The 72,089-nt window shown below is 37.2% G+C and overlaps 5 protein-coding genes across 6 annotated transcripts; 3 read left to right on the plus strand and 2 right to left on the minus strand.

Annotated features, from left to right (window-relative positions):
- The first annotated feature begins 7,622 nt into the window (after positions 1-7,622).
- Positions 7,623-11,896, plus strand: rdh12l (retinol dehydrogenase 12, like). The gene is made up of 7 exons (XM_067434484.1): positions 7,623-7,755; positions 8,033-8,145; positions 8,221-8,376; positions 8,450-8,554; positions 8,644-8,853; positions 9,328-9,520; positions 11,626-11,896. The coding sequence occupies exons 2-7, from the start codon at positions 8,037-8,039 to the stop codon at positions 11,726-11,728; spliced, it is 876 nt and encodes a 291-aa protein (XP_067290585.1). The 5' UTR covers positions 7,623-7,755; positions 8,033-8,036; the 3' UTR covers positions 11,729-11,896.
- Positions 11,897-17,334: 5,438 nt separating this feature from the next.
- On the plus strand, positions 17,335-23,900 carry ptchd3a (patched domain containing 3a). Its single transcript, XM_067435435.1, has 4 exons — positions 17,335-18,066; positions 18,763-18,884; positions 20,947-21,092; positions 21,931-23,900. The coding sequence occupies exons 1-4, from the start codon at positions 17,335-17,337 to the stop codon at positions 23,868-23,870; spliced, it is 2,940 nt and encodes a 979-aa protein (XP_067291536.1). The 3' UTR covers positions 23,871-23,900.
- A 1,083-nt stretch (positions 23,901-24,983) lies between these two features.
- Positions 24,984-32,849, minus strand: pks1 (polyketide synthase 1). Its single transcript, XM_067434406.1, has 6 exons — positions 31,854-32,849; positions 31,598-31,751; positions 31,344-31,504; positions 31,056-31,259; positions 30,719-30,900; positions 24,984-30,593 (listed from the first exon to the last, which is right to left on the minus strand). Exons 1-6 carry the CDS (start codon positions 31,900-31,902, stop codon positions 25,056-25,058), a joined length of 6,288 nt encoding a protein of 2,095 aa, XP_067290507.1. The 5' UTR covers positions 31,903-32,849; the 3' UTR covers positions 24,984-25,055.
- A 28-nt stretch (positions 32,850-32,877) lies between these two features.
- On the minus strand, positions 32,878-43,900 carry yme1l1a (YME1-like 1a). 2 transcript variants are annotated; one of them, XM_067434408.1, is made up of 18 exons: positions 43,651-43,900; positions 42,877-43,008; positions 42,328-42,511; positions 40,645-40,746; positions 40,189-40,298; positions 39,936-40,083; positions 39,744-39,851; positions 39,398-39,571; positions 39,165-39,317; positions 36,823-36,955; positions 36,674-36,736; positions 36,254-36,366; positions 36,008-36,163; positions 35,751-35,902; positions 34,688-34,814; positions 34,531-34,604; positions 33,601-33,687; positions 32,878-33,517 (listed from the first exon to the last, which is right to left on the minus strand). In XM_067434408.1, exons 1-18 carry the CDS (start codon positions 43,654-43,656, stop codon positions 33,374-33,376), a joined length of 2,166 nt encoding a protein of 721 aa, XP_067290509.1. In that variant the 5' UTR covers positions 43,657-43,900; the 3' UTR covers positions 32,878-33,373. The 2 variants fall into 2 exon arrangements, with proteins under 2 accessions (XP_067290509.1, XP_067290508.1); XM_067434407.1 differs by having other exon boundaries at positions 43,659-43,899.
- A 1,892-nt stretch (positions 43,901-45,792) lies between these two features.
- On the plus strand, positions 45,793-48,125 carry eif1b (eukaryotic translation initiation factor 1B). Its single transcript, XM_067434811.1, has 4 exons — positions 45,793-46,010; positions 47,328-47,491; positions 47,571-47,672; positions 47,786-48,125. Exons 1-4 carry the CDS (start codon positions 45,980-45,982, stop codon positions 47,828-47,830), a joined length of 342 nt encoding a protein of 113 aa, XP_067290912.1. The 5' UTR covers positions 45,793-45,979; the 3' UTR covers positions 47,831-48,125.
- Positions 48,126-72,089: the final 23,964 nt, after the last annotated feature.

A 72,089-nucleotide genomic window follows, 5' to 3' on the forward strand; every position in this document is an offset into this window, starting at 1 on the left:
TAATTGAATTACAACCTCACTGAAACCTATGCAAAGATTAAAATAAAATAAGTTCAAATAAAAATGACATCTACCGAAACTAAAGTGAAAGTGACAAGTACTGTAACCAATACTTGGAATTTGTCCTGCATTTGACCCATCCATGTTAGTGCACACACATTAGGAGCAGTGAGTAGTGAACACACACACACACACACACACACACACACACACACACACACACACACACACACACACGCGGAGCAGTGGGCAGCCATTTTGCTGTGGCAACTGGTGGTGATTGAGGGTTAGGTGCCTTGCAATGAGAGCGGTATAGTCCTTGACCAAGATGTTAACCCATTTAAGCGGCAACATGAACAAGCTTGTTAAATGGGTTAACACCTTGAGACGTTCATGAGAAAAAACGAACCAGATATCCAGCTTGACTTATGAAGTTGCTGACTAACGGTTTGAACTGTGTGATGAGATCCAGAAAGACAGATCTTACTCACCATCACACTGAACACCTGATCTGTCCGAGCACGCCGGTTGCTGTGATATCCACATATTATTTAAGGGTGCAAGGCATGCTATAGACCATCAAAGGGGTTTAAAAGATCATAGATGTTTGACCAATCATTTAAGTTTATTATATGTAATACCCACCCAAACATCTCAGTTACATCTTAATTCATTTCAGTGCCAAAAATACCCATGGCTGTGGGTGTGACCCAGCTGAGATGAGTTATACTGTAGCTCAGAACTGCTGACCTATGAAATCACTGTCCAAGACAGTATAACATAACCCACATTTATATCATTCACACGGAGAGACCGAAAACTCTCCCATAGATGTAGAACAGAACACAGGTCCTTATAGCACAAACACAGTCATTAGGTTATGGAGGTGACCTGTTCTACATAAACAGGTGAGATCAATGGGGAATTAGTGTTGGTAATTTAATCTCAGGAGAACAGGGATAGGGTTGGGAGTTACATCTGGGACATTTCTATGACACTAAAAACACAGAAACTTGTTTGAAGTGACTAAAGCTAAAACTTAATTGTATTGCTAAAACTTCTGTGTGATTAGCTTAGCTTAGATTACTTAGATAGAAAATAATAATTTTATTATCTCAAGTGTTTCTCCGAGATATCAATGAAATTGTGAGATTGAGTGGAGGTTTTATAGTTTCAATATCCTGGATTAAATGCTGAGAAATAAGAGCCCAGTGTAACTGTACTCAGATTTTCTGCAACACTGAAATATATATATATATATATATATATATATATATATATATATATATATATATATATATATATATATATATATATATATATATATATAAACATTCAAAAGTTTGGGGTCAGTTAGATTTTTTGAAAGAAATTAATATATTTATTCAGCCAAGATGCATTAAATTGATACAAACGTATCAAGGTGTCTACAGAAATGAGCATATTAATGATTTCTGAAGGATCCTGTGAAACTAAAGACTGGAATAATGATGCTGAAAATTCAGCTTTTCATCACAGGAATTACATTTTAAAATATATATTGAAATAGAAACCAGTTTCTATTAAACTGTGATAATATTTCACAATATTATTGTTTTTAATGTATTTTTTATCAAATAAATGCAGCCTTGAGACTTTCAAAAACATTTAAAACTCTTACAGACCTGCAACTTTTAAATAGCAATCTCAAGCACTTCACATCAAATGGGCATGTTCAAAAAAGGTATGCTCTTACGATACGTCAACAATTTTGTAATTTCTGTCTTTCTCTTTTTTTCAAAAGGAAGTTGATACTTAAATGAAACATAATTCAGTGTTTAATTACAGAACTATCATATTCCTAAATCAGTGAAGAATATCTGATTATGTAATTCAGACCCTTTTAACTTAATTTGAAAATGATAATACCCATACCCACAGAATATGGGGGGGGGGGGGTTAATTTCCCTCAAATTCTCTGGAGATCAAAACATTAAAGATTCAAAATACCATTATAATAACAGTGATCAACCACCAATTTTTGTTACACACACACACACACAAAACTAATCAAGAAGATGGCAACACAATTACTCTACCTTGACTCAAAGAAGGTGATTAATGAATCACTATAATTAAGGCATTCAAGCGAAGTGACGAACGTACATCAAGAGAAGTGACATCAAGCAGAAACACACTAAAGTCTGAGACAGGTTCTTCAAGCTTTTGTTCACACTAATTAGTTGTGAAAGAACCTGAGAAGATAAAGACAAAAGGAGAAACTCTAAGGCAAACTTGCATCCTTAACAGGGAAAGCTATCCCACAATGCATGTGGCAGATGAGAGAGAATAATCTTGATTTTAAAGTATACTTGTATTTCAATCAATACTATATGAGTATCAATAACAAATGATTTAACTAATTGTGCTGTCCTTTCTGTAATGGGGTATTGTGTCATCAATTTATACGTGTAGTGTTGCTACCTATGTATAGTGTCCCAAATCAGTCACTCATGAGGTTATTTAGGCAGCTGCATATATATATATATATATATATATATATATATATATATATATATATATATACACACACACACACACACACACACACACACAACCATCCATTATATGAATGACCCATATTTGCCAAAACTGTGCAGCCATACAAATAAACTCAACCATTCATTCCCAGTGCAACAAATAAACCAGATCATTATAACTGTCAATAATATTACCAACGACATCTAAAGTCAGAAATATACTGTAGCCTACAGAATTATCATCATTGCATATAATGCATTGTTTTAAATAATGATTTGAAAAGGAAACATTATGTATTCATATACTGTGCAGTACACCATAAATAACAAGCCTCCAAAGATAGTCTATTAAACTTGGATTTCTTTGAAAATAATGTTTTCCTGTAATTCTACAGCAGCCACATTTTCTCTTATTATTAACTAACACAGATATTGTTGACAGACCAAGCAAAAGAAAGAAGAGCCCATATTTAGTGGTAGTGCACAGAGGTTATTTATAGAACCATGTTAATTAGCTAGTCCAGAGTGTATTGGTCAAAACAGCATAACACTGTTTCTCTCTGTCTTTCTCTAGGGGAAAGTGGGGTAAGATGAGCCATTTTTTTACTTATATGGTCCTCAAGATAAGATAAAATAAGGCAGAAGTATATCTAAAGTAATTTCAGGATGTTTGCTATCATTTTAAATGATCAGAATACATACATGACAAAGGGTTCTAAAAATATGGCTTCTTATATAAAAAAGTGTTCCTGTGGCTCAATTTACCCCAGGTTAGGGGTAAGTTGATCCAAGTCAGCGGATAAATTGCCCCATCTGGGTTTAAACTGACAATCTAAATTAATCTGAATCAAAATGTGAAATTGTAAGATAATTGACCTCTTTTAAAATAAATAATCCAATTGTCCTATTTTAGTGTTATTTATTTTCTTAAAACTAACTTAAACAACATAAAACCAATCAAATGAAGTTGACATTTCAATATCTTTAGTTGTTTGCATTTCTTAAACAATAAGTAGAACACCAAAGTTGTAATCTTCCCAAAAACAGCCTAAACAGAGTTTGTTAAGTAAATAAAAATAAAATAAATAAAATAAAAACTGAATTATAACAAATTAATGCAACTGAAACTAATAAACATTTTAGTCAAAATGTTACTGGCATGGTAGTTTTTCTCTGGGATGTCGAACATGTTAGGGCATCAGGGTCTACAGGTGTAAAGATAGGCCTTCATTAAGCATCTTATGGGTCTGATCAGACAAGGATTTGTTTTAATATTTGTTCCTACAAAATATACTCAAGCTAAAAACTTTTTTTTTTTTAGAAAATTATAAACTAAACCAGTTGTGTAACATTACATTGAAATTATACCAGTTTATACTTCAGAAATTTAACTTAAAGGGTTACTTCAGCGATTAGCATTAAGCTTTGTATCAGTAGAAACCCAGTAGTATATTCAAATTATGGTACAGTGCCATGATAGGGTAAGTTTTTGCCCCATTGCTGCCATTTTGGATAAAACTTGCTAGCTTACCAATTCAGGCTAATGTTTAGCTAAAGGATTCTCATGGTTTTAAACATTGCTAAATCAGCTATATGGATCATAAATATTTAAGAACTGGACAGATTTGCTTGCAACCGACATTAAATCTGTTATGCTAAATTTTAAAATGTAAAATTATTTTTTACAGTAAATGGGGCCCTTCCACTCCTCCCATGTGCTGTTCACAGTCTGGTAGAAATTATGGGTGGCTCTAAAATATAGTCACATAAAAGTGTACACTTGCCAAGATAAAGGGGGTGGGTCAACTTACCCCACTCTCCCCTACTTACATTTTTCCCACCAACTTGGTTAATAAGGTAGGCCTAGTCATTTTCCAGTGAAACTGTGGGACAGGAGGTGATAGACAGGGCGTTGTTATTGTTTGAGGCACATAGATTTGTAGCCTACTGCATTCTTACCTTTCTATGAATCCCTGAAGGCATCAGCCGTTTCTCATTTCGTAGAATAAGGAAGAAAATATTTTAGATAATTATTTTAGAGGTATGTCTAAGCTTCTGTATGCTGAGTGAGACTCGTTAGATCAGCTACACTCAATTAAACGTGTTAGGCAAGTCACATAGCATCACCAGTGATGAAGGTGTGTGTGAAAGGCTTCTTGACAATAGGCCTAATATTTTTTGTTTGTTTGTTTTGGCTGTTTTCTGGTATCTAGCTTGTATGTCACCTGTAAAAAAAAAACGAGAAGTGCCGCTCTTGGTTTGTTTATTTGTTGGCCTAACCCTTAAAAAAATGTGGCCTTTAATGTGTCATCCCTGAGGTGACTGTTAATCAGAGATGATTTAACTATAGCGCTATATTTCAAACGGGGGAAGGAAATGTTTACTTACTATCATCTGATGGCTGACAACGCACTTCCTTTTTCAGATGCCTGTATGCTGAACGGTGTTGAGGACGGAGTGTTTCAATTTAAAGTGTCATAAACATAAGGCACATGCACACATTTGTGTGTGTGCGTAACTACTGAACAGTAATTAACTAATAAATCTCGCCATGAATAAAATAAGTAGGCCTTTGTAAACCGACATTTTAAACAGTAACACTGCCCCCTAGTGCATTATGTCAAAGCCTTTTAATTGTCATGCTACACATAATGCATTCATACAGTGAAATATATTTTTCCACTAGACTAGGTGTGCGTGTGCGTGTTTATACCTGTTTATATAACATTGTGGGCACAAAATGTGCCCACATAATGTGCCCACAAAGATGGCATATTCGAAATCCTTGTCCTTGTGGGGACATTTTTGGTCCCCATGCGGAAAACATCTTATAAATCATACAGAAGGAGATATTTTGAAAATGTAAAAATGCAGAATGTTTCCAGTGATGGGTAGGTTTAGGGGCAGGGGCAGTGTAGGGGCATTTCGCTAGACGTGATGGTGTTTTCATCCAATGTATCTTAAGCAGCACACTTTAACATTAACCATTAACAGCTAAAATCTTATCATCACAGTGACAGGACAGTGTTGGTGTTGCAGGTTGTTAACTGTTGCTTTCAACTGCAGGTGTTACACTGTTGAAAGCTAAAAATATATGACACCTGAGGATGGAAACCTTCAGACAGTTTCTGCGAGTAATTACTGAAATAAATAATTATTTTTTAACTAAATAATAGTTTTTTAATCTTACCAGAAGCAAACTGAACTGGTTTGAGATTTTTGATGGTGCCTTTGTCACAGCATATGGCCATTTAGGTGATCTACACAGGCTAAAAGGTTATTAAAAATGGTGAACATGGAATGAAGTTAAAGTTAGATTACAAGATGTAATAATATAATTTTTTTAAATCAAATTAAAAGCATGAAAAGCTTCATGTTTTCCCTGTGTCAGAGTGGGTGTGAATGTGAATGTGTCCCAACACTCAGTGCTGTGGGTTGTGTCAGGAAGGGCATCTGGCGTAAAACCTGTGCCAAATCGTGTGTGTGTGTGTGTGTGTGTGTGTGTGTGTGTGTGTGTGTGTGTGTGTGTGTGTGTGTGTGTGTGTGTGTGTGTGTGTGTGTGTGTGTGTGTGTGTGTGTGTGTGTGTGTGTGTGTGTGTGTGTGTGTGTGTGTGTTTGTGTACATGTTTTTCTAGCCTGGTGAGGACTTCAACCTGAATGCACACAGACTCATGGGGACTCGTGTCACCGTGGGGACCTAAATTGAGGTCCCCATGGGTACAAAAGCTTATAAATCATACATAATGAGTTCTATTGAAAATGTAAAAATGTAGAAAGTTTCCTGTGATGGTTAGGTTTAGGGGCAGGGGCAGTGTAGGGGGATAGAATATATGGTTTATATGGTATAAAAACCATTACGTCTATGGCAAGTCCCCACAAAGATAGCGCACCAGACGTGTGTGTGTGTGTGTGTGTGTGTGTGTGTGTGTGTGTGTGTGTGTGTGTGTGTGTGTGTGTGTGTGTGTGTGTGTGTGTGTGTGTGTGTGTGTGTGTGTGTGTGTGTGTGTGTGTGTGTGTGTGAGAAGCAGACCCTGCAAATGAGAGGGAATAATGCTATAAAGATGACGAAAAACATGAAAAGTATTACTATTTTAGCCAGTTGTATAAAAGTGTGTGTTTAATGCATATGGCATTTCACCACATACATGCAGATGCTATAGTACAAGTCATCGGTTTTCAAACATTATGATGATGATGACCCCCAAATATGATGAACCTTTTATGAGAACCCCCTTCCTAAAAATACATCTAGATATGTTTATGCATCAAAAAACATTAGATAAATAGTAAGTGTCACATTATAAAAACAACATTTTGTTTCCAAACTTAAATTGGGTTTACTTAATGTTGGATGCATATGAAGAAAAACATTTTCAGTTACAAATTATTTGTATAAGCAACTTTCACAATAAATTTATGCAAGTAGCTTACAAACTGTGTCAAGAAAACTGCCAGTGAGCAAGACAGAGGGGACATAAATATTATAGTAAAATGAATTTTAAAAAAAGCATTTAGAAATGAAACTTTGTGCTTTGTCTTTTTATCGTCTGAAATTTTCTGGGGACCCCTTAGAACCTTATGGAGGACATCTGGGGGTCCCCTGACCCGTAAAAATAAATAAATAAATAAATAAAACTGGTAAAGGTGATCTGCAAAGGCTAAAAGGTTATTATAAATGGTGAACATGGAATGGAGATCGAGATAGCATGTATAGTAGCCTATTATATATAAAAAGAAATTAAAAAGTAAATGAAAAACATCACTATTTTAGTCAATCGTATAAAAATGTTAACCTCAAGCAAATATTTAATTTATTTAACATACATGTACTGACATCTCCTGGTTTAACTAAGAATCACGTCATCTAGTCATTTTAATGTAAAACCCATGTATTTTACCAATGTATACCCGTTTATAAAAATATACTCCGTTTTCCAGATATGATATTTATGTTGATATGCAATACACAAATCTAGAATATGTTTGGCTTAAAAAATATAAATAGAATAAAGAAAAAGACAATATCTAATAAAGGGCGGAGTTTACTGTCTGACCAATCCCAAACTACAACTTCACGAGTCTTCTTTGTACGTCACCTGACTCCTCAATTCTATAGTGCGAGCGTTGATCTGAGATACTCTTGTTTTGTTTTTTTTCTTGCACAAACTTGTTTTATAACGTTTCTCCTTTTTTGTTTGTTTCTGGATACAGATAATCTTAAAACGCAAGCAATAAGGTAAGAACAGACTGGTATAGATTTCATTGCTGTTAGTAACGTAAGATGTTTGCAATGAAATGTTGCAATAGTTGTGTCGAATAAGTAGATTTTCATATGAATATATTTTATAATTTTTGAATTCACGACAGAATCAGACCAGGCATGACTGAACAAAAACAAAGGATTATGATGTTTATTTATTTATTATGATTTTTTTTGCCTTGACCGCGTGACAAAAGTTGTATCAGACCAACGCCCAAGTTGAGTAATATATGACCTTTCCTTTTCCTTTTAGAAATATGTTTCGTTCGTGGACATCTAATGCCAAACTTGTCGGCAAAACTGTTATAATTACTGGAGCTAATACTGGAATTGGCAAAGAGACAGCCATTGACCTGGCAAAGAGAGGTAGGGTATGCAACATTGTTTCTATAACGTTTTGTTGTCATATGGAAAAATGTTATCTTTCTGTCTTGTCTTTAGGAGCACGGATCATTATGGCATGCCGAGATCTGGAGAAAGCAGAAGCAGCCCTGAAGGAAGTTAAGGATTCTTCAGGAAACCAGGATGTTGTTATCAGCAGACTTGACCTGGCAGATTCCAAATCAATCAGAGAATTTGCAGAGACCGTCAATAAAGGTGAGCTATTAAATTCCTTTATGCATGTCTTCCTCATATAACACTGTATTGATGAATCTGGGTTGTCTTTCAGAGGAGAAACAAGTCAACATCTTAATCAATAATGCTGGTGTGATGGTTTGTCCTTACGGAAAGACAGCAGATGGTTTGGAAATGCAAATAGGGGTGAACCACATGGGTAAGCGTATATAATTTGTCCAAATCGGTCATCATTTTTAACTCTGAAAGGAATTAAGGGAGACTTCAGAGCTGTCCTTCTTCCCGTAGGTCACTTCCTGTTGACACACCTGTTATTGGATTTAATTAAAAGATCAACACCAGCAAGGATCATTAATGTCTCATCCATGGCACACAAATGGGGGACCATCAACTTAGAGGACATCAACAGTGAGAAGAGCTACGATAAACAGAAAGCCTACAGCCAGAGCAAACTGGCAAACATTCTGTTTACTCGCTCGTTGGCAAAAAAACTAGAAGGTCTGTCTCATAATTTTTTTTTAAAAATATGGACATTTACATTGCTTTTTTGTTTTGTTTGTTTTTTAATAGAAATATGTTTAAGCATAATGTTTTTAATATTTGTATTATTTTATTATTCCAATTAGAATTAATATTTTCATTTATTAAATTATTTAAATATCACTAGAATATCTAAAATATAATTTAAAATAATATAATATATTTAAAAAAAGTAATATAATATACAATAAAAATATATTATTCAATATTATAGATTACCAAATATGACAATAACATAATATAATATAAAATTAAAACATATTGTGTAACGTTATATAACATATTAAAACATATTTTAAATGAATTTCTGTCCCATTTTTGCCCCTGCCCTTGGATCATTTCTGACTCTGTCCTGGGTTGTGCATTTGTACTTTATGTTAATTGTTAATCTAGTCCAATGACTTAATGATTGATGTTTTCTTGTGGCGTCAGGTACTGGAGTAACAGCGTATGCTCTCCATCCTGGTGTGGTTCAGACTGAACTGTGGAGGCACTTGAATAAATTTCAGCAAGCCGCCATGTGGTTGGCAAAGCCTTTCACCAAAACAACTGTGCAGGGAGCTCAGACCACCATCTACTGTGCCGTGGCCCCTGAATTGGAGACAGAGAGTGGCAAATATTACAGGTCAGTGTTTTTTTTTTAAATCTCAATCTCAACATTCTGCCTTAGAAAAGAGTAAATTATACCAAATTACAGTAGAGTTTACCATGTAACACCTGCCCACCCTACTTTCTATCCAAAGTACAGTGTGAATAGGCCAATAGGTCATATTCTGTTATCTTTCAGTTGAATAACACTATGATACAGCATTCAGATACTGCTGATAAACTTTTAACTATAGTGTTCATAAACGCTACAGTTCAGCCATGTTTTAAATAACCTGTTAGACAGTGCTTAATTTGATCTGGATCCTGTTCTGGAAAATGTCCGATTTTGGATTTTTGCGCTCCGGCATTAGGGTTTAAACATCAATGGGACAATTTAATTGTCTTTAATTCGGCACATGTCTGTTAACCTACCCCTAACCGATAAACACTTATTATTAAAAACATGTTAGATGCTTTATTTTTAATTTTTATTGAAAATAAATGCCTTTCCGATCTGACATGTGATAGGGAAAAGGGAATAGAGTGAGTTAGGCAAAAGGCAGATTCGAACCTCGAGTCAAATTGCGTCAACTTTCAGCCATGTGTCTTACCTCTACACTATTGCCGCTGTAAATGAATCAGTGTTTTCCGTAATTTTGTCTATCCCAACCAGACGTTAAATAAACAAGGCGCTACATGTGTACTTAATGTAAATGGCATCTACTCCAGTAAAAAAAAAATTGCGTCCGACAGCCATGGTTTTAAACGATCCGGCTTTAACAAATGAATTACATAGTGACAGTGTGTGCATGTGAGAGAGACAGAAGGTGTGTTCGACATCGGCTGCGGCTGGATGCATGCGATCGGCGAGAGTAGCCGCGTGCAGGCGAGGAGGAGCTGCAAACGGAGACGTGAAGTCGGACACTTTCTACCTCCTGCAGTGACGCGCTTGAGCTGTGTTTTATCACAGCTGAAGTTAAATAAATGCAATATTTCTCAAATACACAGATGTTTCAAATGATATTTTCATCTAATACTTTATGTACTGTTTAATAAAGCGTCTATTTGGACAAGATTAAAGTTCAACATATAAACATACACTATCTATGAAGTGTTGTCAACGGTTTTTATCAGTTTTAGTTTGATTAACATGACAATATATCATCGCGACTACATGAACAGAGGCTTTATTGTTATAAATTAATGATTTTTGAGCATTAGCGTAACATAAAGTTTTAGAATAAACAGGAAACACACGTGATCGCTATCATGCGGTGAGTCCGGCCAATCGTGGATCAGCTGTGTCGTCATGAGAGCTCGAGCAGCCTCCTGCAGTCCCCCTTGAGAATCTCTCGAGTCGCTCTCGCGGTACTTTGTTGACATACGTCACAGTCACGTGCCGTCGGCGCTGTCTCAAGTCGGACAAAATTTCTAACCAGCATGCAGTGCTTCAAATCAGCCGCCGATCGGTCTGCGCATCGCTGGGTGAAGTCGAACAAGCCTAGAGTGAGCGCCAGTTTATGTTTCGCTATTGGCCCTCAACATATTTTTGACCAATCAGCTTTCTTAAGTTCAAAACCACCCCCATTGGCTGGTTCTTACTGCTTATTGTTTTTGAATGGAAAGGAGCAGAACGTTTGGATGAAGTGCATAGCTGACAAATTATTCTAAAAAAAACAAGTTATCACCAAAATATCAAAAAAGACAATCAACCAACTTTTTTTTTCCACATCGGTGAGTAAAGCTGATGGTGTTTCTGATTAAAAGAGATAGAGAGATCCCCTGAATAGCAGGAGACAAGCAACAGGAGCTCAAGAACAAGAACAAGAGGCGACAGTAATGTCAGTGAGAGAAAATATCACTGAACTCAATGATGTTTGGTCTCAACATAGCAATATACATAACATGATACACCAGGCTGTAGTTAGGGCCATGCAGAAAACTTGTCAATTATGCTTTATGTTGTTGCCATAATCGTTTAGTGAAGTTATTGTATTTTCCAGGAAAACTGAAGTTGTATGGTTGGTCAGTGTTGATCACAGCATATTTGATCATTTCTTTTATCCTGCTATTATTTACAAAGTAAGCTCTACTGTTAGACAATCGTAGCACATACTGACCTGTCTTCTGGTCTCCACGCAGTGACTGTGCACCATCTAAATGCTCTAATGCTGCCATGGATGATGAGATGGCCCAGCGCCTCTGGGAACTCAGCTGTAAGATTCTCAGCATCACATGGGAATGAACTCAACTCTTTTCCTGATGACTTTATTGCAGTCTGCTTGAGAGTGGCGAATCTGTCAAAATCAGAAATACTAATAGTTAATATCAAAAAGAGAACTAGCTTGAAAGACATTCAAATATAATGATTCACATTATGTGAAATTTAAAACTTATATTTTGTAGTTTTTGGTCTCAGGTTGCTTATTATAATAATAATAATAATAATAATAATAATAAAGGTACATATTTATGCACTAAATTATACAGAATATTATGTGAAATGCCAGATTCAGGTGATTAAAAATGTTAATATTTATGTGAATATTTTTAATACATATTCATTTTTGTATCTTGGTATTTGCAATAAAAAGTTATGCATGCATATATACTATATTGTACATATTTGTATGTTATATTCAATATTGTTGTTCGACGAGAAGGTTTTGTTCAGACTTCGGTCTAATTCATCCCAAAGGTGTTCTATCAGGTTGAGGTCAGGACTCGGCGCTGGCCAGTCAAGTTCCTCCACACCAAACTGGCTCATCTTTGTCTTAATGGACCTTGCTTGAAGGGGCCAAACTCTTCCCACAAAGTCAGGAGCCTTTAATTGTCCAAAATGTTTTGGTAAGCTGAAGCATTAAGATTTCCTTTCACTGGAACTAAGGGGCCAAACCCAAGCCCTGAAGAAAAACCCCACACCTGGCCCCCTCCACCAAACCCCAATACTTTTGGCAACATAGTGTATGTACACTGATCAGGCATAACATTATTCCTAATATTGTGTTGGTCCCCTTTTTGCTGCTAAAACAGACCGGATCTGTCGAGACTCTAGCAGCAGCTCCTTTTAAGTCCTGTAAGTTGCAAGCTGGGATCTCCATGGATCAGACTTGTTTGTTCAGCACATCCCACAGATGCTCGACTGGATTGAGAGATCTGGGGAATTTAGAGGCCAAGTCAACACCTCACACTCGTTATGTTCCTCAAACTATGGTTCATTCCTAACCCATTTTTGATTGGTGAAAGAGCACATTATCCTGCTGAAAGAGCCCACAATCACCAGAGGAATACCAGTCCATTAAATGGGCATACATGGTCTGCAACAATACTTAGGTAGGTGGTGTGTGTCAAAGTAACATCCACATTGATAGCAGGACTTAATATTTCACAAGCATCACACTGCCTTCGCCAGCTTGCCTTTTTCCCCATAGTGCATCCCGGTGCATGTGTAACCGAGGTGAAAAACACGCACTCTTAAATGTATTACAATAAATTATAGTATATTTGCATTGTACTAACATACTCAAGTACATTTTTAATGCATTTAGTAGTACATCTTTTTAACCTGGAAAGCGACGCACCCGGCCATCCACGTGATGTAAAGGAAAACATGATTCATCAGACCAGGCCACCTTCTTCCATTCCTCTGTGGTCCAGTTCTGATGCTCACCAAACTGATGTTGGTGCTTTCTGTGGTGGACAGGGGTCAGCATGGGCACCCTGACTGGTCTGTGGCTATGAGCACCATACACAACAAACTGATGCGCTGTGTATTCTGACACCTTTCTACCAGAACCAGCATTAACTTGAGCATTTTGAGCTACAGTAGCTCATCTGTTTGATCGGACCACACAGGCCAGCCTTCACTCCAAAAACCATACCATAACGTGCATCAATGAGCCTTGGCCACCCATGACCCTGTCACCGGTTCACCACTGTTCCTTCCTTGGACCACTTTTGATAGATATACCCCACAAGAGCTGCAGTTTTGGAGATCTAGCAATCAATTTGTCTCGTCAAATTCGCTCAAATCTTTACACTTGCCCATTTTTCCTGCTTCTAACACCTCAACTTTGAGGACAAAATGTTCACTTGTTGCCTAATATATCCCACCCACTAACAGGTGCCGTAATGAAGAGATAATCAGTGTTATTCACTTTTCCTGTCAGTCATAATGTTATGCCTAAAGATGCTAGTGCAGCAACTCTTGCTGACTTGGTCACAATGACCAGTTCTCATCTCTTCTTTCACTCTGACCCAGTCACCATGACGACCTCTAATCAGCTCTGCCTTCCCTCGACCCCATCACCATGAACAACCGCTAACGGCAGCTCTGGTTCCCCTGACCCAGTCTCCATGACAACCTACAACTGCAGCTTTTCTCTCCTTTTGACCCGTCACCATGACAACAACTCACTGCCCAATAGTGATGCAGGAGAATATGAAACTAGCACCACCTAGTGGGCAACCAAAGTTCCATTGCCTGTCATCTAATTTCTCAGGAGTAATAAAGCTGCAACATTATATATATTTTTTAAATGAAGAAATTATTTCAAACCAAACAGATGTTTGAACATGTTCCATATGTAAGCTACTCTTTGATACAGTAAATTAAAAGAGCTGTACAAATAAAAGAGTGGTAATAATCTGAGGCCACTACTGGCAAATCACGAGCGCTATGAGAATCAAGCCACTTTTGTTGGGGCAATTAACCACTGAGGTAATTGAAAGGCATGAATGGAGCTCTGTGTTCAGTAATGAACTTGCATGTCATTCTCTCCTCACATCACTCTGTCCTGATGGAGCAAAAGAAGCAGAAACCGCAACGTAAGTCCTGTTTCCAACTTAAATGAATTGGTCTATATTTCTAACTTGAGTTGTAGTTTATATCCAGGGATGTTAGGCTATTATTCACTTAGAAAAAATGGTTTTACAGTCTGGTGGCCACATAAGAACCATTTCCACAAACTTTTTATTCTCTGGTTGTTTAAAAAACCCTCTTGCTTTAAAGACCCCATAAATATATTGACCTGAAGAACTAATAATGTGAAGCAAATTTTTAAAGGTGCGTTCATGCCATGTCGTAATTAAATAACGATCCTGAACTGTAAAAAGCTTTTACACATGTGTATAACTTATTACAACATGCACTCTAAAAAAATGTTGGCTTAAAAACAACCCAAGTTGGGTTGAAATTGGACAATCCTAGCAATTGCGTTGTTTTAACACAGTGGTTGTTAAATGTTTGCCCAACATGCTGGGCAGTTTTATTTAACACAACTATTGTTTAAAAATGGCTTTAAATATCCCAAAATAGGCTGGAAATTAAAAAACAGAGGCAACAATAATAATCAAAAGGTGAACATTTATTAATAAGCAATTTAATAAATGTTTATTGTTTAATTATTATTCATTAAAATTATTCATTTATTAATGTTAATTTCAAACATATTTTGGGTTTATTTTAAGCAACCAGTATAGTAATTTCTAAACAATAGTTGAGTTAAATAAAACTGCCCAGCAGGTTGGGCAAAACTGATTTAAAAATTTAACCCAACCGCTGGGTGTGTTTTTAACCCAGCATTTTTTTGAGAGTAAACCAGGGTTCCTCAGACTCGGTCTTGGAGGGCCACTGTCCTGCAGAGTTTAGCTCCAACTCTAATTAAACACGGCTTCCTGTAATTTTCTAGTGATCCTGATTTAGGGTGTGTTCGACCTGAAGTGGCGCTGCACAGAACACAGAGCGATTAGAATGCATACTGGACTTAATTTACGGTAATTACTCATGGTGTGAATCCATTATAATCAGAACCATAATGCCAACTCAGCCTGTATACAACTTCACATTTTTCCTAATGGAAATTTAATTCATGATTTCACAAATTCATATCATGGGAATTAATATAAGGTCAAAATGGCTTGCCATAACACGTGAGCTGTTCATGTTCTCGGATTCGGACTTAAATGTTTCTCTTGCTCAAAATAAATCTGCAGTGGTCTCATGGTGCAGTGGTCACATGGTACAAGTAACGGCTCTCTGAAAATTAGGAGTCCTAAGTCATAATTATGAGTTCTGCGATCATGTGAATGCTTTTTTAGGTATTACGACATGGTGTCAAAGCAGCAATACATCCCACATTATTAATAGGCCTATATATACTTTGAAGTATTCTTAAGATTCAGCAATGAATCCTCTTCTTATCAAAAATATGATTTCTTGATAACAATGATATCGTCACATACATATGAATTATTGATATCAGAAATTAATTTCAACTAGTTATTTTTACTAGTGAAATGTCAGCATAGGCTGCCCTTCAAAATCAATTGTTAATATGAATAATTAATTTCTTACTAGTTAAAATTCTTATTATTTATAATACTCATTATTAAAAACCTTTATTTTTATACACTGTAGTAAATTATTTTTAAAAAATAAGTTACCTGGTTGCCTTAATTTTGACTTCATTGAAATAAAAATTTTTAGTTAATACAATGAACATTTTTGAGAATCGACAACCTTTATTCAAATATTTTTTGAAAGATTTTGTAAGCATATTTGGTAATTGTTATTTGTGAAGATGCAGTGAAACATGCCAAATTGTGCTATTTTCATTATTTATCTGTGAATTGAATTCTTAATATTAGGAATTTATATTTTTACTAGTAGTAGGCCTTAAGTAATTGTTGATATATATATATATATATATATATATATATATATATATATATATATATATATATATATATATATATATAAATTATAATGAAATAAATAAAATTTAATTCAATAGTATATATATATATATATATATATATATATATATATATATATATATATATATATATATATATATATATATATATATATATATACTATTGAATTAAATTTTATTGGATTGAATTTCTGATATTTGAAATTGGAATTTTTGCTAGTAATATATCAATTCTTCATATAAACAATTGAATTTGAATGGCAGCCTAAGGTGACATACATTTCACTAGTGAAAATACAATTACAGATATCAAGAATTATAGTTTTTACAAGTGAAAATTTTATTTTTGACATCAAAAATTTGAGTGATGACATCATGGTTGATATTAAGAATAACATTTTTAGTAGAATTCTAATTCATGATTTTAAAAAATTAGCATTTTAACTAGTGAATATTTAATTGTTGAAATCAAGAATGAATATCCTTTAAAATGATTAAAAGCCAAACGGCTTGCCATACACTTGCCATTTCTTATTTACGGTAGTTGGCGTGAACCCAGCATATCTTAACCTTAATTTAGCTATTCAGCATGAAATTAGCTTTTTATAAAGATCAGATCATTAGGCTACTTAATGTTCTGGAGCACTGTAACAATAACATCAACGAATATTGCTTAATTTAATTATTAATTATAATTTAAGATCACTCCCCTTTTTAGGCAATAGTTAATGCAATAATGTTGCAACATTCAAAAATGTGATATAATAAAATAACTTATTTTTAATGCCCAATTTAATAACGTACGCATCAAGTTTAATTAAAGCATACTCAGATAAATACATTTACTGCGTTATTTGCATGTGTGGTAATTTTGTCAGTCAAAATATAATTTTCTGCATGCGCCCGTCAGTGGTCGCTCTCGGTTTACTCCCTGGAGATTTTCACGCAAAATGCGTCAGGATAATCAAAAACCCCGCATGCATCCTGCTCTATCTAAACCTTATTTGAACTAGTTTATAGCTATAGCTAGTTATAACTTTAATGCCTCAACCACAGTTATGATATAGAGAAACTGAGCTTTAATTCATTTGGCAGAGCTTTCCCCCTCTTAACTTTTTTCTTTTAATCTGTCAAAATGCCGGTGAACATGGCTGGATGCACCACAGACTGCGTGGAGAAGCCGATCTCCATCTGCTTCCAGAAGTTCGGCCGCTTTGTGGGAACTTACCCGTGGTGGTTCTTCATCTCTCCTCTGTTGATCTCCGCGGTGCTGGGGAGTGGGTTTTATTTCTTAGAAGAAAGTGAGGCCAATGACATTGAGGATCAGTTCACACCTGTGAACGGTCCTGCCAAGCTGGAGAGGCAGTTTGTTCAGGAAAACTTTCCGCAGAACGACTCGGTGTTCTCCAACCAAAGACTCTACACGGACGGAGTTTACGCGTCCTTCATAGCGGTATCAAGATCCTCCAACATCCTCACAGATGCTGCCTTTCGGGAGATAGTCACTTTAGACAGGAAGGTCAAGGAGCTGAACGTGTCTACGGGTCACGAAGTGCTCACTTTTGAGGGACTTTGCGCAAGACGATACAATAAATGCATACCCAACAAGATACTGGATATTTACAAATATTATGGAACCAATTTAGAAAAGACCGAGTTCACCTTCCCGTTCTTTCGTTTCGGATTCTCGTTCATTTTCCTGGGCTACTCGGTCGGTGGAGTGAATATAAACTCTTCTGTTATTAAAAGTGCAACAGCAGTGCGCCTGTTTTATTTCCTGAAGGAGGATAATCGTACTAGAACAGACGTATGGCTCAACGAATTTCTAAAGGCTTTTCCAACTAATTTATCACTAAAATTCATTAAGGTAGGTCATATTTTATTTATGTACGGTTCAAGGAAGTTGTTGGTAATCGGGGCTAGTTGTCACAGGGACTATAGGCCTATATATATTTTTTCTAACACCTTTAAACTAAAATCATATAATATATTTTAGCTCTTGGTTTTACAAGTGAACTATTGATATGTGTTCTCAATTTTTTTATTCATTCATGTTTTTAACATTTTAAATGTCGTTATTTGATCAATTCTGTTGGTTGAAACATTTTAAATTTAGCTTTAAAAAAATAAATTGGCCTGTAATAGGTATTACTGGCCGATTTCCACTGTGAAAACTTACCCCTCCCTTATGCTGTCTTTGATAACATGCACAATGAGTAGTGCTGGCTGCAGAGCACCTGGACCTCAAGGGCGGAGCTTAATCTGTTTAATGGGTGGAGAGATATGGTTAGGGTGTGGTTAGGGGATGCAGCTCCACCCTTCATGCTCACAGAAGGTCAAGAGAGGGGTAGCTGGAGCTCCAGAGTGGGTGGGGTGCTGGAGGTAATGGCTCTCCCCATTGGACAACATTTGCTAAATTAACTTCATATATATTTTTCCTAGGCAATATGTGTGGAAATGTATGTTTAATTTATGTGTCCTTTTCTTATTGCAGCTGACAGCTGTTTTTAAAAGGATTGTGACAACTAGCTAAATCTGAAATGATGATCATTTGCCTCCTCAGGTGACCCATTCCACCTCTCTGTCAAGGCAGGTGGAATTTGAGGCAAACACAAAGGATGTAATTCCCCTCTTCTCTATCACATACGTCATTGCCATTGCATTCTCAATTCTTTCTTGTTTGAGGTATGTTAACCTGAATAGTTAGGCTAATTTTTAATGCACACCTGATTTTGGCAGGGCTTCTGTGCAGACGCTTTACATGTAGACATTTACATTGTGGTATGACTTGAGTTAAAAAAAAAAAATCTGAATTGTAGTTCAATATTCATTAATTCATTCGTTCATTCATTTAGCCTGGGAAAACCAAGACAACTTCCAGCAAATTTAGATTTGCTCTGAAAGTAGTCTGGCAACAAGCCCATTTCTAATCCGTCGAAATCACGGCACCCAACAGCGACAGTGAAGCAGATTTAGTACAATACAAAGATGGATGCCGCCGTGGAACATCTCTCGTTCGAATCAGCTATCACTTCTGTTTTAAGCTATTTAAACGTTTCCTTTTCGTTAAAACCCGAGCAAAGAACAACCCTCAGCTACCAGATGTGGATTACACCGGGTACTTTAAAGGTGAACTATGTAGTATTTTTGCAGTAAAATATCCAAAAAGCACTAGGCCAGTGTTATATATTTTGTTCAGTTGAGTACCTACAATATCCCAGATGTTTCCAACTATTTGTAAATTGTGAGAAAATTGCTATTTTAACTTAGGACAGGGACGTTGCAGCATTGCATTTGAGAGAGTCGCCTGTCAATTGCGTCATATCTGCGTTACCCTCGGTTTCGGCTTTTATTTGGCAGGTGCGCTTTATTCTTAGCAGTGTGAACAACTGAACGCACGGAGTAACGTCATAACATCGTTTTAAACACACTTAAATGTATCTAATATGATAAACAGAGCTCCATTACCTCAAAATCATAACCGGAAGAGCGGATCTGTGCAGGCGCCCGGCAAATGAGTCCCGTCCCGTCATAATAAAAGTCCCGGTATTCGCAAGGCGGGTATTTGTTTAACAATCGCTCCAGCAGCTGTGCTCAGGTCCATAACACTCGGTCCTGCTCTGCTTTAGACTACAGTAACGTTAATAACCGCATGCATGAACGTGATGTCTGCCCGAGTTCTATTTTTCACCGGCTGTGATGAGAAGACCACATCTCCCAAGATGCTGCGCTCACACTTTGCATCATCAAACTACGCATTTGTTTTGCATAGGCGCCCTCCAGTGGACAAAAGCTCCATAGTGCACCTTTAATGAGGAGGATGAGGAGTGTGATCATGTGCTAACACACACAGCAGCTCTGGATCTGGCCTTTCTGGGCTTATTTCCTCACATTAGATCTGATAGTCAAGTAAAAATTGTAGATAAATAACTAGCGTAACTATGCTCAAGTCTGAAAATGTTCTAACACATCTGAAATTACTGAATTTGAATATAGTTTGTGAGACAATTTTCCAAAGACTCTTTTATTATTTATTATCAATATTATTTTATTTTCAAAATATTTCAAACGCTTTCCAATTACAATACAAATGCCTTACAACAGGGGCAAATGCGATCAGAGCTTGATGTTTTCTGTTCGACCGTCAATCCGAGATGTTTCAGTCGGTCTGAGATGCTATTAGGTTTTACAAATTTTGTAAAAATGTAGTGGCGGTGGACACCAGCTATTATCATATTTCTTTTACGACAACGGCAAAAGTCATCAGTAGCCATTACAACATCTTCCTCAAAATCACAAACAGAGAATTGCTGTCTCAGATGTTTCTCCGTCGCTCTGCTACGTCATCGTCCGTTGGTGACGCTCCTTTGGAAATGATTTGTCTATGAAGCTTTGCCAGACCATAACTCAGTTACTACTGAGAATGGTCTGGTTTTAACCAAGCTATCATTCATTCATTATTTCGCTCAATTGAGCGGAGTTAAATTAAAATGTTATATTTTAAATTTTGCTCATATTTCAAATTTGGAAATCATTATAATGCAAGATATATTATGCTGCATCTTCTGGACCGAGTCTTTCTTCATTCATTTGTCAAGTAAAAGGCAGTTTATAGGGAACGGAAATTATTTGTTTAACCCAGAATGAATGAACGAATATTGTTTGAAAATGATTCTAAATAAGATTTAAACATTGTATTTAACCACGATAAATTATTTAAAAAATATATTTTGTCTGTTTTTTCCAGGTTTGACTGTGTCAGAAATAAAGTATGGGTTGCCACATTTGGGGTGTTCTCTGCTGGGCTGGCTGTTCTGTCAGCTTTTGGGATGATGTTACACATTGGTGTCCCATTTGTCATGACAGTTGCTAATTCTCCATTTCTGATATTAGGTAATACATTCATTTTAAAAACCAGTGCTGTACAATGCTGAAGGGTTAGTTCACCCAAAAATGAAAATATTGTCATCATTTACTCACCCTCATGTCATTCCAAACCCATAAGACTTTTGTTCATCTTCAGGAACACAAATCAAGATCTTTTTGATGAAATGTGAGTGCAACTACCACTTTAATGCATTTAAAAGTTCATAAAGAGATTGTAAAACTAATCCATTTGAATTGAGCAGTTTAATAAAACATTTCTGAAGAGACTCGATCGCTCTATATGATGAACAGATTGAAGTTTAAGGCTTTTATTCACATTCAAACATTGATCAGCGAACATGAACCTCATTGGTTCTTGCTGAAGCTCAAACGTGATGCGTAACACAAGAATGAACCTCATTGGTTCTTGCTGAAGCTCATACGTGATGCGTAACACGAGAATGAACCTCATTGGTTCTTGCTGAAGCTCAAACGTGCTGCGTAACACGAGAATGAACCTCATTGGTTCTTGCTGAAGCTCATACGTGATGCGTAACACGAGAATGAACCTCATTGGTTCTTGCAGAAGCTCAAACGTGCTGCGTAACACGAGTATGAACCTCATTGGCTCTTGCTGAAGCTCAAACGTGCTGCGTAACACGAGAATGAACCTCATTGGCTCTTGCTGAAGCTCAAACGTGCTGCGTAACACGAGAAAGAACCTCATTGGTTCTTGTGGAATCTTACGGCTTTGGAACTACATGAGGTTCAGTAATTAATGACAGAATAACATTTTTTGGGGTGAACTATCCCGTTAATGTTTACTATCAGATTAAACAGGGATTTTCTGATGTGTTTTAAATAGGGATCGGAGTGGACGACATGTTCATCCTCATTTCCTGCTGGCAACAGACGAATGTTCACGATCGGGTAGAGACTCGACTGTCTAATACATACAAAGAGGCGGCCATTTCAATCACCATCACCACGCTCACGGACGTACTCGCTTTCTACATCGGGCTCATGACGCCCTTCCGCTCCGTCCGCTCCTTCTGCTTGTACACCAGCACCTCCATCCTCTTCTGCTACATCTACAGCATCACATTTTTCGGAGCGTTTCTCGTTCTTAACGGACGGCGAGAGAACAGCAACAAGCACTGGCTGACCTGCAAGGAAGTACCAGAGGAGTGCCCTATGGGTCAGTCGAAGTGGTATGAATTATGTTGCGTGGGAGGCGCTTACGACCCTCATTCTGGCACGGAGCAGGTACAGCCCATGAATCACTTCTTTAAAAAATACTATGGGCCTTTTCTGACAAAATCGTGGACGAAGGTCTTTGTGATTGTGATTTATTGCATCTATTTGATTATCAGCATTTACGGCTGCTTTCAAATTCAAGAAGGAATCGATCTTCGTAATTTGGCAGCTGATGATTCTTACGTGGTAAAATACTATGACAACGAGAAGGCATATTTCTCTGAATATGGCCCGAACATCATGGTTGTCATCCGACGGGAATTTCCATATTGGGATGAAAAGTACATGTCAGATCTTGAAATTTGCATTGAAGATTTCAAAAATTTATCTTTCATCGAAAAGGATATATTCACCTCTTGGATCAAATCATACAAGTACTACGGATATCACACGAAACTCAATCTCAGTACCGAAGATGTCTTCAAAGACAATTTGGGAACATTTCTGCGATTTTATTCCGATTTCAAACAGGACGTCAATTTCACCAACAACTCCATCCATGCGTCTCGCTTCTTCATCCAGACCGTTAATATCTCTACCGCACTAGATGAGATGAATATGTTGAATAAATTAAGAGACACAGCTCAAAAGTGCCCTGTTCCTTTACTAGTTTACCACCCTGCCTTCATCTACCATGACCAGTATGCAGTGATAGTCACCAACACTATCCAGAATATTGGGGTTACAACGGCTGTAATGCTGCTCATCTCCCTTCTACTCATCCCAAACCCTCTGTGCTCTCTCTGGGTGACCTTTTCTATCGCATCTGTCATTGTGGGGGTCACTGGGTTCATGGCATTATGGGATGTTAATTTAGACACCATCTCCATGATCATTCTTGTCGTCTGCATTGGTTTTTCTGTAGACTTCTCAGCTCATATATCGTATGCCTTTGTCTCCAGTAAGAAGCCCAGTGCGAATGAAAAGGCAGTGGAGGCTTTGTTTAATTTAGGTTACCCTATTTTGCAGGGGGCTGTGTCTACTATTCTTGGGGTGGTAGTGTTGTCTGCTTCGAAGAACTACATCTTTAGAACTTTCTTTAAAATTATGTTCTTGGTAATCTTATTTGGTCTCTTCCATGGGTTAACTTTTATCCCAGTCTTTCTGACCTTTTTTGACATGTGTAGTGGCACACCAGCTAAGAAGAAACCAGGCCATGAAGAGCAGGCCATGAAGAACAGCCACACCAATAATGTTCAAGCATCGGCAAAGGATGCTGAGGTGAAAGAGCGGAAAATTTACGATAATCACAATTTTCTACCCGACAACCACCGAACATGTCGGTCTCAGCCATGCTCTGACATATGGATGATAACCGGCAATAATCATAATGTCCAAGAAAATCACATGTGTGTGGCAAGCACTGTCCCAATGTTCAGAGTGGACCATCAGACCTATGAGGTTCACATGTATACACCCTCTGATGATGCCATGTTAAGAGTCAACTGTCAATCAAAACAGGGTCAAAATTGTATTTTAGGAAACAGCAACCACATTCAAGATTCAATTATGCCCACTCTTAACTGTTCTGATCTGTCCATTTTGTAAAATCTTAATGCTTCATTTTCTTCCAAATATGTCCTGTTTGTATGTGTACCACTTTTTATATGTTTAAATTAGAATTACTAATGTAATTTTACTACTGTACAATGTAATATAAATCAACAAGACAAAAACATGGCACTTTTTTTCTACAAATATCAATGGGCCACTGGTTTTAGGACTTTTAATAAATCTTTTAAGAAATATGTTTACAAAATGCACCACAGATGTAAGCAATGTACACTTAAATCAAACAACAACTAGACTATTGTATAACTAAACTGTAAATCATTCATAAAAATGTAATACGGTACATTTACGTAAAATTGGTTTTATGAATGATTTACACGGAAATGTATTGTTTCATGAATGAGTCCCAATCTCTCTGAAAATATTGAAATATCTAGTTTTGCTGGATATGCGGATATTTATATTTGGTTATATATAACATTTACAGTGATGTAGTTTTAACTTTAGTGAAATTAACTGAATGCACATGTATCCATACTTTGCTCTGTATTCATGAGGTTTACAATGTTTTCTTAAGAATTGTTCCATGTGTAAAAGCTCATTAAAGACATAACTAAATACACATATTTTAACTATTTTTAGAGGCTTGTTTAAACAGCCACAAAATGATTCTTGACTTTTATATTTTCATAGCTTTACTTCAGTAGTGAAAATGCTGTTGTGCTTTCTTTGAGAAAAGAGGATTGCCTGATTAAGGATTATAAGAACTGTGAACATTTTCTTCTTTTACACCAGTTTTGTTTAGTATTTTTCCTATTATGAATGATAGAGTATTATCATTTAAGGGGAATATACATTTCTATTAAAAACTATTGTTTAGTTCACTCAGTTTTTACAGTATTTCATGAGCCTATTTCTGCATTTCTTTATGATTGCAAAAAAACCTCAGTGGATTATGCATTTGGCAGTAAAATGGTGGACATGCCTGAACTTTGATCTCTGATTCCTTGGTAATGATAGGTCTAGGAAGGTATAAAATAACTAAAATTGATGTTTGAAATCAATATTTTATTGTTTGCCATCCAATATTTGAAATGTATACAATACAACAATATATTTTGTAATATATAACAAGCAAAACAAGTATGCTAAAAAAGGGTAAATTTAATTAATATGCATTCCAATATCCAATGTACAAGATGTTAGAAAGATAACTTTGCATTACAGGTGTACAGAAATCTCTTCATCTGTGCTCTGTTTTATCAATTCAGCCAATGAGGACAGTGTACTGTTTGGATCAAGCAAAGCAACAAGAGGAATAGTCACACCTATCTCTTGAAACAAACGATTCTGCAATGTCATGGCCAGCATTGAGTCGATTCCTAATGCAGTGAGCGCAGTTTCATCACTAAAATCATCAGTATCAATGCTGCAAATTTCAGTCAGAATCCCTTTAACATGGTCATCCACTGATAACTGAACATTTATCCTGGAGTTTTCAAGAACTGTGGTGTTTTTCAGTTCTTCTTCCACTAAAGCAGACAGGCGAAACTTTAGAGACACATTCTGAGAGAGAACATGGTTCTTCAGGTTACTGAAATTGAATTTGCAGACCACCTGCTGGGGATTGTTAGTTATCAGGCAGTGCTCTAGTGCTTCATGGATCTCTCTCACATCCATGATCATTAGTCCTTTTGTTTCCAGGAATTTTTGAAAATGATCTTTATTCATTAGCAGGCCCAGTTTAAGGGGTCCCCAATTGATTGACTGGCCTGCAAGTCCAATATTGTGTCGGTAGTGACAAAACATGTCCAGAAAAGAATTAGCTGCTGCGTAGTTAGCTTGTGCTGCATTTCCAATGAATGAGGAGATCGAGGAATAGCACACAAAGTAATCAAGTGTCTGACTGTGCAGAGTGGCAAGGTGAAGATTAAGAGCACCACAGACTTTAGGTTGTAGGACTTTTTGAAAAAGAGATCTATCAAGGGTTTCCAGTAATCCATCGTGCAGCACAGCAGCACTGTGGAACACCCCTCTGATTGGACATGAGAAAAAATGTTTTCCAATCACAGTAATGGCTTCCATCACCTCGTCTGACACAGAGACATCACACTGAAGAGTGATAATTCTTACCCCGTATCTCTTCTGGAGACTGTTCAATTCCTCTTGTACCTTCTCAGATGGTGTACTCCTTGAGAGAGTGGCAATGAATCCTCCACCCCTGTGGGCAATAAACTTAACAGTTTCAAATCCCAAACCAGAGAGACCACCTGTAACTATGTACACACCTTTCTTTAAGAACAGCTGATTTGTTCTTGGAAGCAAAGGGATGGTAGACATCTTGCTCCTAGTGTCATCACAGTTCAGAGCTATCACATCCAGAGTGCTTGCACTGAAATAAGATCCAGACTGCTCAAAAGACTGAGGAGACATACCTTCAGGGGGTACCATCTGAAAAGAACAGCTTTGTATTGATGGCCATGCTTTGTGTAATTGCATTCCCTTTAGCCACTTCTGTAGAACAGCTCCATGTGCCTTAAGACCTGACTTCTGGAAGATTTTGGACATCTCAAGAGTCTGGAAGCAAGTTCTCTCACTATTCCTTTGAATTCCATTTATTGTAGAGTAGCATGGCTCACGGACACCACGTACTGCAATGATGTGATCTGCATTGACAACACTTACAATGTCTGTCAGAAGCAAGGAATCATATGGAGGAAGAATCACAAAAAGAAGACACTGCTTTGTGTTTTGGACTAATCGACTTATTTCAGTCTCTGTAAAAACTCTCCAGCCTGATTTACTTGCTATCAGTGTCAGTAACTTGACCAGGGCTGAGTCACGATCAGTAGAGAAGATGCCCAAATTTTGCTGTTGTTTGGATTTGGGTAACACACACCGCAATATCTCCCAGATTAGGACAAAGTATGAAACACATGGTGCATCCTTTAGAAATGGAAGCCTTTTCATTTTGAAACACACATCTTCTGGGATGATGACTTTGGAAGTTGCTTTTACAGGGTAACAACAGACAACATGGTCTCCCACTTTAATTTTGCTGACATCATTTCCCACTGCTGTAATGGTCCCGCAGAAATCAAGTGCCAGAAGACTGTGGTTTTGTGTTGTGTGCTTGCTCCAATACATCGTCTGACCAAAGTTTAAGTCTGAAGTACTAACTGGGAAATAATCTGAAGAGTGCACACATACCTTACTCAGCTGAACCTCAACATTTTTCCTCTGAATAGTGTGGACTGAAGTCGCTGAAGGCAAAGCTGACAAGCTGGTCATCCTGTAGGGACTGTTTGTCTGCAAAGTGATGTCCTGGGACTGTAGGGTTTTTGACTCAGTCTTCACCTCCCTAATTGTAGTGACAGGAGTACGACTTATCACAGCAGAGTAAACTTTCCCTTTGCTGATGAAGACTTCTGGACACTCTTGGGCTTTGTACGAGTTAAGCACATAAGCCAGTGCTTCTATATCCTCTCTTGACACTGTTGAAAGGTCAATGAGCTGGAAAGAGATGCCTGACAACTCTGCAGCACATGCCCTTGTCATTCCAGATAACACAAATCCAGAACTTATACTTTCAACTGTTCCTTCTGCTGACTTGTATGTAATGACACGGACGGAACACATCTTACTGCAGCTTCTTAGAGACAAAACAACCTGACGGTAAAGTTCACAGCTGTCTAGCAAGGACTCTAGAATGACTTCAGATTTCAGGTGACTAATATTCTGAACACCCCAGATAAACAGGATCTCATCCAGTTCCATGACTGCAGCACTGCATGGGGACCTTAATAGTAATTCTTGGACCTGCAAGGCTAAGTTTTTTGTTAAATCGGGTTGAGGAAGAAAAACTGATTTTGGATGCAAATATGGCTTCAAACCTTTAGCGATACCCAAGGTGTCCTCAAAGACCAATGCCTTGATTCTTCTAGGGAAACTGCTCTCAGCATGAATGCCATCCTTCTGGTTATAAAAGAAACATGATTCCCTGATCGGTGATTGTCTTCCCAGAAAATTAATTCTGACATTTCTTAGCTCAATCAGCACATGTCCATCTTTGTCAGTGAAACAACCACAAACCTCAAAGTAGTCTGGCATTTCTTTAGACAGTCTCATATACATGAACATCTTTTCACGGGGAGGTGCAGATATAACCATACTACCAATAGCAGAGGGAAATCCAGGACGGATGGTGCTAGAGACTAATGCTAAAACTGAGGACATTTGCAAGAAGTAATCTAGGACCACTGGGTGCAAACAATACTCATACAGATGATTGAGTACTCCCGCTGGAATCCTGACACTAGTCACTGCTTCCTTGAATTCTTGTCCATAATGAATGTCACCAAGTTGTTTGAAATTGGGCCCGTACTCAAATCCTACATCATTAAGAGTGCTATACACATCCTTTGCTTCAATGACTGATGGACATCTCTCCAAAACAGCACTGAGGTTAATTGTTTGCTGTTCTATCATAGCTGGACCCCTTTCATGGCTAATGGTGCCTGAGGCATGCACAGTACTAGAGGACTGAACTTGAAATGTGGTTGTGTCCTTGGATGTATCAACTGTTATTTTCAGAGGAGGGCAATTTTTTGTTAGAACAAACAAACTTTGAAAGTTGATTGTGAGCTGAAATGAATTAAGAGGCCTCTTTGGAATAGCAGTTTCCATTACAGATGCGAAGGCTAATTCAACATATAATGCCCCTGGGGCAATGGAGATGCCATTGTTCTTGTGTTCCCAAATGTAGGAGGTAGTACCTGCTGACAGGTTGCACTTGATCACTTTGCCATCACGTTTACTTGGACTTATCAGTGGATGTGGACTGCGAGAGATAGTGTCATTTCCACGTCTTACATCCTCAAAGTATACCTCATTTGTTTGACATTCAAACTGATACTTTGGGAAAGGTATAAGCTTTGTTTCAAACCCTTTGTAGAACTCGTCCCACTTCACATTGACCCCCAACTCAAACAGTTTTGATACTGTGGTGAACATGGTCTCGTGGTCTTTATCTGGATGGACTGAAGTGAGCACTGTAGTGTCATTTCCCAGGATCTCCATGATGTTCCTTTTCAGAGCCCGCCTTGGACCGATTTCCACAAAGACTGTGTTCCTTGTGTTGTTGGAAACTGATTTAATTGCTTGTTCAAATGCAACAGGCTTTCGGATGTTTCTTGCCCAGTATTCACCTGTTACAAAGTCTCCTTGATTACACATCTCTCCTGTTACAGTGGAAAACAGTTCACACTCCATTTCATTCAAAGTTAAATGGCCGATGCTGTCTTTGATTTGGCCTAGTATAGGCTCCATCATATGACTATGGTAGGCAGCAGGAACATCCAGGACATGAAGGAACAGGTTCTTGCTCTTAAACGACTGAAGCTTTTGGTGAACATTATCAATAGCTTCTTTATCACCTGACAGCACACATGACATAGGACTGTTCACAGCAGCTAGACAAATCTTTCCTGAGTATGTAGGGAGGATTTCCAGAATATTTGGGACAGCAATGTTACCAATGACCAGCATCCTCCCACCCGTCACTTTTGTCTGCAGATTACTGCGATGGTAGACGACCTTTACTGCATCCTCAAGAGACAGCAGACCAGAGCAATGAGCTGCAGCAACCTCTCCCACCGAGTGTCCAAGAACAATATCCGGCCTGATGCCCCAGTGCTTCAGAAGGTGAACAACTGCAACCTGGATTGCAAAGAGAAGTGGCTGGACAACATTTGGTTTAGAGAAATCTTCATTGTCATAGCTGCTTGCGATCTTTTGCAAAATACTGGTGCATCTGAATTTCTGGAAATAGTTTTCCACCTCTTTGACTTTGTCCCTAAAAACAGGTTCTTCTTTCAGTAGCTGCTTACACATTCCCCTATAAGTAACGCCATTTCCACAAAATACAAAAACTAACTTTAGGTCCTGCTTTATTGGGGCTAATTTCTTGTTCATGCTAGCTTCGAGTAGTGCTTTTAACTCTGACACAGATGATGCAGTGAAGACTTTCCTAAATTTGTGTCTCCTGTGGCTTCTTCTGCAGGCAGCTGTATAAGCAAGAGCTTGAAGATCAATGGTCTCATCTACTGAAATCCTCTGATACATGTCCGCAATGCACAACTGAAGAGACTGATCCGTGGCTGCAGACATTGGAAGCAGTTTTAGGGGTTCAAGATTGTGGCTCTCGGAGGCTGTAGCATAAACATACTCGCTGATTAAGGCATGGGCATTGGTGCCACCAAACCCAAAGCTGTTTAATCCAGCCATCCTTTTCCTTGATCCAGAGTATAGCCATTTCTCAGCTCTAGTGGGGATTTTAAGATTGAGAGCTTTAGCATCTATGCTGGAATTTTGTGCTGAGTAGAACACAGAGGGGACAATGATTTCGTGCTTCATCATTAACAGAATCTTTATGAGTCCTGCAACACCTGCTGCAGATTCTGCATGTCCAATGTTACTCTTAACAGAGCCAATAAACAGAGGCCCGGAGTTTGAAGGTCTTGCTTTGGCGATGACTTTTGATATACTTCCAGCCTCAACTGGATCTCCTGCGGGTGTTCCAGTCCCATGAGCTTCTACATACTGGACATTTACTACATAATTATCTGAGGAGTAGATCATGTGAAGTAGAGCCTCCTGTTGGGACATGGAGGGTTTGGTGATCGGTGTGACCGTGTGGCCATCTTGGTTTACGGCAGTCTTATTCACAATGCCCCAAATATGATCAAAGTCCTCAAGAGCCTAAAAAAGAGAATTACCAGATTTACTTCCACAAACAATTAATTGAATTTATTAAAAAAATTATAAACCATAACTGAATGCAATATCAATATTATAAACAAGATTAAAAAAACTAAAATAGCTACCTTTTTCAAAGGCTTCAGTAGGACTATACCACATCCCTCCCCTCTGCCATACCCGTCTGCAGTACGGCAGAATGGTTTGCTTGTGCCTTCAGGTGAGATCATCTTTGCCTTGCTGAGGGCTACAAAGACTCGAGGCTCCAGGATGCAGCTGACCCCTCCACACAGAGCCATTTCACAGTCCCCTAGAGATTAAGTAAAACAAGGATGATTAATAATATGAATGTCAAGCAATGAACCCCTCCACACAGAGCCAGTTCACAGTCCCCAAGAGATTTGGTAAAACAAGGATGATGTAAATGTCAAGCAATGAACTTTAAAATTAAAATAGTATAATTACCTTGTTTGATTGCCTGACAAGCAGAGTGAAGGGCTACTAGGGATGAAGAACATGCACTATCGATGGCAAAAGAAGGTCCAGTCAGATTAAAGACATAGGAAATTCTGTTGGCAGCTATGCTCATAGCTGTTCCTGTGCCGTTATAGTGAGTTATTGTGCTGGGACAGTTGTTCAAAAGTGTTTCATAGTCCCTGTTCATAAGACCTGAAATCAAACACAATATATGGTTTCAGTATCTTAAAAACAGCCAAAAGTTAAAATGTGATTTACGTGTACTAGATGTATTACCTATGTAAACTCCTGTTTGGGTTCCGCTCACTTTTTCCAAGGGTATCCCAGCATCCTCTAGAGCTCGGTATGCACACTGCAGCAACAGTTTCTGCTGAGGGTCCATGTAATCAGCTTCAGCCTCACTGATGCCAAAGAACTTGTGATCAAACTCATTGAATCTGAAATAAGACACACATTTTATTACTTTACCATTTCCCTTTTTTAATTAACCATAAACCTCAAATGTATCATCATGAACTGATTATTCCCACCCTTCAATGAGAGCAGCTTTGGTCGTCTGTGTTTTTCCTGGTTTACTCTCATCAGGATGAAACCACTCTGATGTATCAAATCTTTCATCTTGAATCTCTACCACACAGTTCCTGCCCTCCACAAGAACTTTCCAGAAATTATCAACTCCCTCACCTGTGAAGGTATTTGAGAAGTCATGCAAATGCAAAAAAACATGTCACAAAGTGTAGATGTCACAAAGTGTAGATCAAGATAATAATTAAACAACATATCTACCTCCTGGGAAGTTGCATCCAATTCCAATGATCGCAATATCCTCATCCATTTTGGCATTGTTGTTTTTTTTTCCTTCAAATTATCATTTTATTTTGCAGTCTCTTCAGAAAAAATAATTATCTGAGCTCAGCTGGTCTCCTCATGGTTGTGACCAGTATTTGTCAGTTCCCTACAAAGTCTAGGCAGTTTTATAAAGCCTTTCACAGCTGAAAACCAATGGGAAAACACATTTCTTTCAACAAAGGGTCTTTAAATGTCCAATACTTCCTCTTGTAACAAAACTCTATAATTACAGACTTGGATAGAGATGTAAAACACTGATTGCAGTTTCCCTCACTCAAAACAACAAAGCTATTGTCTCAAAGCTATTGGGGTGAAACTCTAATTCATGATTGACTTTAATTGACTTCAATAAAGGAACATATAGCGAATGATGAGAAGGCAAAACCTAAATGTGTGTAGACCACTAATTTTAAATAATAAGATTTTTATTTTACACACCTAACCTGATACCAGTGATTATCAGACTGAATGGTTTACTGCCACTCTTTTATTTTATAAGACATTAAACGTAATTTATTAACCTAAATCCCAGCTTTATATTCTTACTTTCAGGAAATGACAAGGGAATAGCCTTTATTTGTGTATTGTATTTAGTCACATCCATGTTCATTTCTGGTTGAGAGAAATGGAAATAAAGATGGTATTAATTTCAAAAGCAAGCACACTAATAATTTTTCAAACACACATATATACAGGGCTGTCACCTGAGCCGTTTAAACACACATGCAGGCAACCCAAATGTGAAAGATGATAGCAACAGGAGGCTTTTAGCTACCCCTGGAGTACTCAAATAAATAACTTAAAGAACAAGATCAGTATGTATAAAAGGTCCAGCGGAAACATTCTACAGTACTCCAAGTTAATTGTTTAGATTTGCATTTACAGATATAATTATTCTATAGCTGTGGATGCACAAATAAAATGGACATTCTGAAGTCAAGGATTCATTCTGAAGTTCATAATTGAACAATCTGTACTATTGTGATTACAGAAAATGAGACATCCTGATTTAGACAGAAGCCCACTGGCATTTGATTTCAAGGAAAATGCCCCATTTATGAGTTAAAAGTTGCTTTGCTTTCTGCTTTTCTCCATTTCTTAAAATAACAAATGCTTCAATTTGATGACTGGGTAACAAAGAATAGGATGAATAAAGCAAGTTTAACATAATTTTCCTGTTATATACTTTGCTTCCAAGCAAAATATTTACGGTTTAACTGATTAGTAGCAATTTACATTGGTTCACAGCTTATGCATATGTACTTTTGGCATCAATTTACCGTCTCAAATTAATAGGACATATCTGAATTACAGTTAACTTCTGTGTCTGTTTGAAAGCCAATGTGCTGCCTGAAAATGAGAGAAGGCTGGAAAGTCTTGCTTATTACAGATGCTTATATTTACAGGTAAGGTTGTAAGATTGTAGCTTAAAATGTCTCTGTTAATCCAGGACTTAATCATCTGGGTTCCAGCGACTTTCCCTCCAGGATCATCTGAATTTCCTTTGCATCCAGAGTCTCATAAGTCAGCAGGGCATCTGCCAGCAGCTTGTGTTCTTTGCTGTACATCTTAAGTAGCTTCTTTGTCCTTTCATATGAGCTCTGAGAGAAAGAGAAAATGAGGAGGCTGAATTTCCACAATCATCATATCAAATATCACTGACAAACAAACACTAAAGACCTACCTGCAACAGGACCCTGACTTCCTGTTCTACAGCAGCCCGGGTCTCTGGGCTATGGTTTGCCAGGTCATTATAGGTCATGACCCCCAGCTGGTCAAAGCAAAGAGAGTTGAGTGAACTGCAGTTACAGGCACAACAGTAATTCAACAAAGGCTTCACACAAGTTTCTGATTACGACAGGATCCTGACGTTAAGGATGGGTGAATGTGTGTGTAGTTTAGACCCTGCATGTGCGCTGCTCATTTTTGGAAATTGAGTATGAACTGAGTGCTGGAGAAGGGATTAGGATGAAACAAAGATTTAAGTCTGGAATGTGAGCGCTCACACCACTCTAATGGCTTTTAAACACGTGGAACGACTCAATGGCTTCACCAAATCACTATTTGCTTCTTTTTGAATACATTAAATAATTATTTTCACTTGAAATGTGATCTGATGGAGATGGGGAGTTTTATTTTTCCTCTAAAATGGAAACTAATCCTGGAAACAGTTGAAATCATTTTGGAAAATTCTGACATAAGATTAGAACTACATGTTGTTTAGGTAGCCAGTTTGAAACAATGTCTATGGTAACATCCTAAACTGTAAAATGACCATAAATAACTACGCAGATTTGACAAAATCTAAAATATTTAGAAAATGATAAACCTCATATGTCAGCCTAATAAATTGTATTTTAGTTAAATAAATAAAACTCCTCGGATATGTCCAAAAGTACATTAGTAGCTAAAATATTTAATATTTGTAGTGTTTCATTTGATTTTGATTTTGGAATACATGAACTTTATTTAAAAATATATTTTTAAATGTATTAGTTTTTAATCAATTCACAAACCCCAGTTTGGGAAACTCTTGCCTAAATTATGAAATCTTTTCTAACTACATACTGTAAGAAAGAAAAAAGAAAAAAAAAGAAGTAACATTAGTTTTCACCTTGTCACTCATTCCAAACCGTGTCACCATCATCTGTGCTATTTTAGTGGCTCCATCAAAATCACTGGATGCTCCTATAAAATAAACAAATAAACTGTGATGTTGATATTTCCAAGAATACAACCGATAGCAAGGATTAGTTAGGATTACTTCTCACCGGTGGTGATGTGATCATTTCCAAACACCAGTTCCTCAGCGACTCTGCCGCCCATACTGATGTCCATCTGAGCCAGCAGCTGGGCCCGTGTCTCACTCCAGCGATCGTTCTCTGGCAGCAAGGATACCTGAGAGTGACCAGAGAAACAATAAAAGCATCACAACAGGTTTATCAAAATCTAGCGAAAGACAAAACGATTTGATTTTTTGACAAAATGATTTTTTCTGAATCTTCAGTTTAAAACACTGGAAAAAGTAGCAGAAACACCCAATAACGGCATTGGTTATGCACGTTGTAGTCTTTGAGAAAAACAAGAAAAATCGTGTGATTTATTTTTGTTCAATTTACCCTTTTTTATGACACTTGCCCACATTCAAGTGTTGATAAAAAAAAGAATGTATGAAGCTAGAATAAAAAACAAAATTCCCTTCAAAAGAAAGGACTTTTTTTTGATATATTGTTGTTGTTGTTGTTGTTTTTTTAAACACTGGCGGGGAAATAGTTAATATTCCGCCCTATATTGATAATTATATTATTGATGATAACTAAAAAAAAATTTGATATTAAAATTATATACAATTTTGTTTAAATATATTACAAATTAAACACAAAAAAACAAAACCTACAATCTGTAATTTTACATTCTTATAATTTTCAATAATTTATTTCAAGAATATAACTTTTTTTATTATAAACATTTAATATAACAACATTATAAATGTATAGTACTAGAATAACATAATGTACAGTTAACATGAATATTCATTTAGAGATTTGATAAAGATTAAAAACTTATTTATAAATTATTATTAAGTGAATGTTAGATGATAGCAACCTAAAACTAAATTCAAAAATATATGAAATGAGCATGCACAATTAAATATTCAATATCGACTGATACTGATAAATTAAAAACATTTATAACATCGGCTAATAAACTTGTCTTCTTTGTTAGATAATCTGGGTAATGTTGGGGGGTATTTAGAAAATGAAAATGAAAAATGCTATAAAAAAGTGGGATACTTAACGTTATAATAGAACAGTGAGACCAATTATTACTCACATGTCCCAGCGAAGGGCCACGTGGCATGATGGTAGCTTTGTTGATGGGCATGGCGTCTTTGGTGTAATAAGCAACTATAGCGTGTCCTGACTCATGATAGGCTGTGATCATCTTATTTCTCTTGTCTATCTCCACACTCCTGCGCTCTGGGCCTAGACAGTAAGAGAAGAGGATTTTAGGAAAGAATCTCTTTGCACAAAGCACTAATCCCCATCACATGCTGCAGAGACTAAGCTGTCCAGCGCTACTGTCCTCACCCATCAGGATCTTATCCTTCGCAAACTCCAGCTCCTTCATGGTCACCAGGTCCTTCCCATCGGCTGCTGCTTTCAGTGCCGCCTGGTTCACCAGGTTCTCCAGTTCAGCTCCAGAGAAACCCACTGTTCCCCTGGCAATGATCTCTGCATCAACAGCTACAAAACGCAAGAAAAACGATTCTTTTATTGGATTGTCCTATTTGAGAATCTTTGGGAACATATTTGGTTTCTCTTAATAATTCTTACCAGAATCCACTTTAATTTTTTTCAAATACCACTGCAGGATTTCAGTGCGTCCCTTCACATCTGGTCTTGGGACAGTGACCTGCATGTCAAACCGGCCTGGCCTCACCAGAGCACTGAAACACACATCACCAAGAAGATGATTATATTAAAGGCAGATTATATTAGTAACAGTAAACTGTTAACTAGAGTTACTGAAATCATAATAGTGCCCATCAGAGAAATATATGTCAAGTGATTCAAATCAAAACTACCTGCTACATGTTTCATGTGAAATCCAGAGTCATATATTCTTGGATGAAGATGAATGATGATAGGATTTGTGGTTGTTGCATTGATGTTGACAGTTTTTTTTTTTTTACAACCCTAAAGTTTTTTGAGATGAATGCCTACACGTTAAAAAATGTGGCTGAAGAAACCTACTTGTCCAAAGCTTCAGCAAAGTTTGTAGCTCCAATCACAATGACCCCTTCGTTGGGTTTAAATCTGAAATCATCAAAATACTAAAATAAGACCCCAAATTCTTTCAAAAAGAAGAAATGTAAAAAAAAAAAAAAAAGCCATGGACTCACCCATCCATCTCAGCGAGCAGTTGGTTGATGGTCTGTCGTGAGTACGGGTGCATGGGAGACTCGATTCTCTTGCCTCCTACACTGTCAAGCTCGTCAATAAATATTACACATGGTGCACTAGCTTTGGCCTCCTCTGTGAGAAAAAAAACAGCAAAAACATTTGTTAAAGCGGTCATGAATTGAGAAATCAAATTGATGGATCTTTTGACATAAAAGTCAAATATCCAGTTAGTTTCAGATAAAATATAAAACAGCTTTTATTGAAACCAAGCTCAGAAAACGACTTGTTTCGGATTTTGTCACATTGTTACGCATAGTGCAACAAGACAAAAGACAGACTACAAAAGAAGATCAAACACAGGATCACTCCAGCAACAAAACGATAGGCTTACAAGACATTTTGTGTAAAAAAATAGTCTTTGCATTGCCATCCTTGTGATCCTAACATTAAGAAAGTGTGGATTGTTTTTAATAAAGTAAAACACTGTTTGTTTCTTTGCTTTATTTTACTGCAAATTCGATTTTGAAACAGACAGTTTGAAGCAGGCTGAAAATAAAAAGATGATGCAGTGCCAAATACACTGGATCCGTCAGTGATATTGCAACACACAGGCGTGTGTAACAGTGTTGTTACCATGTGTTACTATTGCTTTGTCTTTTACAGATCGTTGGATATATATGGAAGAAAGCACACAGAGAATATTGTTTTGATCCAAACCATTCCCTGTAATCCTGAACAAAAGCTTCAGTGAGTGACATCTGTAGTAAATTAAAACACGACACACGAATAGGATGAACTATGAATAGCCTATAAGAATGACAGTGTGACAAAAAATGGTACATTCATGCATAATTCTGTTTTTACACAAAACCAGTGGCGGAACTAGACTTTTATGGCCGCGGAGGTGACCAAGGCTACATAGAGCTGGAAAGAATGAGTTTAATACTTATTTGTTTTCATTGTTTGTTTTGACCCATGTAACATTGTATTTAAAAAAAAGCTACCAAAACTGTAGATACCAGTAAAATTTTACAATTCTTGATTACAACTGAGAATCCACAGAAAAAATTAAAAGCCTAATAACAATTTTAAAACATTATTTAATACAAGTGAAGAATCACCAATACAATAAGAACAGTGCTAAGAATTAAGTGTTTTCTCAAATTTCAGGTCTAACAAATAATTCAGGTACAGAAATTGAATAATTAAACATAAAATAACATTGCATAATCTTCACTGTATCAATTAAATATAGATGAATGCATATTAAAGCCTGCTATAAAAGTTATTCAGTCAAGATCAGTGGGTTCTTTGATTAACTTTAATGACAGGTGGCAGGAGGTAGACTATAGGCTGCAGTCACTTTAAGACCAAATGCACAATATTTAATCCAATTTTGACACGCATACGATTTCTTTGCACTGCAACTCTGCAATTGTGCACGACCCCCTTTATTCGTCTGTTTGGAAACTAATTCTCTTAATCAACATGAAAAGATGAACAATGTGCCACACTGCTGCTCAAAATAAATGCTTCTTTCAACAGGAGGTGAATTTGAAGTAGCGTCCTAAATTTTGGCTTCGACCCTGCACAAAACACCCCAAGTCATCCTTTGTCAATTATAACTGTAAGTACTTAAATTTTATTTTAACCAAGACTTGTAAAGCAAATGTAATACGCATGTAAACATATGTTTCACATGGTTGGCAAATGTTTTGACTATGTAACGAGATCGGAAGTTTTCAAAGCAATTCTACGCGTGTAATGGCGGGGATGTTGAAGATTATTAGTTATACTTTATTTCACCGTGTCATTGTTACAGTGTAATTATATATTGAATAATGTAAATTAACTTCATGTGCTTACTATTATGTTACGGTAGGATTAGAGTTTGGTTGAGGGTTAGTTTCATGTAATTATGCATAATTTACTGTTATTACTATGTAAGTACATGTAACATATGTAACAAGGACACTGTAAAAAAAAAACGTTACCAATTATTTTAATATGCAAAAGTGTTACCCAATCATATCAGTGGGTGTTAACTTACAAGTCTTGAATGCAGTGTGTTTGTTGTGATGAAAACATTCAAAAGAGAGGGTCAAAAACATGATAGACAATAGCTTATTACTTCTAAATAAGGATGAATTTTGACGTTAAAAAAAAAAAATCTTGATAAGATTACAAGCGGACCACAGAGAGCATAATTGTTTTTAAATGCAGTTCATGATCCTTTTAAAGTAGGTAAGGAAGTAGCTAAAGTAGTGGTTTTTTACAGCATGAGCATTATGACTATATCGAGGGATATTGAGGGAGACTATGTTTCCCTCAAAAGACTCACTGAAAAGGTTCCTGATGCGACTCGCTCCAACTCCCACAAACATTTCGTCAAACTCTGACCCGGAGGCGTAGTAAAAGGGCACGTCTGCTTCACCTGCCACAGCTCTGGCCAACAGGGTTTTTCCTGTTCCTGGAGGTCCCACAAGCAGGATACCTGAAATGCACATCCAGATTAGACCTTTCTACAAAATTAAAAACAAAAGAATGACCATAGGCAAAAGTGTTGAATTTCACCTTTGGGAAGTTTACCGCCAAGCACAGTGAATTTCTGAGGGTTTCGCAAAAACTCGACAACATCCTGAAGTTCGTTCTTGGCCTCCTCTACACCTTTCACATGTTCAAAGGTAACATTTTTCATTTGAACAGGGTCCACGGCTGAATCCAGACCAGAGGTGGTGCGAAAACGAACTAAAGTACACAGATGAAACGAACATACTGCATTCGAATGATCTCATCAGAACGCAAAAATACAATTGATCCTTTATTATAAAAACTGCAGAAGAAATTCAGCTGCAGTCAATGATCGGTCAATATATTTCAGGCAAACAAATATAAGGAATTTATAAAATGGGAAACAAACCAGTGTCGGAAAACGATCCTTTACCCGAGAAGAAAGGGCTTCTGGACACACCATACAAGCCAACAAGAAGTAGGGCAAAAATAATCAGACGTGTCCTCTTCGCAGAGTCTGTTAGAAACGCAAAAAGTAAGAATGAAGTTCCTGCCGCAGGCACATTTTTACTATTAAACATATATACATTTAATATATCACCTTGATTCCTCCGTGTCAATGCCTGAGCCTTCATGAAGCCCTCAGTGAAGCCAGTCTTAAAAGCATCCTGGTGAGATTCTGACAAGTTATTCTGTTTCAATAACTGTTCAAAACTCCCCGTGTCTTGCTTTTCCTTCATTAGGAGGCCCTGAATAGGACAGGAATAGGTTAATCTCTCAGATATAACCTGTTGTATATCTGAGAGCATACCTGCATGAATTAATATTTCATCAGTGTCATGCAGCTCACTCACTTTCATAAAGACTGGCGTATAATTCTCTGCTTCTCCTGGAGCTTCAGAACCAGACAGCAGACGTCTGGCCTTGGACCTCATCGTCTTGAAACCTCTGTTTTGGACCCATACTAAGCATGAAAACAAACAAACCCAGAACTCAATCCATACAGTGGCTAACAGCATGTAACTGTGTAAAGGCCCTGTTCACACTAAGAACAATAAATATAACTATATTAGCATCCGCATCAATAGATGATGAAGTTTATTATAAGCAGCATGCACAGTTATATTACCTGCCACTTTAAATGCTCAAGCTCTATAAGATAGAGTGGATTCTTATTGGTTGTAATCATTTTTATTGTTTATCAGGTGATAAAAATTGTTCTGAAAGTGATTCCAGTGATATTGTTACAGCTGTGGTGTGGACTGGGCCTCTAATTCTTTATATTTTGGTAATTTGTATATAAAGATTACATTGCAGATGGTGCAGATCTACGCAGGCTGTCTGGAGGGGGCTGGAGTTTTGCCTGTGAAACACCGGAGAGCCATAGAGTCCAGTGTGTTTGTGAGAAAACCCTGTGGTAAGATATACAATTTACATTACACAACAAAGTCAAGAATAAATCACTTAACTGACAACAAAATGGGCCTTTAGTTTCCAAAGTACAAGACTTTTCTCACAGTGTCTGAAATGGTTAAAGGGTCAGTTCACCCAAAAATAAAAATTCTGTCATTCATTACTTACCCTAATGTTGTTCGACACCCCATCTTCAGAACACAAATTAAGATATTTTTGTTGAAATCCAAAGTTTTGAAGTTACAAAGTTTCGAACGTTTATGAATCAGCGGATTGATTCATGATTCGGATCACGTGTCAAACTGCCAAACTGCTGAAATCACGTAACATTTGCGATCTGAATCATGAATCGATACACTGATTCATAACATTCAAAACTTTGTTTTGAAATCGGACCATCACTATATAAGTCGTTATTTAGGGGGTTTTTGTGCACAAAAACTATTCTCGTTGCTTCATAAAATGATTGTAGAGCCACTGTAGTGAGATGGAGTTTTTAACAACGTCTTTAGTGCCTTTATGGGTCTTGAGAGACAAAATGACATTGGTGTCATGAAGGCCTGAGCCATTGGATTTCAACACAAATATCTTCATATGTTTTTTCTGAAGATGAACAGAGGTCTTACGGGTGTCGAACGACATTAGGGTAAGTAATTATTGACAGAATTTTCATTTTTGGGTGAACTAACCCTTTAATTAAAAGATTCAGTATATCTAAACTCCTTCTTTCTGAGAGCCTCTCAGCTCTGATTGGTCAGACGGCCCAGTGTGTTGTGATTGGTTGACCGCTTACAGTGCATGTTGGAAACTAAAGGCTCTATGATCATATCTGAATTTCAGCTCCGGGTCTTCCTCAGCACTTGTAACGATGGCATCAGTTATAATGTATCAATTTGAGCCAGAGTCCTCATCCTTTGGAAATGCACGCAAAGTGGATTTGCTTTCGCAGAGCTGAAAATAGTGTCTTCTAGCAATGTCGACAACGCAAAACAAACTCTCCCAGGCCTCAGCTAAAACTACAGTGTTTGAGCGTCAAAGTAGACATTGTTCACATTCAGTCAATGAAGATCATATGCTGCCTGGCATTAAGCAAATTTATTACAAACCTATGTAGCTTCATACAGGAAGTAAGACTGAAATTACTGACCACTCGTTTTGGGCAGTTCAGAATCAGCTCTTTCTTTTGGGAGATGGCAAGTCAATTTACCCTTGATCTTTGAAATTTTGCAGACCCTAGCAGCGATATTACACTGTACATTTAAGGTGATATCCAAAAAAGTAGGTACTTTAAGACTGGAAAGTTGTTGGAAATCAGAACACTTGTTGGTGTACAAAATTTCACGGGTAATATAGTTATCTACTTAGTATTCAGGTACAGTAGGTTAGAAATAATGGGAAAAAAATTGCTGTGAAGCTGGAACAACTTATTTTGTAATTCATCAACAGCACAATGTTGACAAAGATGTGGTCGCATAAACATATTCTGTAAGGGAATAAAGCGAATGATTGCGCTACCAACAATTCCGAGACACAAAAATACTTTAAAATATGATAACACTATATGTTGTGGCTAACCTTACCATATTTGTTTTGGAAGAAGGAGGGGGCAGAAATGTGAGATGTTCTCCATGCTGTTGAGTTTTGAGCAGCGCTGGAGATGGATTTCTCTTCTGGATCTTTAGAAGGCAGCAGGTGTTCCAGAACATCACTTACATGACTGAACCTCAGCTCTGACAGACCCAGGTCCTTCAAGCTTAATTTGGGCTGTAAAACAAGCAAGTTAGACCCATGAAGCCCAGTGGAAACCATTGTTATTGGTGGTCTTTTTTATTTTATCGTTTTAATAATTTTGTTGCTTTTTGTTAATTTTTCTAAATTTTCTATTATTTTTTGTAATGTCTGTATAGTTTTTTAGTAATTTTTTATTTATTTTATTTTTGGTTGAGAAATGAGAAAAAGAGAAATTTTGCCTTGGTAATTAGCTGAAATTAAATAAGTTGACGGTTTTTTAAAAATATTTTATTTCAGTAAATGCTTACTTTATTTCAAGCTATAATAACCTTGGCGTAAACATGAACTCTAACATGCACGTGCTATAAACGTGTGTGCGGTTTCTGTGGCTGTCATACCTCACTGAGAAGAGGGTCGTGTTCAGGTGAAAGGTCTCTTTGTAGACTCTGCACCGATGCAGTTACGGTCGAGTTGGCTGAACTCTTCAAGTACTGGACCACATTGATTAGATGGGTCAAAGGCACTGTTCCCTAAAAAAAGTACATTTTGGTCATGTTGCATAAATTGGTGTGGAGAATACTGGTTAGCAAATGAAAGAATAAAACTGTTCCAGTCATAGCAATAAATATAATAGTCACAGACACTGATAAGCTCTCTATGTATGAATGATGTTGATCTGTAGGTCAGTTATGTCACTACTGACATTCTATTATAGACTACACATCCTTCATTTTTCCCCTTTAGACACAACACACTCGGTGACCTTATTTTACACACTGTTGTTGTATAACCAGAATAAAGGTAATATTACATAATAATGTCGTCAGAAAATGAAAATGTATGAAATATAATACATAGAGAATATATAATTGTATGTTCTCAATCAACAGTGAAGAAAAACAAAAGAAAACAGTAACAGATGGCTTGATGTAAATAAGATGATGTAATCTGTTTGAGGGTCAGAATGTGTCAGAAATAGGCTGTTATTAAAATACATTTTCAATCGCATACAATAATATTGGTTTAATCAGAAATACTTGGTTTACAAGATCGAATGTTGTGGAAAGCCCCATACACACTGTTTTCTCTTTCTCGTTCATTTTAACTCTCTACAGTCACACATTTATTCACAAAAAGGCATTTGACGACTACTATTTAAAACAATGAAATACCTTCATACCTGCGACTGAAAGGTTGTAGGCAGAGAAAACATATTTTGCTTAGATTTCGTTGAGGGGTTTTCTTTTGCTCCTGTCAAATCCGCTGCTGTTCTTTTAGGCTAAGACAGCCGGTGTTGTTAATCTCACCGATGACTCTATTCTTCCCTTTCTAAACGAAAACACAGCGTTGTTAAAGTCAGCGAAATAATCGCCGTTACGTGAGCTTCACTTCTTCTGTGGTTATCTAAACCAGAAATCGTTCTTTAGTGCCGCCTGCTGGACCTGACTGTCTTCTTCTTCTTTCAGCTGTTTCCTTCAGGGGTCGCCACAGCGAATAATCTTCCTCCATCTAGTCCTATCCTATGTATCCTCTTCTCTCGAACTGACTACCTTCATGTCCTCCTTCACTACATCCATAAACCTCCTCTTTGGTCTTCCTCTCGACCTCCTGCCTGGCAGCTCAACCTCAGCATCATTTTAACAATATATTCACTCTCCCTCCTCTGAACATGTCCAAACCATCTCAACCTGGCCTCTCTAAACTTTGTCTCCAAAACATCTCACATGTGCTGTCCCTCTGATGTACTCATTCCTGATCCTATCTATCCTCGTCACTCCCAAAGAGAACCTCAACATCTTCAGCTCTGCTACCTCTTCCTCCTGTCTTTTCCTCAGAGCAACTGTCTCCAAACCATACAACATCGCTGGTCTCCACTACTGTCCTGTACATCTTTCCTTTCATTCTTGCTGGTACTCTTTTATCACACAACAGACCTGACATTTTTCTCCACCCATTCCAACCTGCCTGCACAAGCTTCTTCACCTCTTTTCCACACTCCCCATTGCTCTGGACTGTTGACCCTAATCCTGCACCTTCTTTGCCTCTTCTCCCTGTAACCTCACTGTTCCACTTGTTTCTCTCTCATTCACACACATGTATTTTGTCTTGCTGCTGCTAACCTTCATTCCTCTTCTCTCCAGAGCAAACCTCCACCTCTCTAGACTTTCCTCCACCTGGTCCCTGCTCTGGCTACTGCTGGACTTAACGGTTAGGCGGAAAATTGTATTTCACAAAATGTTTAATTACCCTACTTTTTTATTTTATTTTTTATTATTAACAATTGCGCAATGGCATTACATAATAATGCACATAACATGAAATTCCAAACGTCAGATCTATCTATCTATCTATCTATCTATCTATCTATCTATCTATCTATCTATCTATCTATCTATCTATCTATCTATCTATCTATCTATCTGTCCGTCCGTCCGTCCGTCCGTCCGTCCGTCCGTCCGTCCGTCCATCATCTATCTATCTATCTATCTATCTATCTATCTATCTATCTATCTATCTATCTATCTATCTATCTATCTATCTATCTATCTATCTATCTATCTATCTATCTATCTATCTATCTATCTATCTATCTATCACAGTAAAGCAAGTCAAATAATCTCTCTTTAGCACCATCTAGTGGCCTTGCAGCGCAAATCCCCGGATGTACAGGCTCGGTCTTTGCGGTCTTTGCCTGTATAAAAGCATAGTATTATGGTATTTCTTATTTATATAATAACGCACCACTATGGAAAAAATGCATATTTTTTAATGATAATATACAATTACAATATAACTAAACGGGTCTTTTGGAAAGCTGTGAAAACGTAATTTTTACGCGATTGTTTAGTTTTACTTCCGGGTTGTTTAAAGACCCTACAATGATGAGTGGATGGGCTAGAAAAAAAAACTTTATTATTCAATCTCAAATTAAACCCATCTTGACAAATATCATTATGCTGTAAGAGGCCTGTTTTTCAAACTGTATCCGTCAGTAAAGCAGTCAAAATAATTATGATATAATTAAAAACACTACAGTATTAATACGCAAATTCTACTGTCTTTCTTACTTAGTATATATTACTTATATAATCTAGTAACCTAATGTGAATTTATAAACTCTTAAAATCCCCATTAATTAAATACACACAGGACGTGCAAAATAGTCACCCATTTTGATTTTAAATCACTTCAGTTTGTGATTATATATATATATATATATATATATATATATATATATATATATATATATATATATATATATAAAATCGTAAGTTAAATACAGCTGGCAATGTACTTAAAGCCTTTTGTCATCGCGCATTAAAGCACTTCCGCTGTGTACCACGCGATTGACTCACTGGTAGTTGCATCAGGCAGATTACAAGCAGCCGCTCGTTTTTTTCGACGACGATTTATAAAATAACAACAAATCTGAGCAAGTATCTCCAAACGGCATTTATCGCCGGCATCTTTCATCTGTTAAAGTAATCGCAGTAATATCGCATGTCCAATATACAGAACCTCCAGTCCTTCGGTAAGTTGCACGAGTTTACAAACGGACATCTTGAGCATTGTGTTGTTTGGTGTCTGCACAAATGTATCGATACGATATCGTTATTTAAATGCTTGCTGCAAAAAACAGCAACAAACAAACCTTCAAAAAACAAACAAACAAAACATTCGCATGCCTGGGAAAGCTCATTGGGGAAATATTGGTGTCTTTAATTATTTTATTTTTTTACTTCGGTAAAACTCATGTTAGCACAATCCGTATACAGTACAAAAATACATATTTCCGTTGTTCAAAGAGGTTCTTTATGGTAGAAGGTTCTTTGGATTCTTAATATGCTTAACAATAATAATAATAAATATTTTTTTTAAAAACGATTCTTTTAGATGTTTCCTAAAGTTCTTTGTGGAAAATAAAATGGTGGTTCTTCTATGACATCACCGTGAAAACCCCCTTTTGCAACCTTTAATTATTCTTTGGTAATTCACGGTTTCAATCGTGTGGCAAAGGGATAGTTGACCTAAAAAAAAAACTATTTACACTCAAGTTGTTCTAAACCTTTGAGTTTCTATGTTAAACTAAATGTTTTTAGGAATCGTTGGTAACCAAACTTTTGCATGCCCATCGACTTCTCTTATTGACTTTTCTCGATGTTCTCATGCTATGGATGTCAATAAAGACCAACAACCATCGGTTAAAAATATTCTTGAAAAATCATCTCGTGTTCAGCAGGACAAAGAAACTCATACAGGTTTGGAACAACTTGAGGGTGAGTAAATGGATGACAATTTTTTTTGGGTGAACTATCCTTTTAAAAACCTGACTGTTCAGCCTTTGCTTAAAGGGATAGTTTAACCAAAAATACATTTGTCATCCATTTACTCACCATCAAGTTGTTCCAAACCTGTATGAATTTCTTCTGCTGAACACAAAGGATATTGTGAAGAATGTTGGCAACTAACAGTTAATGGACCATCCATAGACTTGCATAGTTTATTTTCTTACTATAGAAGTGAATGGGGTCCACCAACTGCTTAGTTCCTCATACTTCAAAATATCAGCTTGTGTTCAACAGAAGAAATAAACTCAGTTTGGCGCTGTTTTGGGTTAACTTTTTGGCAGTAAAATGTATAGGTATGCATTTATAGGCTTAAAAAAATAGTGTGTATGTATACACGCACACAATCACTCCCTTTCAGATTTAGCTCTTTATGATCTGACTTGATAAATTCCCATTGTGCAAATTGAGCTCAGGCTTGCTCATTGTGGTAGTACATAACCTGAGGCTGCGAGATTTGTTTCTTGTAACAAAGACTGAAGTGTTTCATTGTTTCTCCATAGATCCCTTTGCTGATGCAACTAAGGGTGACGACTTGCTCCCGGCTGGGACGGAGGATAAAATCCACATAAGGATTCAACAAAGGAACGGCCGCAAAACGCTGACCACAGTTCAGGGCATCGCAGATGATTATGATAAAAAGAAGCTTGTAAAAGCCTTTAAGAAGGTACGTTCTAACTCCTAGTTATTTCTAAGCATTTCGCCCAAAGTGTTCGGCATTAATGTTGTGCTGTTTTATTTAACAGAAATTTGCCTGCAATGGTACGGTGATCGAGCACCCAGAGTATGGGGAGGTGATTCAGTTACAGGGTGACCAAAGGAAGAATATCTGTCAATTTCTTCTGGAGGTGAAGTATACATATTCATGGAATAACATGTTACTGCTTGCAAGCTGTTTGTCGGTTAGCTTTCCCTTGTGGGTTTGCAAGCAATTACTCATTTCCGTCTTGCTATTTTACAGATCAACATCGTAAAAGAGGAGCAGTTGAAGGTTCACGGGTTCTAAAACGATGGCTCCTCCAGGGCTTTCTAAAGGACTGCACCAGCATGTAGCAATCCTAGTTTATTCATGGCAGGGTTTTAGTGAACACATGCAAACAACACTGACAGCAGGGTGAAACTGTTTTTGCAGTCATTTCAAGCTCGACTCTTCATAATGACCTCAACCGGACCACTAATTCCAGGCTGGTCCGACTTAGATACTGAATCTTTTTTGCTGATGCTTGTGACCGTTTTATGATTGATACACTCCATTGCACGATATCTTTTTATCAAGGACAATAAAGTTATGTGACTTTGCACATTTGTGGCTATATGTCTTCTTACCTCATAACACTTATTTGAATGCTACAGATTAAACATTTTATACCAAAGTATTAACTCTCAGAGCTATCCGACTACATATTGCGAGTTTAAATTTAGATGGCACAAAGCTCAATAACTGCGTTCATTCCACATAGCTTGCATGAAGTCAAAACCATTTAATTAGAAATGGTATCCAAGTTTTACAATTGTTTCTGTATTGCAATGTAATTGAGCAATCGATTTTATAGGCAGTTTACTTTTAGCATGATTTTTAATATGAACATGTTGGAAATTCTCTTGTATGGAATAAGCGGACTTGACTTTATTCTGAGTAGTTCAACTGGTTTTAGTTGGTAAACCATTTTTGTTCACTCTTGTGGTTTGGCACATTGTCAGGGCTGGAAATCCTTTCAGCTGTGGCCTAAGTCTGCAGTGTCCTGGCTGTCCCGTCAGGCTCAAACATAAGCGTAATCCTCTTTAAAGGGCATGGAGTGGAGTTTGTGATGAAAGGATGCCAATCTCACTGCTTACTGCATGGGCATTTAGACACTTTACCATAACAAAGACAGTTTGAAAAGTCATTACTTGAGACTTTATTTGCAATAATTATGCATTTGTTTGTATTCTGGGAAATCACAAGGCTCTTTTATTAACCGAAACTCAAACAAAATACACTGTCAGATTGATAATCCATAATCCAACCAATTCAAATGACTTGAATGCATTCACCAAAAAAGATTAAGTCACTGACCAGTAGTTTTGAAGCAAGTCATTGAATCATTAACAATAGCATTTTGCATCTTGTGTTTGTGTTTTGGCCTGAAGCTCCGTCCTCCACCTATCGACCAATCATGAAGTCAGTAGTGTTTCTGCATCCGGGTTGCCAGATCTGCTCTAGTTACCACAGCTGGAGCTACAAACGTTCCTGCAGGATCCTGCAGCCAATCTGGCAAATTCGAGTCAGGGTGGAGGGGGATACACTGCTCTACAGTCATTTGAAAGTCATTGCAGGACCAGTTTTGGCCACAATCTTACATACACTTAATTTAAGAATACATTCATGAAGAGCTACACACAAAATATGAACAAATAAAATGTAGTAATATATAAAATACCCAGAACAGACAAAAATACATCACAAAACACTAAAATCACATCTATAAGAACACGTTTTTAAACATGGCATCATGCCATCAAATGTTTTGTTTTCGTCTGTCGATACGGAATCTATAACTTTTTGTTAGCGAAGATCCAATTTGATTTGGGTGAAAATTGGACAAATGGTTGAGGAGGAGTTTGAAAAAGTTGGTTTTGAAAGAAAATCAAAATGGCGGACAGGAAGTTCATCCGACTATTGCAAAATTGGTATCTATGTTCTTGGCCTGACCCAATGAATTAAGACCAGTTCTTCTCTACATTAGGCTAATTAAATCAAACATAGTTAGCATTTTTGTAAATTTCATTACAACTTTTGACCATTAGCGCTGCCCCATAACATCTTGGGTAGCCTACCTTCAGGAAATGGTGCTCAAGACATACCGAGTTTCATAATGATACGCCAATGCGTTCATAACTAGCATTTTATGACAAAATTAAAAATGGCTGGTATGAGAAAATTGGGTTTTGTTTGACTCGGCATGCTGCACCAAAAATCTAAAGAGACCAGTTTTTGGGCCAGACCATGCAGAAGTTATATGCAAAAAGAGCATTTTTTCATTTATCCTGAACACTAGGTGGCACTGTGGCGAAACTGTGCAGGAAACATTGTCATTTGTCATAAAACAATGGCTGCATCCGAAACCTGGAAAATGCTGCCATCGGAGGACACATTTCAAGCCAGAAAGGCATCGAGCCACGTCCAAATCTAATGTTTGCTCTACTTCCTGTCTCCTGAGATACCTTCATTTGAGCAATTTTTCAAGGCATCATTCATGTATCCTTCGCCGCCTTTGATATCTCACAATCCTGTGCTTTCCATTCAGTGACAGTTGAGCTGGGGGGGAAATATGGCGTCCAAAAGTTTTGTTTGCGGGTCAGTTTGTGTGTAAATGTACGTTTTTTACCAACATATCACATTTCTGATATCATTTCTAGCGAGAAATCACAACTGTAGTAATTGAATATGTGTTTAGTTCTCACCAAAGCTCTCTCTATTTAGCTGTAGATCATTAAACTGTTACACTGCCTTAGAAGTCTGTCGGAAATTAGTTCCGTGAGGTGCCTTCGTGCACAAACGCTGCCTGCAGAGTCATTGTCTGATGAGGCAGCGAGGCAACGAGTCAGCTGCCTAGGTTTTTGGACGCAGCCACTGTGCTCCTCAATCAGCTCCCTAATTCAGTAGTCAGGGCACTGCTCAGGACACAAGTCAATGGGCTGACTTCCTGATCAATGCCCTGACTACTGAACTAGAGAGCTGATTGAGACGCACCCCATGTTTGATCACAGTATATTAAAGCATTGCGGCGATATAGTCTCATGTTCATTTTGTCGTATACATTCACGTTATTCTAGAACATGTTTTTGTCTGCATTTTCTGAAGATGATCTGGTTCAAATTTGTAAAAAATCAGAGCAACGGCCTAAGGAAGTTTGAAAAGTAGGTTTTTCTGAAAATTCAAAATGGCAGAAAGATTTTCATGAGGTCATAGGGTGCAATCAAATCCTCTTGACCCAAGGAATCAGAAGAAAAATTAATCTATGTTGTCTTACAGTACAAAACTTGGACAGTTGGTGGGGCTCGAGGGATTGAGTTAGAGACTCCGAATTTGCTATGATGTCAGTTCTCTATCAGTGCGCCAAATTGCATAACTTTCCCGCAAGCAGTTCTATGTGCTGCCGTAGACTTCTCGAGCAGAAGAAGCTTCACAAATGATGTGGACAAATATACATATGTTGTGGTATGTTTTGATTTAACTTACACCGTTAAAATTAATTCGTAAAATGAGGAAATTGATTTTTGATTTCAAATAAACCCCATATCTTCTTGTTGTGAATGATATATTCATCTTATCTCTTGAATATATTCATATATTCACTCACTTCACCTTTTTTTGTGAACCTGTATACATTTCTTTCTTATACTAAACACAAAAGATGATATTTTGAAGAATATGGGTAACCAAAGTTGATGTACCTCATGGACTTCCACAATATGGTAAAAAATACTATGGAAGTCCATCAACTTTTTGGTTACCTTTTTTTTATTTATTTATTTATTTGTGTTCATACAGGTTTGGAAAAACTCAAGGGTAAGTAAATTATGACAATTTTCATTTTTGGGGGTGAACTATCCCTTTAAATATCAATAGATACAACATTTGATTGTAATAATGTATTAGTAAATGCTGAACTTTATTCATCATTCATTAAATGCTTTAGAATAATTTTTCATTGTTAGTTTATGTTAACTGATACTGATGAAACCTTATTGTAAAGTGTTCCCATATCTTTTTTTTGAGTGCAGTTTGTAAAAAAGCAAAGACAGTTTTCCCATTAAGATGTGTAGGAGTGAATTGCTGAGTTTTGGTCTCAGCAGTTTAGTGGCTGGTGTCTGAATAAGATGGAAACAGACGGAGCACGTGCGGATGCCTGGGGCTGTCCACCGTCCTCTCCGCTCCACTCCATTACCTCCAGCAGACAAACACACTGAGTTAATGATGGATGTCTCTGATTCATCAGCACACTCTTCCTGCTCTTAATGCTTTATTGTATTATTTCCCCCCACTCATTTTAACAATCAGTCCATTCATATCTGAACGATTGATCTTGTCACTTTTTTAGTCTTAAAAGCCATTTTACAGCTCACTGAGTTTAACACGCTTATTGTGTTTAAATATGAAAAAAAGAAATGGCTATGTATGCATATGTATTAATTCCACATGAGAGCTTGATATTGGACAAAACTGTTAAACGCCCGTCTGGCAGTCAGCAGATTCCATTATTTTTTGTTTGTGTTTAGCCAGAGGCCAGCCAGCTGTTATTGTTTTTGTGTGGTATTGCATTCCCGAGCATTCACCCTTCTCACGTCTCTATAAGCAGTGATTCAGCTTCAGATGCTTTCACTGCAGATTGTCCATGAATATTCCTAGTGACACTGACCCCTACCTCCAGGTTTATTGGAGTGCCGCTGTCATTTCTGACCAACAGGCCGAGAAGTAGATGCGCGGAACAGCTTCTCTGTCCATGCACATAATGAAACTGGGAAAATTCATCACACCGTTTGCCAAGGCTAACCCAGAGAGCAAGCAACCATCGAAACAGTGTTAAATGGTAAATGTGTCAGTGTTAACTGCATTAAATAGACCTCATGCAAAAGTGGTTATTGTTTATTAATAGATTATATTCACCAACAATACTTTCTCACCATAGATAACATTCTAAATCTTGACGTTTTTTTGTTTGTTTTTTAGACACATCAAGATTTAGACATCAGCATATGAATCTCAACAATGGTGACATGCTTCATGCTGTAAGCCATAAGTTCTGTAATATGGTAGCTCCCATCATGAATTTTGGCATAAAGCATGTCACCATTGTTAAGATTCATATGCTGATTCTTGTCTGTCTGTCTGTAATTTTTTTTTTTTACAGTATATTTAAAAATCACCATTCAGCTGGCTTGGTAAACACTGTTACAAAGATCATAAACTCACCGCTAAAGTAAACATTGATAGTAAACATAATGGTGACCAAAAATGTTCAATAAAATATCAAAATCTAAACCTCTGTTAATTTCCAAAAAGAACTTCTGCTGAGCTCTTGAGAGATGTATTGTCTTCTTTTATCTTCAGTTGATTTTCAGGCTGTTTGGCTTTAAGGCAGTTGCAGTTGTTGTGTTTCCTTTTCCGATCCAATCACATTGATTAAATGCCATTACCATTGATTTTTGGATGCAAGTTTCAATTTTTTTTTCAACATTAATTGCAGGTGCAAATGTGATATTGATTCAGTGCAGTTAACATTTACACATTAACATTGATTTAGCGTTGTTTTGATGGTGGTTTGCTATCTGGGAAACCAGTCCATGCTCAGTTGATTCAGCTGATGTGCAAGCTGGTTTCTCATTGCTACCTGCTAAAGATTGTCCAAAACCCCAGTAAAACCTGCTCACAGATGAGTCCAAGACTGACTAAAAATACTATAGTATACTGTCTTTTTTCAGCAGGTTAAATACACCAAAAACTGCTGGTTAGTATTAACTTTGAGGTGTGGGAAATTCATTTATGAATTATGATGCAGGTGAAGGTAAAACCTAATGAAGGTCAACAGGCAAAAATAATTATAGCCAGCATCATGCTGTCCAAACAAAACTAAAAAACTAAAGACAAGTCTTATATTTAAAGCAGCACTAGGTAACTTTTCAACCTTCATAATATATTTTTTAAGACTCTTGTGATGATAAATCGACTTACAATAGGTTGAATGACACGTCTGCCATAGCCTGATGGGGTCTGTATCGTTTTTAATCGTACTTTTAAACTTCGGGTGTCGGGTAGTAACCCGAGAACAAAAAGAACTACAAAATTCGACTGCTTTACGGCATATACGTCACTTCCACCAACACACACACTTCCTTACATTCGGACGTGCGAGCCCAACTTTGTTCGTCGGATAATATAGTCATGTCCGAAGCAGCAGAGACACATAAGAAAGAAAACGTTTTGTTGGAGGAAAGCAATAAGAGGAAACGAAAAAGTGATGTGATTAAAGGCAGGACGAGGATCATCATGTGACCAGCGTTTGCTCGTCAGCGTGAGCTGAAAGAGGCGTGTCCGACCGATGCTGTCATGCTTGTTACGGTGAGCTACCACTCAAACATTGAACTGAAGTATCATATAGATTCTGTAAAACGGTAACCAATAGACGACTATAATGACGCTGGCTTGTAAACGTGAGCATCGTGATTATTTGGCGTTTGAGAAAAATAAAACCCATGAAATTATATTCATATGACATGCTGAAGCATATACATTTGGTTGCTAGGCAACTTGGGGGAGAGGACGCTGGCGTTGTCTGTTCGCCGCTTCTCCACCCACAACAAATCATGTTAATGTACTATTAGATTTACATTTTATTTTATTTCCTTATGTTTGTGACTAGTCTAACAGTCAGAGCTACAATTGGGACTGTTGCTGATTGCTGGCAGCCACTGAGAAGTCGTTGTTCGTCGTTTCGCCGTTTTCAACCGCTTCTCTAATGTTTACGTTTGAATTGCTGCGGTTGGTTTCTGGTTTGGAGGACATTTGATGTTTTTCGCCGCGACTGCTCACTGGTGGTCTCCCTTGGGCTTAAGCTGCATGGTGGCTGAAGTTTGCACCGGGCTAGCGTCATCCGGGCTCTCGTCGTCGGCGTCCGGCATGATGTTGGGATGTTCTGCTTCTCGGCTGCGCCGCTGTTCCGTCCTGCATTGCGACCGTGGAGCGACATCTGCGCCGGCCCCGGTGTGTCCACAGAAGTGCCCGGAGGAATGTTCTGCCTCCTGCATGGTGCTGCAGCGATCCCCATCGTTTGAATCATCATGAAGAAGACCCATCATCTGGTCTTCAGCTGTCGTGCCTCGGCGATGTCATCGGGACACTGCCGCTGGGAGAAATCTGAAACATGGAGTGGACCACAGTGTGCTGCGGAGCTAACAGAGACTTCCACCATCAGCTGTTTTCTGTCCACCATCAGCTCTGTTTCTGTTCACCATCAGCTCTGTTTCTGTTCACCATCAGCTCTATTTCTGTTCTGTTTTCTGTGTTGGTTGATTGTTTGTAGTATTCTATATTTTTACTTGTTATTCATTTTTTGTTGTTATCCCCCCCCCCCCCTTTGTTGCACTTTGAGATTCTTCGGAATGAAAAGTGCATTATAAATAAAATCTATTATTATTATTATTATTATTATTATTATATGCCACTGACTGTAACGTTACCTGGGATGAAGACATTTCACACGCGACGCGACGCAAGAAGAACTCCGAACTCCTCTTGCAGTGTTCAGGTTAACTGTTAGTGCTGCACCAACCCGCGGCGCCACTTTTATGAAGTTATTTGGCCCGCACCGCACCACTGTATATATTTTTACAACCCAAGACGACCCGCGCATCACTAGTTCAGGGCTATCAGGGTTGCCATGTCAAATGCACGCGCGATGGCATCCCCTGTTGTAGGATGACAGATCTTACGACAGTAGTTGAGGACATTATTTTTTCCAAACTGTAGGGGGACCCCGAGAGCAAAAGTAGCCAAGTGCTGCTTTAATGGATTTTCATTGACATTTGATACAAACACTGAAACAATTCATAAAACATCAATGAAAATATAAAATTATTAATCCACAGATATTACAAATGATGTAAAAGTAAATAAAGTTACCTCAATCATTGTGACAACCTGCCCCAACCTGATATTTATGAAAAATAGAAAGTGAATAAATGGGTAACTACTGCATAAATATAATTTAGTACCATAAAATCCCCTAAAAATACAAATATTAAAATAAAAAACATTACTGAATTAAAATATAGTAGCCTACAATCATTTCATTGAAATAAAAATAAAACAATCAGAGGGTTAAAAGTTTTAGTTGTTTGAAATGTATAACCCTGATGGTACAATTAAACTTGAGTCTCTAGTTACTGAGAATAAATAAACTTAATTTAGCCAATTCCCTTACTACTGCTATCTGCATTGACTCTTATTTCAATTAATCATTTTTTATTCCTCTGACAGAAGACAGAAATGCTCAGAGGAGAGAAGTTCCATTGTTTTTCCGCTGATCTCCATGTGTCTCTTTGTGAGAATGCTGTCTGTACAAATTAATCTATATGTCAGTACTTTTGAAACCAGCAGATGGCGATATATAATTGATATCGGTGTACACCCACCTTGCCAATTTATCACTTTTGATAGATTAAATATCAAATATTAAAACTGTTTTCTCCACACATCTTTAAGCAGACGCATCCTATACACAGATAAAATATTCCGTTGAAAGCAAAGCACTGTAGGCCTCTATAAAAGTGTAATGAATGCTGACATAACATATGGTGTCAGTCCCTTAGAGCCCAAACACCCCCCTCTTCTCACTCTACACACTCAACCTGAAAACAGCAGCTCCTCAAAATGATGGCATACATCCAGTTCTTCTGTTCTAGTCTTCCCTCAACCTTCATCAACAGAGCAGGTTGCCAGACACATCCGCACTTCCCTTTCAGAGACACCTGAGTTCTGAGATTGTACCTGGTTCAGTGACCATGACGGGGTGCAGATCTGCATTGGTAATGTTTGGGGAAGGAGGTGTGGAGCCTTTGCTGCTAATAGCACTAAAATATCCCAATTAAAAGAGGGAACAGGGGACTATGTGTTTTCATTGGCTCGTGCTCACGGTGTCGGCAGCTGCCAGGGAAACGGACGGTCTGGCGTCGCTACAATATGTTTCTCTGAGTGATCCGTTTTTAGAGATGAGAAGGGAGTCATTGAGATGGCTGTTTACCATATGCACGCAAAAAAGTTCACACTTACACTTTTTTTTAATCATGCTCAGATATGTACGCGGTTAATTGGTGAGACAACAAACTTGATCGTAATTACATCGTGTGGAATTGTTATGCTGGTTCTTTGGGGGGTTTGTGGGTCGTGGTGGACACCTCGGGTGTTTTGTTCACTGAGATAAGCGTCACAAAGTCAGCCAGAGAGCATTAAACTGCTTTGACCGGAGATAGATAGAACTGGTGATGAAAGCATCGCCCTGAGCCTCATGGTAGCTCTGTTCCAATAGTTCCTAGTGACCTAGACAGAATTTTTAGGCATGTACTCGACATGACGGCTGTTTGAAACATTAGGTAGAACACTAATTAACGTCTTCTAAGAGATTCTGCTCACATTTAAGGCAGAAATACATCTGTCCTTAATGGCTGGCTGTCTCAGAACACAAAGAGCTCAGAAATAGATAAAATTGAGAAAAAACAATTGGGCGATGGAACCGGAAGTGCTAAAATGCTAACTCGCTTCTTGATTTTAGCCAACAAAAATACATCCACTGCAGCATTCTGGTAGAGATATCTTGGTTAGATTAGCAATATGTGCTGTTGTTATATTTATATGGCATTTTTCTGGGTCCTCAAAGTGGAGGGAATCTGGATGATGCGGTGGCAGCCATATTGCGCCAGAACGCCCACCACACACACCATCTGATTGGTGGAGAGGAGAGCGAGGGAGGAAGCCAATCAGGATAGAGGGATGATTAGGAGGCCATGATGGACAGTGGCCAATGGGCAAATTTGGCCAGGGTGCCGGGGTTACACCTCTACTCTTTTTCATCCTTGGATTTTTAATGACCACAGAGAGTCAGGACCTCGGTTTAAAGGTGGGGTAAGTGCTTTCTGGTAACCGTTGTTGGTATTTCAAATCACCAAAACAAACACGCCCCTACCCCCAAAATGGTCTCGCCCCTATTTTGATAGCTCTGCCCCACACATAGCCTACTTAACCCAGGCAACGACTATGGCAAAATCTGTGTGTTACTAGTTCAGGTCGAATATTCAACAAAAAAGTCACCCCTCATCACAAAAACACAAATCGTTCTTATGAAAAACTCGATAGTACACGAGCACGACAGTCCAACTAATGAACATATTACAATTATGACAAGATTAGAAAGTTATAGCGATCACAAAACACAAATCGTTCTCATGAACAACTCGACAACTCTTCTCACCATCAATAGTTGACACGCCCCTTACCTGCTGATTGGCTACAAGTTTGTTATTGGACTCGGCCTGAGTCTGTTTTATAAAACGTTTTTTTAATAACACCCCACCGTTAACTTCTCATCCGAAGGACAGAATTGTGATATAATCCAAAAATTATGCAAATAAGCCTCTAGGTCCAACCCGGCCCACATCCAAGTGTGACGTCAGAAGCCACGCCCATATCCAAATAAGTCAAACTCCGCCCTGCTGCCGATTCTTAGGATTTTATTGCTAATGCTGATCATTGCTAGCCTGAAAAGCCAGACCCACATCAAGATGTTTGGTCTGGAAACTCACCATTGACAGCTCAATCCGAGGGGCGGGATAAACGGTTGTCTTTCAAACTCCCTCTGCACGCGATAGGATAGCACTACAACCAACAAGAGCAACGGAGGTGAAACAGAGCTTGTTGAAAGATTAAACTTTCGCCGTATCCGGTCGGCAAAACTCTGAACACATCTTCCCTTTTTAAGAATGACTTTAGTGCCGTTCTTTGTTCTTTTCTCAGAGAAAAGCTTAACTCCAAGTCTTCCAGAGTCGCGGTCAAAGCTGATTCGAAAGACTGCCGTTCGCCAGTTTCTGTGTTCGCCAGAAGCACGCCACTCCGCCCTCATTATGTTATCCCTGCCCACTGACTCTATACACGATGTGATTGGCCCGACCAGAGTTTGGCTTTTACAGCTCAGAAGTGTATTGTGAGTTGCTAGACGACCCTCGAGGCAGATTAGATTTGTTGCCGCTAGGGTGCATCTAGATTTCTAGGCTAGATCATTGCTTAAACCTGACTAAATTTATTCCGATTGATGAATCTGGATGTAATGTTTAAATAAACGCTAAACAAGTGATCTGGATGACGTGTATTTATCATTTATAATTATTAAAAATATTTATCCATTTGATAATTTGGAGACATTGAGCATATAAACTGTTGATATCATGTATATGCTATTATGTATTGCAGTATAAATTCCCCTCCCCGTGCCCAAAACTAGTCGTCTGTGGATGAGAGTATGAAACTAGGACTGGTGGGACGTTGTCCTGCTCCACTTCACAAACATTGAGTATCGTGTTTCCTCATTAAACTATGTAACAGGAAGAGCACAGAGAAGACTTAACACCTAATTCTTTTTAATTTGCTTCTTATATTTATCTTTTTATGACAGACCGTATTGAAACCCAAAACCTACCCTAATGCCTGGAAACTACTGAAAACCTACCATTTACCCTAATGGTACCATTTAGGATGTCCACCACAGGATGCAGTGAGCCCTACTACATGACTACACCATCATTTCAAATCATCATCATGAGGCTGCACTACACATAATCCTTCTCCATCAGTTTGACTGGATGAACTGTAAATGTTGTGGTGTCATGTACGCATTTACGATGGAAACAAGGTTCCTCTTGAGGACAAATAAAAGCAAACTAAAATGTTCTATTAGTTGTTCATGTTCAATTTCAGACGTCAGGAGAATAATGTAACGCTTGGCATTTTAAGGTGATATGCCTATCTATGGCAAGAGCTCTTTTCAGTCACTGTATTCTTTTCCTACTGATTATTTTCCCTATGTATTAATTCTGATGTAACAGTATGAAAAAGTATTTAATTTATGATGTATCCCATGAATAAATCATTGGAATGCACTACGTTTTGCTTGTTTTTCTCTCTTTTCATGGATCTTCACATCTCTTTCCAGGTTTGTTTTCAAAATGTTTTAAAATGTAATTGTCTTTTCACATCTAATCCATATTAGCAGTGTTTACTGGAGTGTTTCTAAAGCAGATAAGTACATTATTTATTGTCTGTCAAAATGACGGAAATCATTTGATGTCCAGTTAATGAACATTTTTGATTTAGGCAATGTATAATACAGACATACTTCAAGAAACTAAAATCTAAAAGGAAATTCCTGTATAGATTTTTTTACAGGCGTTTCACTTGTATTTTGAAATTTGTATTTCATTGCATGTGTTAGGGTTAAGGATAATGTCCGTAAAATTACTGGATAATGTCCAGGTAATAAGCTGCCAGTCATTTTTTGTTATTTTAGCATTTATTTTAACATAGAATAATGTTATCTTGTACCCAGAAAATGTTTATTATTACATTGTATAGTCCAACAGTGATTCTAACTAAAACATTTTAGTTAACTTTACTTATTGTTTTATTGTAAAAATCTAGTAATCTGTACTATTCCAACCATTCACATAATGTTCCTTGTTTACTCAGAAAACCCAAGTTAAGATTAATTAATTGGTTTGAGTGGCATTTTGTCGAGCAAAAAAATAATAAAATAAAATAAAAATAAAAAAATCTCACCATTATGGTGATCAGTGTTCACTTTGGAACATTCATTTTATCATAACTCTCTTCCTATTGATGCAGTGATGCAACAAAAAACATTATTTGGTTTCAAAGGAAGAGAAGTAATAAATAGGTTGCTTTTAAAAGTTGACCTAGCTTCTGACTGAATAATTAACTAGTTAATATAGTTAAATGAACCGGTTTCCTTTTATGTCGTATAATGATCATTTATAATTTTATTACTAACACGTCATAAACACCTGTGAACCTTTAATTGGGTTGATATAATCCATATATTTCTAACAATAGTCTTGTCGTTGACTATATGCAACAAATTTGATTTTACATTGGACGTTCATAGATTGAACCTGGATTTACATTTGAATACACTGTAAAAAAAAATTTGGTTGTTTTTTGTTGGTTTAACTTAAAAAAGTAACCTGGTTGCCTTAAATTAAATTAATAAAAAATTTGAGTTGATACAATGAAGGACATTTGTTTAATAAATAGAAACTCTAAATATTTTTGTATCTGAACCACATAAAAAATTTGATAAATCATGAAAATAGCACGTTTCACTGCGTCATAAGAAATAAAACACACACAATTACCCAATATGCTTAAAAAATCTTTTAATAAAGGTTGTCGATTCTAAAAAAATGTTTATTGTATTAAAGTCAAAATTTCAATTTCAATGAACTCAAAATGTTAAGGCAACCAGGTAACTTTTTTTCTAAATATTTTTTTACAGTGTAGAAGTTACTCCCATAATTTGTGCAAAGCATCATGGGGTGTAGGAAAAAGTCTGTAAAACAATGGAAATAATTTACTCACCGTCATGTTGTTCCAAAATTGTATGCCATTCTGTTTTCTGCTGAACATATGAGGAAATGCAGATCTTTTCCACACAAAGATTATAGCGACTATATCTGTCAAAAACAAAAAAAAATACAAAAATTCTAGTACTTATAACTATAGTCCAAGTTATTATAAAACTATGCAATAGTTTTGTGGGGAAACACATTTAGGATCTGATTGTAAGCAACAAGAACCGCACAAGGTTTTGTACGAAACTAAAAGCTTTTTGTGAAAATTGGGGATTAAAAAACAAGTCTATGTTAAACCAAATTTAAGGACCTTACATCCCAAGATCTGTGTATCAATGTCAAGTTTTTATGTTATGCAACTAGAATCTGTGAACTCATAAGCTTTCACAATCTGTGCATTCTCGACATGCTCTGTGCTATACATGAGGAATGTGCATGTGTCTCTTCTTGTTTTTGGCCAGTTGCTGCAGTACGTGTCGGGCCGGTCTGTTGCAGTATGGGAGCGTGTTTTGAGACAGGAGAAGATGACGACCCCCTACAGAGAAGCCTAGCTGCTCGCTGCATTTCTGAGAGATTTCAAGTGATTTACAGCCTCCTGTCGCATACAGAAAGACAACTTGACAGATAAACACACACACACAATGCGCGCACGTAACATGCATGCAGACAGACAGGACTGAATACCATCCACCTGCTTTGGATAGAAGACATGCATGCTCTCTGTTTGAATTATTTTGGAATAGAACTTTAATATTAGCCATGTTTGTGGCTATAGGCAAGGTTTTGTTGTTCTTTTGTGTTTCATATATCTGTAAGAAAACCTTTTTCATTTTTATTCCTCATATAAAGATAACATTGCAATTTAATTTAGCCATTTGTTGTTGTTGTTTTTTGATTGAATAGTTACCTAACACCAATATCCTTAAGCCCAAATGATATATCATACACTATATATATATATATTGAATTCAGGTGTTCCATTCTCTTCCATGGCTATAGCACGTAGGTATCCAGACGCTTCTACAGACATTTGTGAAAGGATGGGTTGCTAGCAAGCCTTGTACCGTGACAGGCTGCCACTAGGGTCGGGTACTGTTCACATTTTATAGCCCATAAAACTGCATCTATCCATCATATAACTGCTCCACACAGCTCCGGGGGTTATTTAATAATAGCCTTCTGAAGCAAAGTGGCATGTTTTTGTAAGAAAAATATCCATATTTCAAACTTTATAGACTAACTAACTTCCGGCAGAAAGGCGTACACAATCCGACTTACGGCAAAAGAGTAACTCCTGACGCGATGTATAGAAGCATCGTAAGCTTTGACACCTCTCGTGGATAGGGCTGGGCAGCAAACTCAAGCCCCTCTTCACTTATATTGTGTATAAGTAATCTGCCATTTCTTTCGTTTTAGACTCTAGTTCATGACCAGTGTTTTGTTTTGGTCTATCCTCTGTGCTTTTGCTTTCGTCAATACGCGCCAAGGGTCAAGGGTTACGTCATATATACGCCCCACCACCCTAAACCTACCCAAGTGAGTGTCATATATACGTCATAAAGTGCGTATCATATGCACGCGAAAAACAGCGTATCATATGCACGCCAAAATGAGTTTTGGCGTATACATTCCACGACATTGCACACTCGTACTATTTATACGCAATCCGGCAATCCACCGGAAACACGGCAATCCACCGGAAGTTTAAGGACAGTTTTCTAGCATAAAACAATTACCAGTACCCATCCCATTTTTCTACAGATTCTTTTCTTAGTGCTTTTAATCAGATTTCATGCAAATTGCCTAATGAAGACAGTTCCTCCATAGGGGCAGAACACAGGCTACTGTAAATATCCTAATTGACTAAACAAACATTTGTCTTGATCAAACAGCCTTAATGTAAAAACATAATCCCAGTCGCTCAAGATCCAAATGAGCCACACTCATTTCAAATAGCAATTGTATTAGAACTTAAAATATCATTAAGCAAATGTAATGAATGCATTTAGTTTTCTTCTCTGAATATATTTACAATGCATTATTTTACTGTGAGTGTTTAAAAAACATAATTAAACACAGAATGTTGTCAAGTTCAAATTTAATTTCTAAAAAACAAGGCCTGGGTTTAGATTAAGCCAAGATTAATCATTTAAGTATCTTTTTATATCTTATGGTGATGTACATCTCAAGACAAACCAGTGGCATTGATATATTTTAACATACCGGTATCTCAAATGTCTCAATAATGTATTTATTCTACACATAAATTAATAAATTTAATGCAATGTCTTAAGTATCTAAATTTGCCATGATGGATATTTTGTTTTGACATTTACTTTTTCCCAAAAGACAGGATGTAAGATACAACATCCTTCCTTTTCTCCATTTTCTTTTCCATTGTCTTATTTTAATCTTCCATTCTCATTCATTTCAACACTGTCAAACTTTTAAAAAGTGGACCAAAGTGCTTTTAAATAGCATGGAGCATGACTAATGAGGGAAACATGTTAAAATCATTGCAAAAAAAGTCCTTGGAAGACAAATGAATTTTCAGCAGAATAATTAACTTAATTAACAAATTTGCATGCATATTCATCAAGCTATTGAAGTCTCTCCAGCCCGGCTTGATGAACGTTGCCGTAATAACCATCTCATTTACATTCTACCATCTACTGCTATTTAGAGATGAAAATGAAGAATAAAAGAAATGGCAGATTTCTGAATTCATACGCGCACGGGATCGTCTGGTATGTGGTTTTCCAGAACCGCAGCCCACGTTTGCTCTATCACTGTAATGAGCTCCAGAGGAAGGGTGTCTCTGTGTGTGTCTGCGAGCGTGCGTGCGTGTGTTTGTGTCTCCTGCCCTCGGCCCCTTTCCCTCTCTCCTGGGCATTGTGTTGGCAGGCGTCCCTGACTCGCAGTTCTCTGAGGCTGGCAGACTGTGCTACCCGCTGTCTCTGCAGGGCAATCTTAACAGGCAGCAAGGTGTAACAGCACAGACTGCCGCACAAGGCCCGAGGATACCATCACAACCCAGCCCATCCAAGCAGGAATCAGTACTTTAATTGTAGCTGCATATTTCTGCATTATCCAAGCATCTTATTTTTTTATTCTGCCCCTTTTATTTACAGTATTATATGACTTTACATTTATGCATTTCACAGACACTTTTTTCCAAAGTGATTTCCATTCAAGGTATGCATGAGGAATGGAAATCAAACCCATAACATTGGCGTTGCTAACTCTGAGCTCTACTCTTTGAGGTACAGGAATGAAAATTAGGGGTTGCACAATTACTGATTTGTTTCTTGCATACTCATGGATTATGTTACCTTTTTAAAAAAAGGTATAGTTTGATTCAAAAAGTGTTTATTAATTGATAGTCCAATTTGCAATGGTTACATCTCAAACACAGGTTTCATTTGGTATTTAACACATCAGGAAAAATAACACATAGTAATTTGACATGCAACATTGTAACATTTGACGTCGAAAAATAGGCTATGTATGTCTTTTTGGTCGCAATAAAGTCCCTAGGCCAGGGTTCCTCAAATCCAGTCCTGGAGGGCCACTACCCTGCAGAGTTTCGCTCAAACCCTACCTGTGATTTTCTAGTGATCCTAAAGATCTTGATTAGGTTGCTCAGGCGTGTTCCCAGATAGCAACATTGTGTCTGCCCAGAACCGGCCCACATATGGCACATGTGGAATGATGATCGGGCCCACACGCAGTGTGGAATGATGGCACTTGGTGGACCACTCCAACAGGCCATAGTAATGCCATATGTCAGCCAAGAGCAAAATAAATAAATAATTGTTTTTTGTTTGGTTACAGTGTTCTGTTAAAGAGATTTTGAAGACTGTCAGTTTCATTTCGCTACGAGATTTCACTGATGGTTGGTTTTGTTCTTTTATGATATTTCAATGACAAATCCATTTTCAGTGTCAGTCGATTCTGTTCAATGATGAGATTTCAACACTGGTAAGTTTTGTTCAGTTATGAGACTCGATAGTCGGTTTTGTTCGGTTATGAGACTCAATGATAGGCAGTTTGGTCTGGCTACAAGATTTCAAGGACAGTCAGTTTGTTCCATTATGAGATTTCAAGCATGGACAATTTTATTCAATTACCAGATTTCATTGACGGTCGGTTTTATGCAGTTACAAGATTTAAATGATGGTTGGTTTCGTTTGGCCACGAGATTTCAATGTGAGTTGGTTTTGTTACAAGATCTCAAGGACAGTCGGTTTCATTTCATTCCAATACAAGACCTCAATGACGGTCAGTTTTGTTCCGTTATAAGATTTTAATAACAGTCGGCTTTGTTCCGTTACAATACTTCAATGATGGTTGGTTTTATTCTTTTATAAGATTTCAGTGTCAATCGGTTATGTTCAATTATAAAAGAGTGCAATGTTGGTCAGTTTTCGTTTATAAGATTTCAATGAAGGACAGTTTTGTTCAGTTACAGGATTTCAATGATGGTCGGTTTTGTTTTGTTATGAGATTTCAATGGACACAACAATTTTCACATTTAAACAGATTTTAAAACAGTGGGAGACCACAGACATAATGACAGTTTCAATCAATTCTAGCATTAAAATCCTCTAAACGGACACACTGATGAGTCAGCCGGACCGCAAGATCACACACTTTTTGACTATAGGAATGATTACACAGTGACACAAGTTCACAGAGTAAGATCAAACAATGATTTCAATGAAGGCCAGCTTTGTAACTTTACGAGATTTCAAAGACAATCTGCTTAGTTCTGTTTCAAGATTTCAATGATAGTCATTCTTATTCAGTTGACCGTTAGTGTTTAATACAACTTAAAATACTTACAGATCTCCCCCTATATTGATATTGAGCAAAACATGTGAAATTACACTTAATTTTAACATTTACTCTCCTTTAACAAACAGAAGTGAAGCATGCTGGGAACTAGAAATGTGCTGTAGCTCATTCCATGAATGTGTGTATATGTGTATATGTGTGTGTGTATATATATATATATATATATATATATATATATATATATATATATATATATATATATGCAATATATGTTCACAAAAAGGATAAAACTTTAAGTTGGCTGGTAAAGTGGATACAACTTTATGAATATTACATGTAATGCTATTTTGTCTGCATTTCTAAATATTTTAAATGTATCAAATATAGCAATGCATGTGCATGGTCAGTGCATATAATGCAGTACACTGAAAAATATTCACTAGCAGTAGTTTTTCATTTATGGAAATGTATTATGTAATACATTGTAATAAAAAGCTGCATATTTTGCAGCTTTTTTCCATATATTTTTTGTTCCGTAAGTGTGTGGCTGGAAAGTCAGCTGTAGTTCTTGTGTTTCTGCTCATCTCTTTATCTGTTCTCTTCTTTCCTTCAGTGATTCTGTCTTTTTAAAGTTGAGATGACTTCATATTTTCATATTCAGATAAGGTACAGTTCTGGTTTATTTATTTATTTTTTGTTCTTGGCTGATATGTAGCATTGCTATGGCCTGCTTTTGGCCCAAATCTGGCAAACAACTGCCATCCTTACGCATGTGGGCCAGATCATCATTCCACATGTACCAGATGTGGGCCGGATCTGGGCGCCGACACAATGGGTTGGCGCTAATCTATGCAGGGCACTGGCCCTCCAGGGCAAAATTTGAGGGAATATACTAGACATAACAGTTGACATCTTGCACGATAGTGATCCTGAGGTGGAGTTGCAGTTACAGTTACAATGTCCTGCCCCCACTCCAGGTCCGCAGTCTCAATCACTAGCACATCGGTTAATCATGACGTTATACCCTGTTTCATTGCCTCAAATGCCTAACTAAAACCAAACTTATTGAAAACTAAAACTTGAACATGCATCAGCGTAATAAGAACTAAATGATCTTTGTAAAAAAATTATTTAAAGTGTAATTTAATTTCTTAGTTGTTTCCCATTCAATTATATGGAGAGGGTGGTTCTGGAAAAAGTATGAACTACACTGCAGCCAGAATCAATGCTTTGGCTTCACTTTTCAGGACACAGCACACTTACGCAGTGTTCGAAATTGCCTTCTATACCTTCATTAACTATTCCCTACATTACTACACCAATATAGTTTGGAAAATAGATGATTCAGCTGTGGGCACCATCTTCTGGCGAGACTCGGATACTCGTTCGACAAGCAACTCACACATGGGTATTCTGTAGCTGTTGAGCGCACATCGGTTGTACACTCGTTATTGTGGTGTATTGTGGGATTGAATGAGTGCACTCGTTAATGTCCACTATAGTTTTGGACACATCTCAAATAGTGCCCTATTAAAGGGTATATGGGGCGATTTCTGACACAGCCTTGGTCATGCCTCGCTGGTTTGCTTTAATAAACAATATTATGCTTTAATAATATTAAGCCGAATGGATTCCGAAAGCACTGACTAGTGGTTGAAGTAGTCAACTACTCATCTATGCACGCTCTAATACAAACAGGAAAAAAGGAAAATAGAAACAAATGGAGGGAAAGTTGGGAACAGAAACAGAAAATGTTGCGAGTCTGATTCAAACTTGGTGTCAGTACACACACACACACACTAATCACAAGTCCAAGGCTCTATTAGGAACACTTAATTAATAAAAGGTGCAGAGAACAGTAAAATTACGTGCAAGCTATACATTTCTCTTCCGATTCATTCCCTGGGAATCAAACCCATGCATTGTTAGCACCACCATGCTCTTATGTTTGAGCTACAGGACAGCTTTTTTCAGTGTAAACACACAGAGATATATATATATTTTTAAACCTAAAATATGTCTACACGTCATTTTTAAATGCATGTACAAGTTAAATGCAGTATTTGTTGTTTTTGTTGTACTTTTTTTAAGAGCTGCATTTCTTTATGTATTACACAGAAGCAATAACAGCATATGGATATAATACAACATGAGGGTGATTAAATAATGACAATTTTCTTTTTCTTTTTTGGAAACCATTCCTTTAAGTGTGCATGAGCGTACAACAGTCTTGACTTAAGAATGTATGGGTGATGACAGCTTTTATATAAAATTGCTGTAAAATGCTTCAAACTAATGTCAAGATTGGGGAAAAATTAAGATTGGGAAGTTTTATTGGCTTATTTCATTATCTTTTTGTCATTTTAAATTTAAGAGAGTGTGTTTCTTTGCATATGGAACAATTAGGAAGTGGCAGCAATTCACAGACGTGTTTGAGAGGTTCATTAGAATCGTTCTGAAATAGAGAAATCACCCAAAGGCCTAACCTGATCACCAATCTTATGATGGTTTCAACTCAACGTAACATATGCTCGACATATTCTAGAGGGCTATGTTTCAAACAGCAGCATCTCCCTAAAGATTCATTCATCAGATTTATAGAGTAGCGGATTGAAACAGGGAGACGAGCGTTAATGCGTGTCACTTTTAGCTGTTTGTGACATTTTTATTAAGTTTCATGGAATGAGGAGAGCGTTGAAGGGGGTTTGTCTGTGAATAGTTTGCACATTAGAGATTTTAAAAACATCTTGCTGGTTTCTACAAAAACTCTCCATAAAGAACATTCTGACTGAACAGTCGCAAAGCCATTTTTGCTACAAACATCAGCTATTTTGTTGAGCTTTTGTAAAAGATGAAAAGCTAAATCTTCTGTATCTAAACAATGTTGTTTGAACAGTTATGATAGATTTGTCTCAATGTCTCTAAAGGCTGATAGGCCTATTTATGTCTGTAATTTTCCATTTTTATCTGGGATATTCAGACATAAGTTGTGCTTAAGGTGTTTTCCCCTCATTATCATGTCTGTGACTTGTCAAAAAGGTTGACACCTAAAGGCAAAGACGGAACAAACATTTAAGGCAAAATTGCCTTTCAGAACTTGACACCATGCTGATTCCTCCCTCCAGTAGAGCTGCACAGCTCAGGAAGTGTTTGATGGTGATATAGATGGAGAAAGTTCTGAAGAAAGTCCCAGATTCACAGAGGGATTTGATTACCTCTATCCATTATCCACACAGTGAGTGATGGAGTCGCTAACCATCTGTCATCTGATTCATTTGCATCATCAACACCTGCCTGCCTGTTTATGGCTCACCATCTTTTTTTATAATCCTCTCAGACTTTTTTTGCCACTTTGATGGAATCTGAAAATGTTTTGTTAAAACAGAAATGAAAGCACCCTTGCTTAAAGCTATGCTTCACTTCATTACGCTGAGGCGAAGGAGCTGTTTTCGTTTCACTGGCTCGAAATGGCACAATAAGGCAAAGAGAAATGTGCACTTTCATGGTGATAGAGGAAATGTGTTAGAATCACTCATGCTTGAAAACAATGTACTTCTATTGTGATGACACTACATCGTATTTTGTGTAAAAACTCTTGTTAAGTTTGTTTGAGTTGGTCAAAATGTCCTTTTGTATCGGTCATGCTGACTGGAGTACAGCTGTACGCAACCAAAATGTTAAATATTTTTTATCGGACATAAGAAAAGTAAGTTAACAGAACTGAAAATGTAAAATCTGTTTAAAGGCTCTTTTAATATCTGTATCAGACATTCAAGAATGATAACAACACCTATTACGTCTTTGGTATTTAAATTTGTAATTTGGCCGAAACTGCTTATTTGCATCTTAAGCCCTATTTGGACAGTAATTGTTTCTTTGTGGACGTCCGTAAAATGTAATTTGCATGCCAATATGTGATAAACTTGTTCGGATGGTTATTTATTCACGGTGGAGGAGCGAGTTTTGTCATCCTGCTCACGTGATCAATAACATGATTGTATGCTGTAAATAAAATGTCCTATGCTTGATATAATAATACGAATAAATGCATATTTAATTTAATAATAGGAAAATAATATCCTAATTATTATTTAATGATTTAACTCTGATCGACAAAACAGGTTGCACTGTATATTTTTGATTCACTAAAATTTATCTGCGTAGCCTATAAGAGTCATTTGTTTGGTTAATCGCCCCACAATACTCATGCTGTATGGTTTCAGTTCACTAAAAAGAACCGGCTCATTGAAGAAATCATTAATTCAGGAACTGAACTGGTCACGTTTTATGTTTAGTTTTGTTTGCATTTCGCAAAGACAACTCAATAGAAATAAATGTATTGCCGTGTTAATTTTTGTTACATCACATTCAATACAGATTGTGAACTTATTTGTTTTTTTATTTAAGTTATTTATTTAAGTTATTTAATGGATTTTTATTTTTTATTAATTGCCATGGCGATTTCTGCAAAGGAGGACACACATTTTTATGCAGCCAATAAAAGTTGGGATAAAAGATTGATCTAGGAATGCATATCATGATTGTACAAATGAAAATAGCGATTACTTAGTTAAAACTCAATACTTTACCCAGATCCTTGTCTTGTTCTTTCCCAGCAAGCAAGTTTGGTTTTAAAAGATGTCTAATAGCATTTAAATAACACAGTCCTGACATCTAGGCAAAAAAAAAACTAAAAAAAAAACCTCTCATTTTACCAAGGCACAATTTAGGCTGTCAGTAAAAAATGACTAAACATGTAATCATAGCCCATCTAGACTAGAAAATATGAACATGTCAAAGAAATGAAAACAAACACCTTGTAATAACTGCCAACTTTGTCTTGTTTCTTACATGATGGAATATCATACATCTTACAAGTTATTTTGGCAAATTCCAGGTTATTTTGGCTAGATGTGGGTTATTCATAGCTGGACTAGTTACCCGAGACAGTGAAATGATGGCAATTGCTTGCTGGGTTAATAATTTATGTTGAAGATTTGTAAGAACTCTGGTGAAACATAGTCTGAACATTCATTACAGCAGTTCTCCAGTACACTGTCTGAGGTACATCTGAGCTAGAATTTACCTCACAAAAAGTAGTCCTACTGAAGAAATTACGCAGACTTTTTGGCATATGTTATGATTTAAATGTAACTCAAAAGCATTTGACCATTCTAGAACTGGTCACGTTTTATGTTTAGTTTTATGTATGAATTTCGCGAGTACTGGAGGACAACTCTATAGAAATAAATGTATTGATGTGTTATTTTTTGTTGCATCACATTCAACACAGATTTATTTCGTTTTTAGATGTAACAATTTTTATTTATTTTTTCTGTGGCGATTTCAGCAATTTAGGACAATAGAAACACATTTTTATGCAGCCAATGAAAATTGGAATAAAATACTGATCTAGGATTTAAAAATTATATTGACTGAAAGCCTGTGAGTATTTTTGGGTTTAATTTGGTCAGTGTCTAGAAGTGGGACTGCACAGTAGCCTTTGTGGAAAGAGAAAGGGAGAGCTTTGCGCCTGAAATCTTCTTCACCATTAACTGCAGTGATAATTTATGGCACTGAATCTGGTGCCAAGAGACCATTTGGTCCTTGTGTCTGTGTCTGTGTCTGTGCCATTTTACAAAGAAACACAATCACACATACAGTACACACACATGCATGCATTCTTTCTACTCAGTCACCTATCTGTTGTTGTTTTGACATTTAATAAAATTAATTTTTCATCAAGTTTTTTATATATATATTTTTTGAAACAAGAATTGAAATATGATTGAAAAATATCTGTATTAATCATAATATTTAATGCAATATGATAGTTGGTTTAAGGACTAATAGTTTTAATAGTAGGCCTATTTTCAGCCTTGAAAAAGATCTACAGCTTTTATGTTGTTGATACTAATCTAACATCGTCTTATAATTCTCTGAATAAGAGAAGTCACATAACAACATTATGGACAGATTTATAAGAAATACTTATTTCTGTGAAATAAACATCGGCTGAAATTAAGGTGTTCAACCCAGGGCTTGACATTAACTTTTACTAGCCACTCTTTAGCATTTTCACTGGCCACAATTTTAACATCGTGGGAAAAACAGCAATATAGATATTTTTAATATTATAATTTGGCAGCAGGTTTATTAGGCTGCTGTCACTTTAAGACCTGACGCATGGATCCATTATACCGTTACACATGCATTTTCTTCCTCTACTGTTTACCTTCACTGTAACATGTGTTTATGTGAATACTACTCACGGCATTTTTACATTATTTTGT

Source organism: Pseudorasbora parva, chromosome 24 (assembly GCF_024679245.1).
Source record: "Pseudorasbora parva isolate DD20220531a chromosome 24, ASM2467924v1, whole genome shotgun sequence".
Lineage (NCBI taxonomy): Eukaryota > Metazoa > Chordata > Actinopteri > Cypriniformes > Gobionidae > Pseudorasbora > Pseudorasbora parva.

Excerpts from the sequence above, each read along its gene's own strand:
- rdh12l (XM_067434484.1), top strand. The coding sequence starts at position 8,037 with ATGTTTCGTTCGTGGACATCTAATGCCAAACTTGTCGGCAAAACTGTT. Across the intron at positions 8,854-9,327 it reads GTTGGCAAAAAAACTAGAAG|GTACTGGAGTAACAGCGTAT; the intron begins GTCTGTCTCATA and ends TTGTGGCGTCAG. Across the intron at positions 9,521-11,625 it reads GAGAGTGGCAAATATTACAG|TGACTGTGCACCATCTAAAT; the intron begins GTCAGTGTTTTT and ends GTCTCCACGCAG.
- ptchd3a (XM_067435435.1), top strand. The coding sequence starts at position 17,335 with ATGCCGGTGAACATGGCTGGATGCACCACAGACTGCGTGGAGAAGCCG. Across the intron at positions 18,885-20,946 it reads TCAATTCTTTCTTGTTTGAG|GTTTGACTGTGTCAGAAATA; the intron begins GTATGTTAACCT and ends TGTTTTTTCCAG. Across the intron at positions 21,093-21,930 it reads TTCTCCATTTCTGATATTAG|GGATCGGAGTGGACGACATG; the intron begins GTAATACATTCA and ends TGTTTTAAATAG.
- pks1 (XM_067434406.1), bottom strand. The coding sequence starts at position 31,902 with ATGGATGAGGATATTGCGATCATTGGAATTGGATGCAACTTCCCAGGA. Across the intron at positions 31,260-31,343 it reads CCAAACAGGAGTTTACATAG|GTCTTATGAACAGGGACTAT; the intron begins GTAATACATCTA and ends GTTTGATTTCAG. Across the intron at positions 30,594-30,718 it reads TACTGAAGCCTTTGAAAAAG|GCTCTTGAGGACTTTGATCA; the intron begins GTAGCTATTTTA and ends TCTCTTTTTTAG.
- yme1l1a (XM_067434407.1), bottom strand. The coding sequence starts at position 43,691 with ATGTTTTCTCTGCCTACAACCTTTCAGTCGCAG. Across the intron at positions 40,747-42,327 it reads CTTCTTCCAAAACAAATATG|GGTTTTCTCACAAACACACT; the intron begins GTAAGGTTAGCC and ends ATCTTACCACAG. Across the intron at positions 35,903-36,007 it reads GAAGGATAAGATCCTGATGG|GCCCAGAGCGCAGGAGTGTG; the intron begins GTGAGGACAGTA and ends CTTACTGTCTAG.
- eif1b (XM_067434811.1), top strand. The coding sequence starts at position 45,980 with ATGTCCAATATACAGAACCTCCAGTCCTTCG. Across the intron at positions 47,492-47,570 it reads TTGTAAAAGCCTTTAAGAAG|AAATTTGCCTGCAATGGTAC; the intron begins GTACGTTCTAAC and ends TTTATTTAACAG. Across the intron at positions 47,673-47,785 it reads TCTGTCAATTTCTTCTGGAG|ATCAACATCGTAAAAGAGGA; the intron begins GTGAAGTATACA and ends GCTATTTTACAG.